The sequence below is a fragment of the Dermacentor andersoni genome, chromosome 4, assembly GCF_023375885.2.
Source record: "Dermacentor andersoni chromosome 4, qqDerAnde1_hic_scaffold, whole genome shotgun sequence".
Lineage (NCBI taxonomy): Eukaryota > Metazoa > Arthropoda > Arachnida > Ixodida > Ixodidae > Dermacentor > Dermacentor andersoni.
The window spans coordinates 170,120,356-170,192,292 of NC_092817.1; the positions used below are offsets into that span (position 1 = coordinate 170,120,356).

Sequence of the window (71,937 nt, forward strand, 5' to 3'; positions counted from 1 at the left end):
GTATCGTTATTTTGCAACAATAAGGAAAAAAGACAAAAACAAAATGTATACGAGAGGATAATACGCTACTTCTTGGGAAACGAGTGAAATCTAGAGATGATTCGCATGGTTTGGTTTAACGACAGTAGCTTCTTACAAGGGCGAGCGCGCGTCAGTCGGGCGCCATGTTTTTGAGATTGCAGAGCATCAAGAAGGGCTGACATGCCCCTGCTCGTCACTCACAGTCCATCGCTGCGCCGTGAGTGCTCGTCGGTGCATTTGCGTCCGGACGTATAGATGGGCGCAACACGCCAGGACAGGCTGCATCGGAGGCCAGCAATAGGGTGACACAATCAATGTAGCTTAAATCGAAAAGATAACGGCGGGGTAACTGTCACCTGCTTGCGCAGTAACACAAACGACCAAGAACTTGAAAACGAAGGAATAAAGGAAAGGGAATAATTCAATTAGGTTCTTACAAACTGAGCATTGCTAAGTCTTGAGTGATTTACTACCGAATAAAAAATAATATGCATAAGAACACATGAATTTGGCAAGCGTTAACGCAGTATCACTATCCAGTTTCGACAGGTGGAAGCCATCTGCCACCAGAGGCCACCTGCGTACGTCGGAGCTGAGCGGTGCGGCTTGTCAGCGCCCTCTGCACTGCAGTCAACTAACTCGTCACAATAATTTTGTACTGCGACTACGCAGCAATTCGAGTCCTTCTTTTCTTTGTGCCAAGTGTGTGGAGCCATTGTGGCCTGGTCTCGGTGTTGTTTAGAGCCCCTGATTTTTCGTGTCACCGAAACTGCAGGTATGGTTGAACCTTTCTGCAGAAATTCCAGCAGGAAGAAGTTTTACAACTTTTGCCCGGTGTAGCATAACAGCAATTCCGTCGACCTTGGCGCTTTTCGTACGCAAGTAAGCACGGTCCTTATAGAAAATGCTAATATGCAAGGGCTACCTCGATTTGCATCTTTCTTCAACGCTTTCTAGGCTTCCTTTTTTACAAGTAAAATCATTTTACGGGAAACGTCTAGAAGCTACGGGCACACTCTCGGTCAAGCTGTAAGGACGCCAGGTTAGCTACAAACTGAATATATAGTCAAGCTTAGTCTTCATGTTGCATGGCAAAAATGACTGCAGTCTCTTTTGTTTTCCAGGCTCCCGCTTGACGATCAATCCGACAACCGCTTAGCATCGTGGAACGAAATGCAGTTTTGTTGTCCTAGCCTCTGATTTATAACTGACAATAGAAGCTGAGCGTATAGCATATGGAATCCTGCTAGCTGACGAATTCTTACATGCAGAGTAAATGTGCATCCCACTTCTTTATGTAATCTTTAAATCTTGTTCATTCTTGGGATTGTGTACGCGACGTCATATTTTACCAGGCAAAAAGTCAGATAGCCTTAACTGTAAGTGGAATACTGATAGCACGGTGTTATGTGGGGTGATGATTTTGAAGTTTTCTGGAATGCGTTATTATTTTCCTGTTGCAGATAACGTAATTGTATTCCTTGAACTGGATTACTCCAGAACGAGAAATCAAGACACATTCAACCAATTAACGAAACTAATTACCTGCGTTAATTACTTTACGTAAGATCGTAAATTACGAATTTCAGCTTGTGACCTTGCAAACCGTACTTACTTGGAATCAATCTCCAGAAGGGCACAAGTTTGGAGACGCACTGTTTTTGCCCCTTTTCGGACCAAATGCTTGTTTATGCATTCACGCACAAAAATAACTAGAATGCCCATGTATTTCCTTTGTAGAGTTTAGGAAATATCTCAGAACTACTCTCATCCTGGAGATTCACTTCAAGCGCGCAAGTCGTGCACACTCACCGGCCATAATTAGTAAATTGCAATAAGTGCCTTAAGGTATTAAGGTAATTAGTACATTGTTAATTTGTTGAATGTGTTTCGATTTCTCGTTCTCGTAAGGGCTGCCTCTTCGAATAATGCCGCTCAAGGATTAGAATGAGAAGGATCAACATTTGGGCGAGTTGGTACTGGTTGAACTTCTTGAAGTAGCAGCGCAAAAGACGAGGACAGAAGGAAGGAACAGCGCTGTCCTGTGTGTTCCTGCCTTCTGTCCTCGTCATAACGCGCTTCCCCTTCAAGATAAGAATGAGGCTCAGGGCCAAAAGCGATTTTTCAAAAGTCCCGACAACCTAAAGATGACCACTCTGTATAGGTCTAGTGATAAAAGTAACCTGCTTAACACAAGCGTTTGCTATTTGCTCTAGTGATTTTCGCCCCATTTAAGCACATTAAATAGAAGTGCACTTCGGTAGGGTCTCGCACCTCATTAGAAATGATTAATCCTGCAGAGCCTGCTTTCTTTATTGTCGCGGAATGCGTACTTAGCGCAACAAAACGTTTTTAAGATAAGAACGACTAGGCACATCTCTCGAATGTTCGAATGGTAGCACGGGAGTGCCGGCCGGTACAGCGATTAGCACAGATAGGGGGAAGACGCGCACGGCGGTGTGCCAGTGGAGCCAGGGCGGCCGCGCATCGAAGCACGCCTGCGTGTGTGCAGTAATAGGGCATCAGCATGGAAGGTGGTCTACATGTTGTATGCGCCGTTGTTTGGGCGCGCAGAACTGCATGCGCTGAATTGAACTTCGCTGGCAGCATTTCTGCCCGAGCATCATGGTAGTTGCGAAACCAGTTTTGAGTATTCGCATCACGCTTAGACGGCTGGCAGATGTCCCAACCCGAGGCCGATAAACCACATCGACTGCAGCAAATTGATTTTTCTTGAAAAGAAAAGGGATATTTGGTTCCTTTCGTGAACAGCGGTGATAAGGAGAGTTGCCAAGTGGTTTTTCGGCGAGACATAAGTAAGCAGATGTCTGCTTTGATCTTTATCTTTGTCTTCGGCATATTAATCTTCCACCCCACTCTAACACTATCTCTGTTAAGGTCATCATTCATTTGTTGCAAATCGTCTCCAGTGTTGGTGAATAAGACAATGTCATCCCCATACCAAAAGTTGTTGAGATATTCGCCATTTATCCTTACTCATAAGCCTTCCTAGTTGGATAGCTTGAATACTTCTTCCAGGCACTCAGTGAATAGCATTGAAGTGATTGTGACTCCTTGTCTGACCCCGTTTTTTTAGAGGTATCTCCCTACTTTTCTTGTTGAGAATTAAAGTGGCTGTGGAATATCTGCAGACATTTTTCAAGATATTTACGTAAGCGTCCTGTACTGCTTCATTACCTAATGCCTGTATGACTGCTGGTATCTCTACTCCATCAAATTTTTTTCGTAATCTATGATTGCAATATAGAGAGACTGATTGTACCCTGCGGATTTCTCGATTACCTGATTCATGACATCGATGTGATCCATTGTAAAGTATCCCTTCCTGAAGCCAGCCTGTTGTCTTAGTTGACTAAAGCCCAGTGTTGCTGTTATTCTATTGGAGATTATTTTGGTAAATATTTTATATAACACTGGGAGTAAGCTAACGGGCCAATAATTTTTCAGTTCTTCAACGCCTCCCTTTTTGTGGATTAGTATATCAGTTGCATTCTTCCAGTTTCCTAGGACCCTTGCAGTCGATAGACACTTCGTGTAGAGAGCGGCCAATTTTCCTAGCATTATGTCTTCTCCTTCTTTGATTAAATCGACTGGTATTCCATCCTCTCCTGCCGGTTTTCCCTGTTTCATGCCTTGCAAGGCCCTTCGGACCTCACCTCTAGTTATAGGAGAAGTTTCTGTATCCTGTTCATTCTTGTTTCAATAGAATACTGCTGAGTCCTCTGGGTATTGTACAGGTCAGTATAGAATTCTTCCGCTGCTTTTATTATACCTTCGAGATTCCTGATGATATTATCCTGCTTATCTTTCAGTGCATACATCTTGATTTGTCCTATGCCAAGATTCCATAGCCAAAATCACAGTATGGTCCCAAGGAACAGCGCAGAGCTCCACCCTAGAGCAATGTGTGCCATTTCATGTTTGTCCTTTTAATTTTAAATGTTTCCCTTAGGCTTATCCAAGTGGGCATGAAAAATACATGAACAAATGCATTCTTTGACCTACACCAAAATTTAATGCACAGTCGCGTTTACGTTTTTCTCACACGAAAATTTGGCAGTAGCGATCGAACCCGCCAGCATGCGCTTAGGTGCGCATAGCTGCTAAGCAGTCGGGGTGGATGTAGGACATGTGCATTTCGATGGCGGACATAATAGTTGTGGGAGTAGTTATAATTAGTTCTGGAATGCTGCAATAATCTACAAAGAAAGCTTGTATAAATATATTGATTTGGGTCTTTGCAGTGAAACACATCGCATGGCATGTCGCAGCTCGGTATGCCGCGCATTTTATATAGAATGGGCGGAAAAGCGCATAGTCGCAAGTATTTTCCGAAAAATGCAGGAATATTGTATTTTGCATAAAACTTCAACTGAAATTGGGTTTATGCGTAGTCCCAACGGCGAATATTTAATGGTTATGGTTGCTCGCGAAACAGCGGATGTTGAAATATTCATATGTAAAATACATACATATCAGGTTTCCATAGAAACGATGCGATATACGTATGAGTAATCTTTACTGGGCGTTAACATGGCTAATATAGAGGGTGTTTCAGTGAACACTTTCAAAGATCATTAAAAGTTGCCTATGGCAGATATCACAATTCTAGTTCATGAGCTGGTCTACTCGATGCGGTGGACAATACTTGCACAAAAAATTGATGCAACATCGAATAATTAATAAGAATTCAATAAGATTTTAAGTGATTATATTATGGCCCCTATTGCAATTTATAAATTCTAGCCGTGGAGTTCGCAAGGTGGATCCACGAGGAACAAATTTTCAATATGACACCAGTTTCGAGATATATATTCCCGAACTTTCATCATCATCAGCAGCAGCAGCCTGGTTACGCCCACTGCAGAGCAAAGGCCTCTCACATACTTCTCTAACTACCCCGGTAATGTGATAATTGTGGCCATGTCGGCCCTGCAAACTTCTTAATCACCTTAATCTTTATTCGCCCGAACTTTGCAGAGAAATAAATTAGCGTTCCAGTTAATTTGTTAACAAAACGTCGTTTCTTGCATTGAAGTATACAAGTAACTGGAACGTCAAAGCATTTCTCTGCAAAGTTCGGGACTGTATATCTCAAAACTGGTGTCATCTTTAAAATTCATTCGAAGTGGATCCGCCTTGCCAACTCCACTGCTAGAATTTGTAAATTCCAATATGAGTCATAAGATAATTAGCTAGAAAGTTCATTAGTGAATTCTTGTTAGATTAGTCAATATTGCGTTTCATTTTTTGTGCAAGTAGTGTCCGCCGCTTCGAGTAGACTGGCTCACAATCTAGGATTGAGCTATCTGCCACAGGCAACCTTTAAAAAATTTTGAGTGTTCGCTCAAGCACCCTGTATAAATACCGCATGAATGCACGAAAGCAATAATCGAAAACGCCCATTTGCGGAAAGCGCTGGCCCAACCGAAAACCGATAACGAAACCTCGAGCGAATAATTCGGACTACTTGACGCATTAAAGATGCGCATAGGCTCCGCCCACGTAGCCTGCGATGCACCGCCATAAAAATATATCGCCAAATATAGTTCGCTACGCCTGAGCGGTTTCCAGACTTGCATATAGGCACAATTATGGCCTTTTTCCTGTCACACAATACGTCACCGGTGCTCAGTGACTGTGTAAATAATAAACATGACACACGACTTCCCAGCGAAGATGGGTTTCTTTAACATCTTTCTGCAGATGCGCTCACAACGCCTGACGGCATGTCTTTGAAGGAACCGTCATTTTATTTCAAAATGGCCATATAAAATATAGCATGAAATTTTCGCAGAAACACGCGGTATATGTTATCAACACATGATTTTGCCCCTTATTCAGCATATCCAACTGGATCTCCTGCATTGTAACAAGAAATCGTTCTAAGAGGGCAACATTTATGTATATATGATGACTTCCGTCCAACGTAGCTACGTCGTGCAAACAGGTTCACGTGCACCTATAAGCATTAATGTTAATATATCATTAGCATACAACGTAATCATATTTGCCCAGTACAGTTTATGGAGGGCTACGTGAATGCCTTTACCTGGCGAGTGTGGACGCCTGGATTGTCACAAATAGCGTGCTCAGGTGTTCTGACGAGTGTGGCCAGTGCCTCATCTTCGTCTGGCACTTTACCGTCATTCTAACTTGGAATACACCAATGCTTCTATGACGTCGGAGGACACTTTTCAGTAAACTATCCTCTGCAGTCTGAAGAGTCCAAGTTATAAACGAGGGTTGTCTGGCAGGGTGCGTTCTTGTAGGTTCACGCGCATTGCCTGATGCTTGCGGTTAGAAGGATGTGTTATAGTAGTTTCCATGGCTATCAATGGCACAGGCCAACAGTCCAAGGGCCAGACCTGGTACACGTACAGAAATACCCAGCTTTATCGACAGAAGGACAACCGTCGCCATAGCACAATCGCTTGAGCATGGCACGCGTCATGCAATTGATATCAGTTAGCTGACACTATCGGGAAGTTAATTTTTTCGCTTGGATTTCCTTTTTTCCCGGTCATGTTCAGATTTCAATAAGCACCGCGCAAACACGCACGCACGCACACACGGACAAATTCAGGCCTTCATCTAATATAAGTTTTTAATATAGCAATGACGAATACATAAAGCAATGCCGTCTGTACAGTCACGGGAGAGGACATGGTGCTCCAAAATATTTTTTCTTCTATCCAGTGTTGTGATTCATTGCATCGCAAGTGTTTTCTTTTTTTCTGGAGCGTCTTACAGAAGTCACAAAGGTCGGTTCTCTGAATTTTCGCAGGACATGACGTCGCCCAGCTATTCGCAAGACGTCTTCGAATATGCCTTGCTTATGAAGAGCCTTCACGCAGACTTTGCGGAGCCATACACTCTTGCTGGACAACTGATGGAACTACGAACAGCCCACGACCGGAAGGCCTTGAAGCTTCCTCTCTACTGCACAGCGGCATCAATGCAAATTTGCGAACTATTGGACCAACTACCAGAACTGAATGAGCTTCTGTACTTGGTGGGAGCTGAAGTGGTTGAGGTCATCTACGGAAAACTTGCGCTACGCCTATACGAGGATACGGAGGATGTTTGCCACTTTCGAGCAATGGAAGTAGTTGCCGTATTTTTACACTGTGTCCTGGCTCGACATCGCTGTGTGGACAGTCTCCAGGTATGACTTAGGACCCATGGTTATCGCTTGTTGTTCGTGCTCCTGATGGTTCATGTTGCCAATTTATGGCACACAGATTCGCCATATTGACATTTATAAACGTCTTGGCATAGCCAATTTCATTTTAAAGATTTCTTAATTCATTCCGGAAGTTACTGCAGGAGCTGCGGATAAAGGAACATGTGCCTTCAGATAAGTACATCTCCTCAACAAACAGCTGCAATATGTTTGGAGGATTCATGGTTATATTGCGCTCAGTTTCACACAGACGACATTAAGGAAGGACAGGACGTGGACGGATGTAGCGCAAACTACCCACTGCGTTGGTAGTTTGAGCTACGTCCGTCCACGTCCTGTCCTTCCTTAATATCGTCTGTGTAAAACTGAGCGCAATATAACCAATAACGTTCACCAACTAGCCCCCTTCATTGCTTTACTAAATGTTAGGAGGAAAATGTGCAGAATTATTTAACATAATGTTTTTAAGCTTGCTGGAGCTGCAAAACCATAAGATAATGAACACGCCATTGTATGTTACTGATATAGGTAAAGGTATTTGCATCTGGTACATAACCCAGCAATTATTTATTTAAATGTAAACCTCATACATGCATGGTGCTGATGCATAGTATGAATGCTTTCTCTTCTTGACAGCAAACATTGAATTCTGTCGTAACGCGTTGCAGCATGGCCTACATGACATTACAATAATTTTATTTGAGTCCTGAAGAACTGAGGTCTGGGGAGCTGAAGGATCACCGAGATCAAGTCAGTGGCTCCGCCCACGATGGGACTGGGAGACGAAGTCCCGCCACAATGTCGTGGGCTCTCTGGACCGCCTGGAGTTGAATGTCGAGATTGCTGCTCATGAGGGATTCCTCCCATCGCTCTCTGGTGATGGGTGGAGAGGCATTAAGAGCTGCGCGCAGCCAGAGTATGTGTTCAAAAGAGCATGAGTAATGATCACATTTGGGGCATGACTGTGAGTGGTAAGGGTCTATCCTGTTAAGGGACCGAGGAGTGGGATGCGAACGGGTTTGCAGTAGTCTGAGTGTGATAGCATAAGGATTGTTCAATTTGGACTGTGGAATGGTAATGATCTACTGCCCAGTCGATAATAGAAACAATTTCGTGGAAAGTACATAATGGATTTTTGTGGATGCTGACATCGTTCCCAGCCTGGCTACCTGCGACAGCGCGGTACGTGAAGTTCAGCGTTCCCCGGTGGGCCTGCTCGTTGGGATTACATCCCAGCGGGTTAAGTGAGCCATCTAGATGGGCTCCGAACCAGATGTGGTATCCTCCTTCGCTGCTCTCCCGAGTTCTTTGAAGTGCTTTGTTCACAATACTGTTCGCCTGTTCAGACACGAGGGCGGACGAGAAGGATCTAACCGCCGTGTGCAAGTCCGGAAAGGCGATACGGGGAACTTTTGAGCTGTGAAAAGCCATAGCCATCGCCGCTTCCTCCGCCACATGGGCGAACTTTGTATAGATAGAGGCTGCTTTAACCAGGTTGCCCCCCGCGTCTACAACCGAGACAGCGAACTTATCCCCACTGCCATACCTACAGCAGCGACAAAGAGGGCATCTAGTTTTTGCTGATTTATCTTTTTAAGGATGGACTTGGCTCTTGCGAATCTTCTACCTTCGTTAGGCCCTGGTTGGATACTTCGAGGGATGGGGTCAACCATGATGCGAGTTCTGGTTTCCACGTTCAAGCTAACTTCGGTCGCCGGCTCATGTCTGGGTTGGATACCCGCTTCTTCTAAAATCTTGATCCCAGCCTTAGTGAATGATTGGCTCATTATTTGAGCCGCTGTGTGAGATTCTATTAGCTCATCGATGCTGTTGCAGAGTGCTAGCTCCAGCAGCTTCTCGGTGCTCATAGAATACGGATGGGCGAGCACGCGCTTGAGGCCGGTTCTGATTAGGGAGTGTAGTTTGACCTTTTCCGCCTTACCCCAATTATGGTACGGCGCGATGTAGATAACATGACAGGAAGAATGCGAGATAAGCTTTGAGCAGATTGTCCTCTTTGAGACCGCCTCTTCGATTTGAGACACGGGCTACAAGTGTTAGGACATTACTAGCCTGTGTAATAACCCTCTTGAAGGCCCTAGAGTTAGAGCCCTTGGCATCAATGAGGAGACCTAGAATCTTGACCGAGTCGATCCTTGGTATTGGGTGTCCATTCTTAACTCGAATTTCTACCGGCAGTGTTTTCAGAGGCGCAAGGTTTCTGGCCCCTTGTCTGTACTGTAGGTTTAACAGTAGCCCTGATTTAGGGGGGGGGGGGAGGGGGCGGAGTTAAAGGGCCGTGTTTGAAAGAAAATTTTCCGTAGCCTCCAACGCTCTTTGTAACGAGTGATCGTGATGTCGTCCGCATAAATGGCGTGACACACGTTCGGGATCACAGCGAGGTGGGTGGAGAGCTTGTGCATGGTTATATTGAATAAGAATGGCATGGCAGAGCAAAAATTTTCTCGTTGTGGTCTTCTGAACGCGGAGGAGGTAAAATTGACGTGCATGCATTATGTTCGTGAGTGGCCGTTTCATCAAATTGTCGCTATTGGAAGCGTGCAACTGTTGTAGCTTGGCGAATAAGTGACTGCTCCTTGCGATGGTGCTCATAGCACCCACATATCTTGAATATAAGAGATTTACTTTCTAATTTCTGAAGCTTTGGTTAAGTGGGTAGGACTCCCGGATGGTCTGCGAGAGGTGCGTGGTTGACCCCTCCCCCAACCGCACACCAACCTGTTCATAAGGCGGCTATAACCACTCCAAGAACCGGGTTTTCAGCGATGTGATGCTTGGAAAGAGGTTCACACAGACCGCTACGCATGCTGAGCCACGGACAAAGCAAAACAAAACCGCATACAACTCTACAAATCATGTCTGCTCATGCCATTCCGGCAATTTTCCCCAGTCGGGTATCGTTCCCAAGCGTTGAAGCCCCCTAGTGGCCCGAGCCCATTGCTGGTAGTGCTTTGGTACCTATTTTACTGGTAGGTATCCGGCAGTTCTTGTCCGCCTCCCGCATCCATGACGGATGCTCTACCAGGATGCAAAGAGACCTACATTCTTAGTGTATGTACCTTGTGAACACAATTAAAATGTAGTTTGTATGTTCTTATCGCTTCAGCAAAGACACGTTTGTTCTTTCTGAAATATCTTGATCGTTAAAATTTCGAAACATGCAAAGTACACAAACTAAAACCGCCCCAAAAGTAAGCAGATTTAACAGCAAGTTTGTTCTGGCAGCAGCGATTGCTACGGAACGCACAGCAGTGCATTTACAGATTGTATTTTTTCAGACTATTCAATTATTTTATTTCCTATGGCATATACGACAATTTCAATCCCTGAACTGAGCTTCTCGAACAGAGCTTACTCTCATAATTTGTCAAATGCGCAATTTACTAATTTACAGAGTGTACAAGATTTTCATTTCCTTTACGGCACTTTCCGCAATTTTTAAATTGCTACCTTCCATTCTGCGTGGCATATTCACTGGAAACAACTTTAAGGACTACAGCGTTTTGAAATCGACATGGATCACCGGAATCGCGTACTTTCTCTTTAACTTTTACATCATTCGAACATGCGTCCTTATATAGACTTTCGTGTATACTGTTCGCCCAAGCCAGCGTACACGCAGAAAGCCTTAATTTTCTATGGAACATCACGCTTTGGCCTGCTTCTAGTGTTGTTGAATTGTTGATTCTTTATCGGCTCATCATTGTCCCCACAGGAAGAGGAACGTACGGCTCACACTGCTTTCGGCGTGCCTTTGTTTATGGCAAACCTAGTGCACCATCAACCGGCGAATTTTTCCCCTTACCATAGTCATACACCTTGTTAGAAGCAACGAAGTTACTCTTCACTCGGTATCCGCAGTGCCGTGAATACTTCTTGCGCTAAAATTACGACTTTGAGTTGAGCTGTAATATCAACTTATCTTTCTGCGGACAGCAGTTGTACGATAAGGAATCAGCTTAGCATCCCCCTGTTCACAAATATTTTTAAACATTGTAGTAAACCAACGGAGGTCGGGCAATCGTTTCCCGAAACAAACATAGTTTAACCTTTTCAAGGCAAGTGGTCAAGCCGATACTGTTCGATGTTCTGTTAGGGCAAAAGGTCACCATGTAGAGTAAATATTGAATGCGCTCCATCCCCGACACAGCGAAATGCCGGGAACCCACGAAACGATTACTATTAACAAAGTGCTTCATCTCCGTGGGTCCGAGCCGAGAGAAGTGTATAAAATGGAGGCTTCAAGAGCGCATAGCCGTGTGCGGTGGGCGTCATCGCATGTGCTTCTTGAGTGGCATGGCTCCGTCTCGTGCATAGTGCTGTTCTCAAGGCCGCTGTAATGTCTGCAAATATATGGAGGAGCCCAGACGGCCAAGCTTGGTGTTTGCAGTAATTAGGTCGACGTATTAGTCACTAGATTTCACCAGCTCTTTCAGTGTTTAGCTCGGGTCGCGCTACTCGCACATTTCGTATTGCACGCGCCGTTCGTCTTCTAAGTTCGCGCCCCACAGCCCTCATGTCATAGTTGCTTTCTCTTCTTAGGTTTTTACCCATCAAAATTATTGACCCGAGTTTTCTTGCAGTTCGTGCTATCGCCACGGGGATACCACGGTGTTAATCTCCTACTCTGCGACGCTTTGTGCCGGACTACGTCTGTGACCTGCCTTCATCTGAAACGCTCTACCTTCAATTCTGAGTCTGCTGCCGCAGTCATCGGTGCCGTCTCTCGACTGCTCCGGGAACAGCTAATCGAGCTGTCGCTCGAATTGCTCGTATTTAACGGAAGTGTCCATGCGTCGTTGCAAGACTTCTCGGCGAGCCTGTCCAACACAAGAACTCTCAAGGTGCTTGTGGTCGTTGATGTTAGAGTCACCGACCCTAAGGTAATAATTTTTTATCAAAAGCCTACGTGCGCATGCATTGCTTGCCTCTTCTGCGTTCAGCGTCATCATTGTGGTATGCTGGAAACTGACCTAACGTTTCTCATGCACTAGTTACGCTGGGTGCTTACATACGCGTATGTGTGCTAAAACTTTTGGATAAAGGCATCTAGGATGTCTAACCAGAACTCTTCCTTTCTATAGCAAGTATTTCAGTTGCGGCTATAGTCTGTGTCATCTTGAGAGAAGCCTCATGCGCGCCGCGTTTCTAATCGCTCAAAATAAAAGGAAAACAATTTATGTGAAGGCGCATTCTGAAAGTTTGAAGGAAGGCTACAGTGGGGACATGTGGAGTGATTTCTGCGCGGCACCACTTCACCACGGTTGCAGGAAGAAAGCGGGTTCACCATGTCGCGCTCTGCCCGAGCAAGTTTCTCATTCAGGTGCCTTAGCGGATATGTGAACACTATGACACCTTAATTCTTCAGCCCGTATTTATATCTGGGACATTATTTTCACCACTTCTCCAGATCTTGTCTCCCCGTTACCTTATCTGCATGGCCTAAGTGAATACTGTATAATAATTTGCAGCATAAGAACTTCCATGACAGTCGAAGAATACTTCAGAATTGTCGTTGAACTCGCCGCGGTAGCTTAGAGGCTATGACGTTGCGCTGCTGAACACAAAGTCGTCGCTTCCGTCCCTGCCGTCACAGCTGCTTTCCGATGCATCCGGAGTGCGAAAATGCTCGTGTACCGTGTGGCTCATAATCGCATCGTGATCTTGGTGCCTTGAAACCCATAATTTAATCTTTTTTTTAGGTTATAAGTATACTGACGTTGACGTATTTAACACTGAATTCGGATAAGTTTTCTCTTACCGCATGCCAACTTTATATGTTAGTTGTGTTCTTGAAAACCTCGTGTCTTTGCAAAGGCAGTCATTCAAGTCATGAGTAAGCACATGCCTCAAAAGTGGCGTCTAGTCCAGTGAGACGGAAAAGTATCATCATCAGGAATGGCTCCTACACCCGTAAGCAAGCAAAGATGCAGTCGCTCAATAAGGATGAGAGAGAGAGAGAGAAGAATACAGGAAGGCATGGATGTTAACCAGTCAATAGTCCGGTTGGCTACCCTACACTGGGGGAAGGGAGAAGGGGAAGAGAAAGAAGGGAGAGAGAAGGTGTAGGTACGTGTACGGACAGCACTTCAGTTAAAGTCGCTCGAGCAAACCAGAAGTTCTGAGAAAACACAAAAGTGCCTTCAATGCCTTCTGAGCCGATGATCGGTCGGGACGGTGCTCTAATATTGTCTGTTCACTCAGAGGACGATCGTCTAGTTTCCTCAATGTGTCGGACAAATACTGTTTTTGTGCTTGAAATTGAGGACAATGGCACAATATGTGGTCAATGTTCTCCTCGCATGCGCAAACATCACATGCAGGACTATCAGTCATTCCAATAAGTGCTGAGTAGGCATTTGTGAAGGCCACTCCAAGCCATAACCGACACAGAAGAGACGCTTCACGCCGGTGCACACCGGCTGGAGGTCTGAGTTGAAGTGACGGGTTTAGTCGGTGCAGTCTTGTGCGCCTTGTGAAAGTGAAAGTGAAAGTTTATTTTCTTTTCAACGAAAAGAGGGCGCCAAGACAAAAGGCAAGAGCCTGACAAGGTCCCGGTCACCCGTAAAACAGCTGGCATTGTGCATAAGCACTTCACAACAAATACACAATGAATTTCTCAAGCATTGTAAAAGCATGAAGCAGTAAGTTGACATGCACAAAATTTGTACAGGAAAAGAATAAATTGAATACACAACTTATCGTATTAGTGGTTTAAAGACACAATATCTTTTTGATACAAACATAAAAATATCAGTCCTAAAACAAAGAAACAATATCACATGCGCGTTATAGAAAAAAAACATTTGAAAGGTAGTAAATTGAATACAAATAAATACAAAGTATGTCGACTAAATAAATCTATCACTCCGTTTGTTCCAATAGGTATTTTTTAATTGTAGATTTAAAGCGTTTTTGTGGAAGGTAATACTCAGTTTCAAAGGGAAAGTTATTTATTACCGTGGGAATCTGGTAGCATAGTGTTTGCTTGCCATAATTGGTGCGTGTGATAGGAACAAGCTTACGTTTCGTACGAAATGCATAACGGCTGTTGGAATTATCTGGGCATGAAAAGAATAATCTATGATGATGGATGTACTTAAGTAGACAGAAGTTATATACTTCTTTTACTTTAAGGATGCCATATTTCTGAAATAGCGGTAACGTAGGTAAATATGAAGGTCTGCCATGAAACCCTTCAATGGCACGCGTAGCGCGTTTCTGAATTGAAATTAACTTGAGGTAATTGCTGGACGTCGTAGTTCCCCATACAAGGATACAGTAAGATAACCTTGAGTAGAGAAGTGCGTAATACATGGATATCTTTAACCAGGGGGGCAACAAATGAGATATCTTATACAAACAGCCGACTGTTTTACTTAAATCAGACATTAATTTGGTGATATGAAAATTCCAAGAAAGATTCTCATTGAACCAAACACCAAGAAATTTCTGGTTTGAAACACGTTTTAATTCAGTATGTTCGTAGAAAATTTTCAGAGTGATACTTCCTACTGTATTAATAGGCTGAAAAATTATGTAGTTAGTCTTTGATAAATTGAGGCGTAGCCGATTCGTCAATAACCAGTTATGTAACTTTCTTAAATATGCATTTGCCGTAGCCTCCATTTGAGACAAGGAGTGGGATGACAAAAATATATTCGTATCGTCAGCGTACATGACCAGATTAGGCGATTCGGATATGTTAGCGATATCATTTATGTATACTAAAAACAATAACGGTCCTAATATAGATCCTTGAGGAACACCATGCTGAATTGCCAATTTCTCTGAGGGTATGCCATTAACTTGAACATACTGTAATCTGTTATTTAAATAGTTCTTTAGCAAGTCAGATGCAATACCACGTATGCCATAACTGTTGAGCTTGTGTAGTAGGGTGTTGTGATGTACGCAATCGAATGCCTTTCGGAAATCTAAGAAAAGACCAAGAGTGTACTGTTTCATTTCGATATTCTTATTAATTTTTTCTTTTACTGTTAAAAGCGCCTGCTCTGTTGATTTGTTTTTCAGAAATCCATACTGCGAGGAAGTAATAACACTGAACTTATGGAAAAATTTCTCGAGACGAGTATTAATGACACCTTCAAAAACTTTTGATAAGACGGGTAGAACAGAAATGGGTCTATAATTCGATATGTCATTCTTTCCCCCACTTTTGTAAACTGGACATACACGTGCTATCTTCAGCTGATCTGGGTACACTACGCTTTCTAACATACGATTTGCGATGTAACACAGGACGTCACATATTAAAGAAGATACATGCTTCAAAGGCACCGCTAGTATACCATCATGCCCTGGTGAAACATGGTTTTTTACCTTATGTATTAATGAAGCTATTTCATGAGTAGTAGTTGGCATAAGCGCAATAGAATTTTGTAACGGAGTGATCAGATTAGAATGTGCGTCTGGTACTGATGACGTACATACAGAATCAGCTACATTAATGAAAAAATCATTGAAGGTGGTTGCGAGATCAGAGCCTGTAAGTTCGCCATTGACTGTCATAATAGTAAGGGGCGGGTCCGGATTACATTTACTAGTTAAAAAGGCAATTTCACGCCAAACTTTTCTGCTGCCAGAATGTACTTTGGTAAACCGATCAATATAGTAAGTAGATTTAGCTATCTTAACATCCTGGTTAAGTTTATTTCTGTATTTTTTAAATTCAATGAGGGGTATTCCACTCCGCTAAGGAGATCATGCGTGCCAGAATGCCAAGTTGTCTCGCGGCGTCGGTCCTTGAGAGCGGAATGGGGACGCAGCGGTCTTCTTGGTTTGACGTCCGAGCTGCCTTATCGGCGTCATCATTACCAATGATACCGCAATGACCTGGTATCCACTGAAAAGAGATATCATGGCCTTTTTCTCTTAAGTGATAGACAAGTTCCACGATTTCGCACGTGAGCTGATCGTGAGTTCCATGTCGGAGAAATGACTGCACACATTGCAAGGCCGGCCTTGAATCGTAGAAGACTGCCCATTTTCTAGGACTTTCAGTATTTATCACTTGAAGCGCATCGCGGAGAGCCGCGAGCTCTGCAACTGTAGACGTAGTGACATGGGTAGTCTTGAACCGCTTGGTTATTCTCATTGCTGGTATAACTACAGCGCCGCCGGAACTGGTTGATGTAGTTGATCCATCAGTGTAGACGTGTGTGCAGTCGCTGTATTTCTCGCACAAGAGAAGTAAAGTTAGTTGCTTGAGTGCTGATGATGGCAAGTCCGACTTTTTCTGAAGTCCTGGGACTGTAAGGTTCACTTGAGTACGGCGCATACACCATGGAGGAATAGAAGGCCTTGCCGCAGGTGTGTAACGTGACCTGAAAGAGGCACGGTGCGCGAAGACAGTCGCACTGAAAGGATGAAGGATGAAAGGATGAAGAAACAAAAGAAAGAAGGAACTAAGGAAAGAAAAAAAAATCTGTAGTCATTCTCATATTTCCGTTTGTTTGGTTATATGTGGCCTAATTCGATATCTTCTCATGTTGGTATGGCATTCATTTGCCTCGTAACGCTTGAGCACGGTGGCATGACGACGACTGTATGCCACTGACGCACTAACGACTATGGTATGACAGAAGGAATGACGCCGATGGAATTAAAGAAATGGTGTGACGACAAAGGGATGAGACATGACCATTCCTAAATGATTACGTTGGCATAAGGACGACAGCGTGCTGACTGCTACACGAAGGCAATTGAATCACGACCACTATATGACGACGACGGTATGACGACAACCAGATGACATGTATGAATGACACGATCACATCACGAGGACGGCATGGCGATTACAATATGACAACGGATGCGTGATAGCGACTGTTTGAAGACGACGCCATCACAACGGTGGCATGGCAGGGGCGGCATAATCACGGTTGAATACCGACAGCATAATCACGATAAAATCACGAAGACGGATTGACGTCAATGAAATGACCAAGGCAGTATGACGACAACAGCAGGTCAACAATGGGGTGACGCTACTTGGGTGATGACAATGGTAAAAACTACTACATGACGGTGACAACATCGGTTGACAATGGTATGAGGACGACTGCATGTGTGACAATGCGGCATGACAAATCCACGACGACGACGAAACGACGACGACGGCATGAAAAGGTGAGAGAACAGTGGGATGATAACGCGTGTATGACGACAATGGCGTAGCGGCGACTGTATCACGAAGCCTGTATGACTACGATCGCCTGACGACGAAAGGGTACCGACGCCTGCATGAAGAGGGGCGGTTGATGAATCTGGGATGATGATGTTGCCGCGATCACGACGGAATCACCACGAGCACACATGTAGTGGCCCAAGCTATGGTTGCAACAAAGCTAGCCAATCGCAGATACAGTGTATGTCGCATTTAGTCGAATGAATTGAAATCTCTGGAGGATCACTACAAATTCAAAATAAAGGTGTCTTAATTGATACTGACACGTGTACTTGTTTAGCTTTCTCTTGTGAGCGCTTTTCAATGGCTAATAAGCGTTAACCGTCATCGCTAAGCGCATGATGCGCCTGCATCTATCGCAAATTTCTCGCATGTTATTGATGGTTCTTTCCGTTGCCGGTTGTCACCGAAGCTTTCGTAATCTCAATGTATGCGCGACGCCAAAGGCGTAGTAATTTCTGGAAGACACGCGGGCACCCTCGAGGGCGGAACCTTCGACGACTCACGTATAAAACACTCTCAATAACACTTCATTTGGGCCTAGCTGGTACATAATTCTGAACTTAACGTTACAGCGCAAACACCGAAGACGATCCACAAAAAGAAAGACGACACACACTGGCGCTGACTAACAACTTCTTTTTTTTTTTTCATTTCGTCGTCGATGCATATATATATCTAGGCCACACAACCGCGCAGGCGCAGAGAATACAGATGTCAGTAATGTATTCTCTGTGCGTGCGTGGTTGTGTGGCCTAGATATATATATATATATGCATCGACGACGAAACGAAAGAAAGTTGTTAGTCAGCGCCAGTGTGTGTCGTGTCTTTCTTTTTGTGGATCGTCTTAGGTGTTTGCGCTGTAACGTTAAGTTCAGTATAAAAGACGACGCGCTTACCCGAAGATCACATTTTCGACGATCGCCCTCTTTTCGCCGCTATCGTTGCGCTTTGAGTTCAACTTGCTTTTGGGCCCAAGGTTCATCCAATAAAAATTTCGTTAGGTTATTCACTTTCGATGCTGTCTTTTCACCGTCACTACTGCGCGACATTACGGTATGCACTGTGTCGCTAGGTGGTCGCTCCATTGCGCGAATGCGAATCGCGTTAACTTCCATTGTCAACCACAGGATGGTTCTGCCGGAATTCTTTCATCTTCGCAATACTCAAAAATTCTGGTCACTATTCTTCCCATGCATTATGCCCTCGAATTCCTAGAGGTGATCGTTCTCAGGCCTGAGACGGGCGACACGGTGTTCGTAGCTTTTTGATTTTGACAGCGGCCCCGCCTTCAACAAAGCGAAGCGCATTGGGGTGGTTGGGAGTGGCAGTGAGGCAAACTTCAAGACTTGCTAGACATCACAGAGTCGAATCAAAAAGACGAAAGGCTAGTAGAAAGAAAAACTCAAACCACCTTACTTAAGGACAGATGAATTTCTCCAGAAACACACAAGTTAATCTTCCCACGCGCACTACTGGAGTATTTTGATGGCAACATCAACGGACCCACCTTCTTTGACAACACGCTAACGACACATCGCTACGTCAGCGACATCCTCGAGGGCCCCGTTAACGACGTCTGTTGCAACATTCCACTTGCGCACCTTCTGACCATCTGGTTTCAACACGATGATGCTCTTGCTCATAGTACAGTCATTTTCGAGCGTGGCTCGACAAGCTTTTTCCTGGACAGTGGGTTGGTCGGCACGGACTTGGATCCTGGCCTGCAAGGTCACCGGAAATCACACCGCTGGACTTCTTGCGGGGCTACGTGAAAGATCGCGTGACCCGCCGTGGTTGCTCATTGGGTATGGTGTTGGGCTGCTGAGCACGAGGTCGCGGGATGGAATCCCGGCCCGCGGCGGCCGCATTTAGATGGGGGCGAAATGAGAAAACAGCCTTAGATTTAGGCGTGCGTTAAATAACCCCAGGTGGTTGAAATTGCTCGAGTCCTCCACTACGGCGTGCCTCATTATCAAAAAGTGGTTTTGGCACGTTAAATCCCATAAAAAAAAGATCGCGTGTACAGCAGCGAAACTACCACACCGGAAACCCTAAAGGCAAAAATAGGCCGCGTCCGCCGCGAGATTTCAGTGTGGCTGGTCAAAGCTGCAACAGCACATGTGTTGGAAAGAAGCAAATACTTTATTGCTTCAGACAGTGGCCTGTTTGAGCACATGTCATAACTGGCAGTGGAAAATAACCGCTCAAAACTGGTGTAAAACGTGACTGTTTAGTGCACCTCCATGATGTTACCCTTTCATTATATAAAAAACAAGCTTGCGACAAAGATAAAAATAGGTAAAGAACTGCTTTGTTTTGCCTCTTTTTCTGAGTTCAAGAGACAGAAAGGGTAAATGGCTAAACCAATTGCACCTTTGGATGTTTCTTTGTGTCCTATGTGCTGTTGGTTTATTTTTTATTGTAATAAACTCCTGAGTAGCTGTTTTCTGTTCTTCCGAGAGTTGCCTCTTTTTTCTTTTTCGTACTCTTTTGCGCACAGTTATTTTTAACACTGGATGAATATCTTTTGTAGCTTTGCTTCATGATATGCGAAAGTTAAAGCTATCTCGAATGCCTCATAATCGAGCGCAACATTTTTGCGCACACCACGCTCGTCAGGTCACGAAACCACTCGAGCCATCCTACATGACAAAGCCTTATACGATGCGGCGATAAACAAATGCAGCCGTATATGTTTGGAAGTTTTGCCTGGGGGCGCTTGTGTAGCGGCGCGCGCGCACCCATCTATTTCATATTTCGCGGGCTTTTTTGTCTTGGAAAAAAAAAAAACCAGGCACACTTCAGCACGAATGAATGCTTGATTCAGTGGTTATTTGAGGTGCACTACAATTTTGAATGGACATGTTTGCGATTGAAGTAATAATCTAGAGGTCCACTAGTTAAAAGCAATAAAATCTTTAATTAATGAATAATTAAATTATTAGTTAATTGATTAGTACTGCGTGATTAAATAAAGATACTGGCTGTAAGTACACGCGACTGCCGCTGCTACGCGGTCGGTACGATTCCTATAGCGCTAATACCGGGCACCCAACATTTCATCCTGTAGCTTGTCTTGCGACGCCGTGAAAAAAGCATGTGCATACTCCTGCATTCCTTGCATGTTGCGCTCAGGCACAGAGTTGTGCATGATTTGCCACGCCATTTTTCACCATATCTGATAGCCAGAGCTGTTGACAAGACATGGGGGTAATTACCAGCAAGGCAACCTTCACAGAAGTTCAGCCGTTCAATGCGTGAAAGTAGGCACCTTAGGTAATCGCACGATCACGATTAGATATCAGCACCAGTACGATACACAACTGATTGTACACGTTGCCCCTTGACACGGACACATACCGTCACGCGTTTCGACACTACCACAGCCCTGTCGATTTCTGGAAGGTTTGAATAGCAAGGGGACGAAGACGAAGTGATTCTGGTAGAGACCACTGTTCTTTCGCGCTGCAGTATTTTCGGCTTTTTCCCGTGTTTTACTGGCACACGCCGCTCCCATTGCCACGGCAATGGAAGTGGAGTGGGCAGAATGCCGACGCGACGTGATTGCGTCGGCAGAAACCACCCGGGAAAGAGAAATTCAAGTCAAGCTGACAGCGAGAAAATTGTCGTGTACTCCGGCTCAAGCGATGACTCCTCAGATGACGAAGACTTCGAAAGCGTGGAACACCGGAAGGGCCAGAGAAGAAACATCAGCGGACGGTCTTCGTCAATTAAGTCTACCTTCATGCCACAAGGAAGGCCTTCAGCGCATACAATTCTTTTTGTGCCGGACGCACCTGCCGACAACCTCAAGCGCCTTAATCCACAAGCGATTTCCGTTTCGCTGGAGGCTCTTATCACAGGAGAAATCAAAGATATCAGAATCAATACTCGAAAGAACGTGCTGGCTATTGATGTTCACAACCGAAGCGCAATCAATACTTTAATGGCAATAAAGCTCCCGGGCAACATAAATGTCTACTGCCTCATTCCGCAGGACAACGAAACCACGGCTGGTGTAGGTTATGATATTGACACATCTATTACCGACAGCGAGCCGCCAATTTTAATCAAACCTGCAACAGATGGTGTCGCCTTACTACAAGCTCGGTGCCTGGGCAAGTCCACCTCTGCAATGCTTGTATTTAAAGGAGACTGCCTACCATCACATGTAAAGGTCGGCCATTTTCGGCATGTAGTACGACCTTTCGCACCCAAACCACTTCAATGCAGAAGGTGTAGTAGAATTGGACATGTGCTGTCAGCCGAAATACAACGATATGCCCACGATGTTTCGAACAACACGACACTGACACTTGCCGTGCAACAGAGCTCAAGTGCCCAAATTGTCAAGGCTCGCATGCTGCATCCTCAAAAGACTGTCCACGCCGAATGAAAGAGCAGAAAATCTTGAGAAAAATGGCCAGAGTCGGATCATCACATAGAGATGCTTCTCCGGCAATAAGGCGACATCGTTCCCGGAAACGAGCCAACGAAATCCTCTTCCGGCTCAAGGGAAATATCTCGTCCGGCAACGCCGCCTCCTTTTCCACCTGTCTCCAGTAAGAGCACGAATGTCAACGAAAAAAAGCAGCCATGCTATTCATGCTTCATCAAGTGAGGATTGGCCAGCACTGGCGAAGACATGCCACGCGCAAGAGCCACCGCACATAACTCGCCACTAAAGTCATATGTCACTTCAGTTGACCGAATGCGAGACAAGGATTCGCAAGTGATTGCTACGCTCAAATCGCTCACGAATGTCATGCGTCTTCTACTGAAAAACATGGATACTCCGGCTGCTCGTAGCGCGCTGCAAGTCCTGGACGCGCTGACTCCAGTACTTGAAAGCAACGCATAGCACCATTGCCCGCACCTCGCTTCCCTTCCACAAGGAAGTCAAGACAGCATCTCTGTTACAGTTAGGGCCAGTGGTCTCAAATCGAGAATTTCAGATTTTAGACACTTTGTCTTCGAAAACTGTTTTCCCATCCTCGTAATTTGCGAACCGAACGTGCAGAACGTTATACGCATTTATGGCTATGAGGCATTCATGTCCTCTACCTGCGCTGATGTCAGCAAGGTAATTCTATATATTAGATGCGATCTTACATTCTGACATACATGCTGCACCCAGTCCCGCCTCACGACGACCACCAGTACGTTCGTTTAAAAGTGCAAACGAATAATCTTACCGTCACACTTGTCGCTGTTTACATTGCTCCTTCAAGTGGCTTCGACTCTATACGACTGCATGACGTGCTATCAGCGACACCCCGTGCCACGATTCTCACCGGAGATTTTAATGCTCACCATCCGCTTTGGGGGAGCTTTAAGATGGACTCCAGGGGAAGGAGACTAGCATCCTTTGCCACATAGCACGACCTTTACTGCCTCAACGATGGTAGTCCTACATATTTACGCGGGCTTACATACAGCAGCTGCCTAGACTTGACACTGCTTTCTCGGCGTCTTGAAAGAAACGCGCAATGGTTTCTAGACATCGAATCACATGGAAGCGACCATTTTCCGACGCACCTGAAGATCAAGGGACTATCTATCTAAGTGCTACTCTACGACTCTCCGGCGATTTGACTGTCGGTGTTTCGGTCGCACATGGAGGAAGTATGCCAGCAAGGGAGCCTTTCAAGTCTGGAACACGAAATTCCAAAAGCCACGCAAGAGGATATGCGTGATTTTCAGCCTCTCCCTAAATATGAAGAATCTGAAGGCGAACTGCAGCGACTACAAGCAATCCGCCAGCTGGCTGAAAGAAGATACAGGAGAACTAAATCCATCCATAATCTCAGAGACGCAAGGCGGATGCAAAAGAAGATTCAAATCCGCATTGATGCACTACAATCTCAAAGATGGAAACGTTTCTGTGAGTCCTTTGATACACGTCAGCGATTATCTCAGATATGGAGAACCGTGCGTGGACTTCGCGTATCACCGCAACAGCGTGTTCCTTTCAAATCCATCGCTTTGCACCAAGGTCGCAGTGAAATTGACATTGCTTAGGAATTTTTCTCGACTTGCCACCTTGCAGCTCCAACGCACACATACACCATGTGCCACACCTGTGCTACGGGATTCCAGCATTTATGTAATGTTTTCGTTGGAGGAGCTTGAAGCAGCACTGGCGACTTGCAGGCGCTCTTCGTCACCTGGACCGGACGGTGTTACCTATGCGGCGCTCGCCAATCTTGGGCAGAAAGCGCGACTTATGCTACTAAACCATTACGAGTCTTGACGCAACGGTTTGGTTCCACGTGAATGGAAATGCAGCCGGTTGGCTCCACTTCTCAAACCTGGTAAATCACCGTTAGATTTGTCATCTTACCGACCCATTGCTCTGGCCAGTTGCATAGGGAAAATAATGGAAAGAATGATTTTGACGCGCCTGGAATGGTACTTGGAAAATTACGTGTACCCAGATGCTATGGCTGGCTTGCGGCGGGGGCACTCATCCGTAGATAATGTGATCGATTTGGTCGCGTTTGTTCAACATCAAAAAGATCTTAATCACTGCGGCATTATTCCTTGACATAAAAGGCGCGTATGATAATATAGCACATTATGCCATTATAGAGGCTCTGATTGAAGCCGGAATCGGTGGCCGCACTTTTCAGTGGCTCTGCAGTTATATGACCGACAGACATTTCCTCGTGATTACCGAGGATGGTGCCACGACTCAAACACCAAACGTTCTGTGGAGTACCGCTAGGCGTAGTGTTCAGCCCGACGCAATTCAACCTACTTCTCGTTAGGCCTAGTCAGAAGCTTGCCCAACCCAGTTCAAGTATCAATCTATTCCGACGACGTCTGCATTTGGGCATCTGCTGTAACACAACTGCAGGTACGAGCACGGCTACAAAAGGCAGCTACGTTATCATCATTGTACTTGCGAAAACAGAACTTAGAACTGTCTTCAGAGAAATGCTGCATTATTACATTCACTCAGAAGGCAATGAAGCGTTACTCTGTATGTATCAATGGGCAAGCAGTTGCAAATGCACGGAAACACCGCTTTTTAGGGGTAATTATCGACCGCTACCTATCATGGAGCCCGCACGTTTCATACCTAAAGAAGATGTTAATGACAATAATACATCTCCTCAAATTTCTCGGCGGAAAGTCATGGGGCACATCACTGCGATCAATGCTGCAGCTTTATAAGGCCTTGTTCCTCGGCCTCGCAAGATACAGCCTCCCTGGGCTTGGGGTCACCTGCAAAACAAACCTGCATGAACACCAGGGACTACAAGCTCAAGCCCTAAGGACGTGTCTCGGTCTTCCGAGGTGTGCGTCTACAGCGGTAACGACTGTCATAGCTCAAGATTACCCAATATCAACGTACTTGGCAACCGACGCTCTCAGGGCGCGATGCCCGACTACCTTCTCACCATCTTGCCGCTCTACTCGCAGAAAGGCCGGACGCAACTTTCAGTCGTATAATTGTTGCCAATCGTACCTCATTGCCATCGAACTACATTCCTGCAGCAAGACCATCCTCACCTTTATGGTGCCAGCACAAACCTGAAATACGCCGCACCTTCCCAGGAATCATGAAGAAAGTCAACATGCCGTCGTTTGCTCTGAAGCAGGCCACATTAGAACTTGTATATGGCGTACACAGTGGCCGCATACACGTTTACGTCGATGGCTCAGTCACATCTGCAAGTTCAGCTGCTGCTGTGGTTATATCAACATGATACGTCACAATACAGCTAAAAACGTCACATGTATCGTCAACGAAAGCTGCTGAACGGGTAGCCCTGCATGCGGCTCCTCATTTCATTGAGGAGGAACCACCCCATGCATTGTCAGTCTTCTGTGATTCCAAGGTAGCCCTGCAGAGTGTACTCTCAGCACTGCGCCATTGATCACATGAGCAGCTCGTCGCAGAGATCAGAGAAGTCCACCATCGCATAGTTCACGCGGGCCACGATATAATATATCAGTGGTTGCCTAGTCACTGTGGCATACATTGCAAGGATCGAGCAGACGCAGCTGCCCGATCTGCCCATGACGGCGTCAATTGCGTTACCATTCCTCTATCGAGAGCCGACGCAGCGAAAAAACTTTCCGCACTTGCGCGTGACTTGACATTAGCTCAATGGAATTCATCCGAGTTCACAAGTGCACACCTTCATACCCTGGACCCTAACTTACAGCTCCGTATTCCGCCCAAGCTTCCACGACGTGACTGCACCCTCCTAGTCCGTCTATGGCTTGGAGTAGCATTTTCAAATGCGTACTCTTTTCTTATCGGAATGGCCGACAGCCCACTTTGTGACTTCTGTGGGTGCAATGAAACAATCGCGCACCTTCTTTCTCAGTGCTCTGGTTTCAACCAGCAAAGAGCAGTCCTCTGAGCCACCCTAGACCAAATGGACAAGCGCCCAATGACAGAAAACAAGATCCTTGGCAACTGGCCTACGCGAACATCAGCGCGATCCGCTATAAAGGCGCTGCCGCGGTACCTAAAAGACACGGGACTGTCTGACAAATTGTGACTGTGCACTGTGTGACGTAGGATTGTACGGTGACACTGCGTAACACTAGGAACGCCTTTGCGGGCTGCGTGACAGTGCCAACAAAAACAGTTCGTGCGTATGTGCGTGTGTGTGTAGGTTTCTAATTTTTTTATCCTCTCTCTCTCCCTCACCTATCGCATCCCGTTGCCCCTCCCCCAGTACTGGGTAGCCAACCGGAGATAATCTTTGGTTAACCTCCCTGTCCTTCCTTTGCCTCTCTCTCTCTTTCTCTCTCTCTGGAAGGTTTCCTCTCATTACCAGCTTGCACACCACGATTGCTTTGTCAACATTTTCAAGCGACCAGCCCTGCATAATAATTATAATAATAATATCCTTTATTTCATGAAAATATTGCACATTCAAAAAACCGATCACCCCAAGCCATGGAGGCTTGTCGGCTGTACTCGGCAGTCAGCGACAAGTAGTCGAAAAAAAAACTCAAGGTTAGCAAGCTATAAACTGAAGCAATTTAGAAAACAAAAAGCAAACTACAACGAAAAAGGAGTCCACAACTCAAAAGCCAAGTACCACAAACAAAACGTTAGCTACGAGCAAACGCAAGCTAGAAAAGATACAAAGTGAAACAGACAAGGATACACACCAATCTAGACCAAACGAAACTAATCGAAACTATAGGATGGGCTCTAATGACAACTAAATAGAAGCATAATTAGTTTTTAGGTACAGTTTGAGTGCCCGTTTTGATGAGATATAGCACAGTTCAGTGGGTAAAGAATTAAAAACGTTAGGAATATAATATTTTCTGGTATAACGACCAAAACGGGTATAACACCGCGGGGTAGTTACCGTATTATGGTGTCTCAGTGGTCTAGCAGGAATCAACGGAAAAAGAAAATCACTGTTCCAAAAATGTTTTATCACCACAGTTTGAAAAAATAATGCTTCAAATGGGGAGGGTAACTGCAAAAAGGAAAATAGATTATTATTAGGGGGAATGGTCTCATTGTATGCAACATTGCGAAGAACACATTTCAGAATCGAATTCAAATTTGCGCACCATGTAAATGAACAGTGATAAAATATGGTAATTCCGTATCTAAGATAGCTGTACACAAGTGCGTGAAGAATGAGTTTTCGGACAGAAAACGACAACAGGTATCTAGAGTTATACAGAAGACAGGATACTGAACGTAGCTTTTTGCTAATACCTGTAAAATGAGTGTTCCGTGTCATATGAGAATCAAACATGGTGCCTAAATATTTTACATTAGTTGCGAACTCTAATGGTATGCATTTGCAGTTTATACAATTAGAGTCGTGAACAAATCAATTGCACAGGACGATCAATTTTTTATGAGGATTATGAAAGCAAACTAGTTTTGTCTTTTGTCTATTAATTCCAATTCCGTTACTTGTACATAAATCCATTACAGACGTGGCATCTGCTTGATGGTTATAAACGCATGTATTAAAGGATGCATGATTTGATAGGACAGTGTCGTCGGCGTACTGGAATATGCAGCATTTTGATACAAATTGAGGTAAATCATTGACGTACAGGTTAAATAAAAGTGGAGACAAAACAGAGCCCTGGGGAACGCCCGATTTTAACATTATTTTTGTACTGGAATAGTCACCTATGCGCACCACCTGAGAGCGATTGCTAAAATAACTAGACAATAACTTTATAAATGGGCCCCTGAAGCCAATTCTTTCTAGCTTATCAAGAAGTAATGTGTGAATAACGGAATCGAAAGCCTTACTTGCATCTAAAAAAAGAGCACGTACGAATTAATTATTAAAAAGCTTCAAAAGTGAAGAAAGCACGTCATATCCGTTGGCGTGCTTCTGCTATGCCAGAGAACTCGCTCAACAGCTGTGTTTTCTTCTCCAGCATGACACTGTTGTCAATGTCACCACTGATTTCGCTAGAGGCGCAAAATTTCGATGTCGCTGCTTCTTGGTTGTTCACTATTTGCTCCTTTTGACGTTTAGGTGGAGACGGTGCATGCGCGGTCGGGGCCTTGCGTTTTCGTGCTGGCTTATAGGATAATTTACAGCAATGGGAAAAATGCGTGGCACGTCTTCCTTAGAGGGCACTTGTCACGCGGTATGACAATGGCGCCATGAATTTTGAGCACGAACTCTTTCGCAATATCTTCCTCGTGAAAATATGGAAGTCGCAAACAGCGCAAGAGCTGGACAGTTCTTTGTCCAGTCTGGGTATGGCCCGGCTCCACTGTTGAGGGCGCACCTGGTCAGTGGGCAGCTTGAAGAAATGTCGTTTTTTGGCTGCAAGTTTTGTAGAATCGTAACCACTTCGGCAACCAGTCGCAAAGCAACGTGGCATACTTTCTGACATTGAGGACACGTCATGGGCCGCCATCATATATACTGACACGTGTACTTGTTTGTGTTTATCGGGCGAAACGTTTGACCACCTAACAAATGTTATGGCACAGCGCAGGACGCGACTGCATGTATCGTATGTTTCTGGAATGTTATCGATTCTTCCATCTGCTGTCTGTGACCGAACCTTGTGTAATCTGATCGCATGTGAGCGCGACGCGAGTAATGTAGAACTTTGTGGAAGGCACGCGGGTCCCAGCGATTACTCTGGAACAATCGACGACTGATGTGTAAAAGCCGACGCGCTTGACCCGCTGATCAGATTTTTCGACGATCGCCGAATGTGTTCGCCGCTATCGTTGTGCTTTAAGTGAAGTGTAGCCTGCCTTTGTGGGCACAGGTTCGCCCAATAAAAGCTAGTTTTGTCTTTCACAGTATTGCTACTGTGTCCTTTAACGTCACTACCACGTGACAATTCACAGTTGCGATGAACAACGATGATCAAATGTAGTCGCACGTTTCGAAACGTTGTTGAAAGTCAGTGCTTGTGGCGTCTTCTTGTCTCGTCCCTTGTCTACATTTTGCGCTGTTACTAGCAGGGTAGGGCGCTACGCTTTGGAAGCTACTGCGATAAGTAGCAACGGGAACGCGCGCCACACGAGCTGCGTCGATAGATTTCACTGGAACTCACAGGGATAGCGATCACTGCGCGACACAGTTGAAGGCAATGTTACTATATTTGTTGAAGGCAACGAAGAAACACCCAACACAAGACCACGCCTGCGTTGCACCGACGTACAGCGCCGTCAGACTGGTGACACGGCGACTGGCGCGCCCCCGATCGGCGGAACAAGGAAGGGTGACACGTTATCGATGCTTCCATCCGCTGTCTGTGACGGAACCTTGTGTAATCTGATCGCATGTGTGCGCGACGCGAGTAATATAGAACTCGCGTCGCGCACACATGCGGTATAGAACAGCTTCTGTAAAGACACGTTTCTCCTTCGTGTCATTCCGGTTTCTTTAAAAGAGGGGTCAAACATATATTTTTCAGCAGAGTTTGGAACCCGTGCCATAAATCCGAACACCGCAACGGAACCTTTATTGTACCGCGAGCAGCATTCGCTTGCATATCTCGAACTGCTATAGTATGAGCTGAATAATACTCTTGCGCAGCGACAATCATTGCGTTAAAGGACACTCAAAGTAGACACCGATCACGTGGCATTGTCACATGGGCCGACACGTCCCTTAGTCCTGGAACAGGCGTGACCAGATCAAAGAATTTAAGAAAAAGCCAGGCATACATCTAGACTACGACTGTTGAGCGACGGAAAATGAGTTTCCATAGATCCTGCTGCAGTACCTGCACGATGCGGAGTCGGAAGCTTTTATTTGCCGTTCTTTAATTATTTATGCCTTAAGGCAGATCCTTCTGAATAAAAATAAATATATTGTGAGCTGATACGCCTGAGCACGGAAAATATTCGTAGGCCCAGTGTGGCCTTGATTTCAAGGGTGCTTCTAATCTACAGAAACATTATTACCCATTGTCCCCACCCAACAATGGTCAGCACTGCCGGACATTTAAAATTTTCAATCTTGCCTACTCCACCAACAATCGTGTATTAAGTACTCTAAATAAATTTCTCTAAAGAATTGCTTGCTACTTCAAACGTTAGTGCAACGTTCTCCATTGCACATTTCTAAATTTACACCTACTCATAGCTTTTTTAACAGAGCAATTAAGTAAATTTTTCTTTAGACAGCTAGCTCCCTAATAATGGCAAATTCTTCCTAGTATAAAGCAATATATATCAATTAATCAACTTCAAAAGAAACAGAGTATAGTTTGAAGTCACTAAAAGACAGTTCTTTTTTCCAAAATTTGCAAATCATTCTCATGCTGGCTGAAACGTCATACCTGCAGCTCCCGTATACACAAGCGCCAGAGTTACCTCTGGTAATTCTTTGAGGAAGCCACATTAACAATCTACTCACCATGCGATGACATTTCGCTTGATGGCGTGACAGTAAACGCAGAGGTAGATGAAGCTTCGCGCTTTATGCGCAACGGATATTTCCGACGGCCGCACTCGTTAGGTCGCGCACAAGCGGCGATACGCTAGTGTTGCTGCTTATAGAAATTTTCAGACCTAAATTTGCTGCATTATGGCGCAGTAACGTTCTAAAAAAATAGTGCTCGCAAACCTATTGAGCTTGCAAACTTTCTTAGGCTTGCGTTCTCGTTTGCGAAACACTTTACTCCAGCGTGTCTTTTACAGTGAAGCTGTTTATGGCAAGGGTTGCGTGCATTTTTCATGTCCGTCAGTAAAACTGCGAGAGCGAAAACTATCGTTATCAGCAACGGCTTGTGCGACTGCTCGCGCGTTCTTCTTCCACAGTGGCTCCGTTGCCGCTCATTATGCAAGCATTCCAATACTGCCCCTCTCTCTGCGAAGACGCTGACGGCGCTGTGCGGTGATTCTGGTTACAAATTCACTGCGTCACTATATTGTGAAATGAAAACACGAATGTATCTAACGAATGTACAACACCAATGAACGCGTGTATGGATAAAAATAAATGTGCGCGCGTTCCTTGCGTCACGATGACCACCGTTCCTGTGTTCGTACCTTCGTGAAAATTCCGTGTGACCTCTTTGTCGTGTGCTACACAGCTTCGCTGGTTATCCAGCTTCACAGGAGAACGGCTAATGATTTTGTGTGTGTCCGTGTGTGCAGACGCAAGCGGTGCCCTTTGTCTTCCTACAAGCCACTATGGACGCCCTGGCCAGAACTCCCAACCTTTTCAGCCTCGTAGTAGACGCTTCAGTGGGTGCTCTGCAATTAAACGAAAAGCTGCTCCGGATGCTCGCCAACCCTTTCGCGCCGGTGCAGCTGACTGTGATTTCGCACAAATACAACCTTAGCCCGGCGTTGGCAATGGTGCTCTCGCTACTACGGCAAAACAGCACTGTCACGAAAGTTACCTTCAAGGGATTTCACATCGCTTTTACGCATATGAGGTATGCTTCGGATCTACTGGCTGCCAACGGCATAATCCAGGAAATCTGCTTCACTGACTCGACGTGGGATTTAAAACAGGTGTGAATGAGTACTCCCCAGTAGTACGAGGAGTAACAATTACGGTTAAGAAAAACTACCGCGTCATGTAGTTATGTGTCCGGCGACATCTTTCGAGCACATATTCTGTTGCTCCAATTGCTGCTGCTCATTCTGTATCGTAGAATATACAGCAATCATTTTCCTAATTGTATAAGGGCAGGCATATTAACTTACATTATTTAGTTTGACAGGAAACATTAAAAGGTGCTTACATCAAGATTTTCATTCTTTTGGTCTGTACCTGATTAGGGGTTTAAAAAATATTAAAGAAAAATTGCGTGCCTGTGAGCAACGTTGGTACAAGCCTTGTTACTGGCGTAATCTTTATAATTCCGCTTAATTTTATGAGTTATCCCTATCGACATTTGTCTTCTGGCTTAGAGACGCTGGATGTCGCCATATCGCCTTTCTCGACGGTAAAGGCCACTTGAAACAACGAATAAAATAAATGTTCAGTTGCACATTAAGCGGCAAATGCGAGAGAAATACGTCAGCATTACTTTACACCAGAAACAAGGTGCGTCCTTTTGGACACCGGGTGAATGTTGTAACTGTCGTGGAAAAAAAACGAAATAACGCGAGTTCGGGAATTCTTTCTGACGCTCCTAAATATGCCAGTAACACTAAAATTTCGGGACTTGTAATACGTAGGATGTCCCTCATTTAGGTTGCATGTTAGGATTATTCAATACAAACATCTAGACTTGCTGGACATGGAGAAATGTAGCTGTTAACGACAGCGTACCAGTTGAAAGCGCTTAAGGTTTTGTCGCAAAGGTGTATTTCACCCCATGCCATTCGCTCAAATACTTTCATAGAAGTACGGACATTCTTGCTAAGTATGATGTTGGTTGCATTTATGCTTAGGCCATGGCTGCGTGCAAAATGTTGTCCTCTGGTAAAAGTAAATCATATATGCTCTGGAGTGCACGATTGCGCAATTCGTTGCAAAGGACTTCATTAAAACAAGCACCTTCAATTTCGCTTTCACAGGAACCATAACGTGCCCATTATTTTCGCCAAGTGTAAGTTTAGTGCAACATTCATTTCTCTCGGAACGCTGCGTGGGTACCATAGCGTAAAACATCCCAATAATGTCTTTGGGGACGAGCCTGGTTATTTTACAAAATTTGTGGTTAGCCTGGGCATTTGAGATTACTCACTAATTTGCCATAGTTACCCCCTCATGTTTACGAAACTTGATCTTAGTGGAATCTTTAGGTATGCTGGCGGTAGTGGGCAAAATTTTGGGCCGGTCGTAAACCACACTAATAGTACTCTGAAGCAGTTGCATACCTAATCTATTGCAAATGCCGCCTTTAACCAACATATTTTGCATTCTGTCTACACATCACCCATTATCTCGCCACTCATCACAAAACTCATGCCAGGTGCATTCTTAGTCCATTAAACACACACCTAACGTTCCATTACACCGGGAAACGGGGAGAAAAAGGAGGGTTCAAGGACTGTTTGTAAATCGCCTTAAAAGGCGACAGCTAAAGTTTCGCGACACATTGCACTAAAGATGCGTCCCATCTACACTAATGTGTCCTACATAATCTTTTTGTAGCGTGTAGATTTCTAGGGATATTCGGAAGGGTAGCTGATAACAGCAACGTGACACTTGCGGCAATTGGTTTAAAATATTCTTTGCAAAAGTTGCATTTCATGCACAGGCGTATAAAACCACACGCACATTTCAGATATACTTCTGCTCATTGTTGCTAACTTCCACTTAGGTCACATATTGAGGTATTTTATGGCAGCGGGCTAAATTTTGCGTCGGTCGTCACACACTCGAAATGCTCCAGAGCACTTGGATACGTAACTTATTACGAATACCAAAATAACCCACACATATTTGCATAATAACCCACCTATTAAACCATCTATAAGCCCACATAATGGCCCACGGAATGCCGAAACTAAAGCACGGATTAGTCATAACCTTCCCGCTATTTGCACACCAAGTGCAAACACTGTGCCTTGCCTAGTTCACCAAGATTATCGGAGAAACCATTTTCAAACCTGGTATAACACATGACAATCAGAAAAAAATTGAGGGTCCAGTAATCTCTTGGCAATGCCTCTAAAGAAAAAAAAACTCATGTTTGCCACACCTCACAGGTAAGAAATTTCCAGTATTCTGCTTGAGTTTGAAGTATGTCTCATGCAGTTGCGTTAGGAATTTCGGAAATATGTCAAATATTGGCAGTATGACGCTCTGTACCGTTTTAATAGGTAACTTTCGAGAAAGATTGCAAATAAATCTGAGAGGGGCGAAACATTTACATTTCCTCACGTATGACATGCTTCCAACTTCAATAAAATAAAACTGTCTTGCGCACTTCACTGAATATGCTATGTAAAAGTAACTACACGTCCCGTATATTGTATTACATTCGGGAGAATACGGGCATTCAGTAATTATTTCCAACGCTAATAATTCACCTATCCACTTCAATCTTTCGGTACTCGACACCCGTAGAATGGCCTCATTTCTTCTAGATATAAAATCTGACAGTCACAGACGTGCCATGGAGCAGCGAAAGCTATTTTACCGTTTAATATATCGCTTCTAAGTGGACTAAAAACAAGGCTTTAACGGTTTTCATTTAACCCCTAATTAACACACACATTTCAAAACTGGCCTTCTGCTGGCCTTTACCATTCGGCTCGTCTTCACAGGAGAAATATCGCGAGAAATTTAATTTTTTTATAAAACCCTGTAGATTAGAATTCTCCACACAACATACACCTGGCTTCCAAGGAACGCTAGACAACTCTATTTTAAACCATGTTTGCTCGAAATAGGCGTCATGTTAAACGCAATGTGTATCGAAACTATCTTGGCCTGAGAACACGCCCTAGCAATAATTACAGAACTCTCCTTTTGCTTACGCTTCCTTCATAGGAGGTTCGTACTAAACGTCCCTGTTCTTCTCGACGAACTGCAATGTCACATCGTTTATATTTGTTTAAAATTAGATGCATGGTATAGGTAATGGGTAACCGGAGTTCAAAGTGTGCGTACAAGTTAAGGTCTTAACAAAAAATTGCGTATGCAATCTATCCGGAGCGCGGTAACTGTGTCTCTGGAAGACCGCACATTTTAACATGCCGTCCTCGGAGACTGTAAACACGAACTAGGTCCTAGTTAGAGAGAATGAAGGGAATATCATGGCCAATGTTCCCGAAAAGTAAAATCTGTGCCGATGAATTTTGTCTAATTTCTTTATCAGCGAAAGAGAGATAAAGTAGATGAGAAAAGCAGGAAGGTTAACTGGAACATAGGTATCCGGCTTGCTACCCTGCACTGGGGTACGGCTAAAGGGAGACGGAAAGGTCTCAAAAGAAAATACACAGGCATGAAAAAAGTGGGAGAGGAGAAAAACACACATGCACAAAGGAACGCAGGAGTGTCACAGTCGTTCAAGCAGGTCGCTTGACCGGAGACACTTCAGTAGCTCCTTCACCGCCTTGTGGTGTGACGTCCGCATCAGCCGGCACTCCCAGATCGTCTGCTCAGAAAGCGACTGGTCATCGAGGCGTGCGTTTTTTATCAAACGCCAGAAGAGGTCTACGGGGTGAGCATTCTTATGCTTTATGGAATTTTGAAATATTGCTTGTTGCAGATAACATAATTCTAGTCCTCGAGCTGGCCTGTTCTGAGAGGCGGATATCAGTTGCATGACAAACAGAAATAAACATTCATGTCGTTACTGGAATTTACTAATCAACTAATTAATGAATTACCTTACGGCATATATTGCAGTTTACGAATTGTAGCCGGTGCGTTTCCAGAAGGAATTTCCAGAATGACACTACTTCGCAGATATGCGCCAACAAGCACGCCGTAAAAATGCAGTGTTGGTCCACTTACTTTTTAAACAGAACGCAGTTTTATGCACTGAAGCAGAAAAATAACTGGAACGGCCTTGTATTTAGTCCCAGACTTTCAGAAATATCCAGAAAATGGTGTCGTCCCCGAACTCATTTGAACTGGATCCATCTTGCAACCTAACCGGCTACAATTCGTTAATTGAAATATGCGCTTTAAAGTACATAATTCAGTTCAAATTTATTATCAATTCAGCAATTATTCTGCACAGACAGTATGTACAGACAGTCCTAATGTCAGCGACAACAGCGGGACCCTTGATTAAATTAATTACGGAATTGTTTCAATTATATGAATATGTGTTTTGATTTCTCGCACTAGTGATGCCTGCCTCTTCAAATAATCCCGCTCAACGGCAACAATTATGCTTTCTGCCACAGTTAAGTTTTTCAAATTTCATAAAACTTAAGAATGACCACTCTGTAGACTGGCAAGGATTCAAATGGAACAGTCATATAGAGGCAGTGATGTAAAGTGGGTGAATTAATTACAGTTGACTGAAATATTTATTGCAACTGCTCGAAAGACACCTTCGGTTAAAATAAAACTGTGATCCTGCAAGGTCTGACAAATGTCCCTTCTCACTTTTATCCCTTGCGATTCGTGTGCTATTGCATAGGTAATGCAAGTCTTGGGTACCTGAAGAATATCATAGGAAGTGATCTAATTACATTATCTCACGCTTCAATTATTACGGATATGAACGGCTCTTGTAACGTGTTTCTGAGTGTTTTTACCTTTCCAAATATTTGTGTTGAGTGTTGCGACAAAGTGCTTTGCATTTCTTCAGACACACGAACTCTTGGGACTGCTTTTCACAAACCTTACAATGACCACTACCGTGCGCCTTGCTCCGTCCATACTGTGAAACCATCGTATTTTCACCTTTCAATCCCCTTTGTCTACTTGCCAGTGCAGGGTTGCCGGCCAACAGGGATCCGTCTTGTTGATTGCCCTGCGTTTCTCTAATCAATTTTACCTCGTTCTTCCTGCATTAGGATGTCGGAATTTTTCACTCATTTTCTCCCCTACAAGTCCACTGAGCATTGATGCTACTAGGCCATAAAATTGAATTCACAAGCTTGGTTCATAAATTTCGGCTAGCTTTATAAATCACTTGTGCGCAGCTTCTCTTCTTTTTACCATCACTGCTATTTAAGCAGCAGATGAGATTTCTTGTAATGTTTAATTCTATTCTTCTTTCACGTTTTAGGACCCATCTCAGAGCGTGCTCACACCGAGGGAGGACAGGTGGCACGCCAGGGCACTCGTTCAACTCCTTGCGAGTGCGGCGCATTTGCGACGTCTCGCTGTGCCGTTCGATTTTATCGCCAGCGAGGTGCTTTCCATCCTGCAAGCTGCTCAACGGTGTCAATCACTACAGGAGCTGCAGTTTCCGGTTCTTTACGCGCGTGGCGTGGTGGCCCTCTACAGTGTGTTGAATGATATGTCCCTCGTGGAGAAACTCAGAATAGGCAAGTAAGTATATCTTGCGAACAATTTGCTGGCGTTCCAATATTATCGCAGAGACCCGCCACGATGGTGGGGTGTCTATAGCATTGTGCTACTGAGCACAGGGGTTGCAGGTTGGATTCTCGACCATTGCGGCGCTTTTCTGTGTGAGCTAAATGGAAGAACGCTCGCGTGCTTAGGTGCAGTGTAAGGAATGCACACCAGATGGTAAAAATTATTACGCATTACGGCGTCTGTCATAGTACGAGTGTTGCTTTCGGACCCTTTCCCACAACAATTCACTAGCGCATGAAATGATGCTGTAGAACCATGGAAAGATCACCCTTAATTATCTGTTGTCTCTATATTGGAACAATAAACTATACTCTCGGTGTAAAGGTAGTGGAATACGTCAATTAGGCAAATAGGCAATCAGGTATCAGCAAATCCTCAGCTGACGAGTAAGAGAAGGCAAGTGCAAAGTGTTTTTGCAATAGTTCGCCCTTGTTGTGTCTCCTCAGCTATAAATTGGTGTATATTCACCGTAGGATGTGAACGTGCGGACTTCCAGGTTGTTGAAACTGAACGCGTTTGAAGACGTTGATTACACACGCCACAGGATTGTTGTTCCATGTAGACTCGTCCAAGGAACGTCATATTATTCACGGCCCGCCATTCCGTGTCATCGCCTTGTACCCCAATGCGCTCGAGCAACTCAATCGAGTGGTACCAGTGCACTTAGGCGACAACTTGACGAAGGCAGTGGGTTTACCGAGTAATCTGATCATGGCGAACACTTCATATTTCGCTCAGTGCAGATGTGGATAGTGTTTGGCACATCGCGCATGAATGCCATGTCTCGGTCGAGAGCCTCTCCACGAAGTCGCCGCTTTCGAGATGTTGACGAGTGATGCTGCTCGTAACGCCATTCGTACGGAACGTAATGGTGTTTCCGACGACATTAAGTCACTTACGTCATTGCCATGTGGAGCATGTGCGCCAGTACAACGCCGCGTCTGTTAGAGTGCCGTATTTTGCTGGTTGCTTTTGGGAACGGCGCGGACTGTCCACTGGTAATTTTTCGCACTTGACCTAGGAAGATTTGCGGAAATGCCAACTCTTCGGCGTGTTCGTCGTATATCAAAAATATTTAAACATGCCGTACTCCGGGGGCTATTGCGAGGTAGTGTGCACCGTACAGGACCCGATTGGAATCCACGGCATCATCGTCAAACAACGTCTGGTTCACTGCGTGCATAGCTGGCGTGCACTGCACCGGATCGCCAGTATCGGTTACTTCTGCCATGGATTCAATTTCGTCTTCGTCAATGGGCTCGTCGTCGGAAACAAGCGGTCACACACACGGAAACTGGATCCAAAGTTGCGTTCCAGAAACTCGAGTCGAAAGCAGACGTTGACCCCGGCGAAGTCCTCTCTGCCGCTGCCGCTTGATGTCGCAGTGGTTGCTGCTCTGTCTCGCGGGCCCAAACCACGGGATCCTCGGCCCGACTTCGCCGCTGGCGATCTCGCTCGGCTGCGGCGTAGGCGGCGTAACGTGGCCGCTTTAGCTCCGGTTTGCAAACTAGCTCGGCCGCACGAGCCGCCTGATCGGCCCGACATTCCCTCTTGCGCTCTGCATCGCGGCCGATCTTCTGCGAGGCGCTGACACGACGTTGACACGACGTTGACGATATCTCTCCCGCTCCTGCTCTCCGCGCTGTTGCTCGTATGCCAGCTGCTTTTCGGGAAAACAAACGATGCGTGGCCGTCCCATTGCGAAGTCGGAGAGAGAATGCTGCCCGCGCGCTCTGCTGCGACATAGAAACAACGTCACTGTCAGCGTAGCGAATGGCGCGCCACATCTTCCGACGGAGGGTTTCTGTGGTCGGACCGCGAGCGTTTTGGATGCCGCCCATTACCGAGAAAAATGGGCTATATTCAGTTGTACGTTGGACGGTGAAATTCATACGTAAAATAAAGGGTGAATGATATCGCACTAAGTGTAGTCAGAGATATATAAATAGAAATCATATGGGATAAATTTCAGTGAAAGCGCTCAGTCAGGCCATTGTCCTATGGGTCATAGGTAGACGTTATTTTGCGTGTGGTGCTTGGTGAGCGAAGTACTTCATCGAGAAGGCGGGAGGAGAATGCGTTTGCATGTTTGTTCAACAGCATGCGAGCAACACCGTGCGATGAAACTACAGAACGTGAGAACTCGCTGACTTCAGAGGCACTACCTGAGAGTAAAGAAGTAGACTCAGACTACCGTGCTTCATGATCTATAGTACTGGCAATCAGTTGATTGCCAGTGGGCGTTGTTAGATGTGAACCGTACAAATCGATGCCAATGACATCAAATTGAGTGAATGGGTGCGCTATATTCTGTAGCGGCCCCACGGGATCAGTGGCTAAACGTTTGCGCTGCTGGCAACGCTCACAAAAATAGCCGTACTGGCGACGCTGGTAGAGAGGTCAGGCCAGAAGCGGCGTAACCCGACGTGATCGTAGGCCTTCGGGAAACCTAAGTGCTCAAGAATTGGGTCTATATGAGATGGCTTCTAAGATACAAAGGCGCAGAAAGCGGGGAATAACAAAGTCATCAATAAACTCTGTTTCTGTAAAGGTACGTATATAAGGCTCCATCATGTAGCTTGAACCGAGCAAGTTTGCATCGCAAGCGACTGCTTGGTGGACGTTTTGACTCACTGAGCTGTTCAATATTAGAGTTCCAATATGAGTCGCTGCATTGATGCAAGGTTACATTATTGGTCTTACATAAACGGAAGGAATGCATTTAACGGAACTAACGAGCAGCCGTCAGGAGTAGCCAGATATAGTGTGGGTGATAATGGAGAAACCGCTCACAAAGATAAAGCAGGCGACTACCATGGACAGCTGCATCCAAGGTACACAAGACATCTTGACATTAGCAAACCCTCTTGCAATCTTCTTTTGACGTCTACCAGATGTCTTCTAAATGTTTTAACAAGATATTTCAGGCGTCTCGTTGCCGTCGTGAAGACCGCCTACTACAGCGGGAAATAAGGAATATAAGATGTCTTGCAAGATGTCGTTTAGCCACTTTAAAAACGGCTATAACAAATTTTGATACAGTCTTCAGCTTCTTCAAAACGTCTTTTTGACGTAATGGACAGATTCTCGAGGAGCAAGGAATCACACTTTCTAGTCAGTATTTACGTAATGTAGCCATACATCTTGATGTCTGACAGGTCCTTCACGACCCTGAGATGACGTACGTACAACCACTTTAAAAACATTAAAAAAGCGATGGCGCTATCATAAGTCTGGACTGCTTAAAATTCATTGCAACCGTCAACGCCCTAAAGCTGAATTTGAAAGTACCACTGTTTCATTGGGCCCTGGAGTAGTCGCAACTAAGACAGAAAGATGTGCCAAAAGTGTCAGTTCACAGTGGGAACATTATTGAAGGGGAAATGCTAGCACAAAGATGACTCAATCTTAAATAGCTACCACATGCAAAAATTCAGTCACGTTGCAATTCCAATGGTCGGTCTCCTGATGCCCACTGTCGAACGAAATTCTACTTAGCTTCCATAATCTGGCTTGATATGGCATACACTGCAAGTATGCGGCGGTCTCGGAAGACCAAATACCATATAACTTACGTAGTCATGGCTGATGGAGATGTGAAAATCAGATAATATAAATGACTTCGGCACACTATCACCGACGTTTTTCTTGCGTGGATGCTAGGCACAGGAACCAATTTAAAAACATAAAGCGTCTTTACATTATTAGATTAATAATCAAGGAATGGAGTGTCACCTGTTACTTGTAGAATGGACACATTAATGGAAATGTTCCTAAGTCTCGCAGTAATGAAGAAAGGTTGGCGGTATGGATAGCACCAACGTCTATTGCGAACTTCGTACAATACAAACCACCATAGCATCACTGAAATATTGGCAAGGCCAGAAACGAGATAACACACTTTAAAGCTAAGCTTAACACTAACACAGAACACAGAGCATAATTAATCGCACAAGCTAAGCGCTGAAGTGGCTATTAAAAGAATTTGTAATAAATCTAACCAATTGAAATGACAAATTAAATAAATTCAAATCACATAAAAAAATTAAATGATGAAATTGTAGAGCAACATAAAAAGCTCCTGATACAACTATAGCGGCTCCACAGCCACCGTAGTCCTCCATAAAGAAAGCAACAAAATCCCAATAAAGAAAGGCGTCAGGCAGGGAGATGCGATTTCTCCAATGCAATTCACAGCGTGTTTACAGGAGGTATTCAGAGACCTGGATTGGGAAGAATTGGGGATAAAAGCTAATGGAGAATACCTTAGTAACTTGCGATTCGCTGATGATATTGCCTTGCTTAGTAACACAGGGGACCAACTGCAATGCATGTTCACTGACCTGGAGAGGCAAAGCAGAAGATTGGGTCTAAAAATTAATCTGCAGAAGACTAAAGTAATGTTTAACAGTCTCGGAAGAGAACAGCAATTTACAATAGGTAGCGAGGCACTGGAAGTGGTAAGGGAATACATCTACTTAGGGCAGGTAGTGACGGCGGATCCGGATCATGAGACGGACATAATCAGAAGAATAAGAATGGGCTGGGGTGCGTTTGGCAGGCATTCTCAGATCATGAACAGCAGGTTGCCATTATCCCTCAAGAAAATAGTGTGTAATAGCTGTGTCTTACCAGTACTCACCTACGGGGCAGAAACCTGGAGGCTTACGAAAAGGGTTCTACTCAAATTGAGGACGACGCAACGAGCTATGGATAGAAGAATGATGGGTGTAACGTTAAGAGATAAGAAAAGAGCAGATTGGGTGAGGGGACAAACGCGAGTTAATGACATCTTAGTTGAAATCAAGAAAAAGAAATGGGCATGGGTAGGACATGTAATGAGGAGGGAAGATAACCGATGGTCATTAAGGGTTACGGACTGGATTCCAAGGGAAGGGAAGCGTAGCCGGGGGCGGCAGAAAGTTAGGTGGGCGGATGAGATTAAGAAGTTTGCAGGGACGAAATGGCCACAATTAGTACATGACCGTGGTTGTTGAAGTATGGGAGAGGCCTTTGCCCTGCAGTGGGCGTAACCAGGCTGATGATGGTGATGATGATGATGATGATGATGATGATACAACTTTCTGTTCCTCAATAGGTGCTGCACAAGGGTTTGTTCCAAGCATGAAAGAAGGTCGCGAACACCCTCGAAATTGCCGAGCGACTGACCGCTCGAGGCACTTTGCGTGTATTCGTAGGCTTCGTTCATGCTTGAAAATCACTTTTATGTAGCTGGTATTGGCATTATCAAGCTGTATCGGGAGTTTTACAGCAAAGCTGTTAGCCTCTAGTTGGGCAAGAATTCTCGTGTCCTTCGGCAAAAAAAAAATTGTACTGAAGAAAAAGTGCATATCTCCTTTGGAATCAGGCGTACAACATACAGCTCGGTACTGATTTCACTAAAGAAAAGCACAAACGAAGCGTCAAAACCACATGATGGATGATAAGGCGCCTGTGAGCAATGCCAGGCACGTTCCCTGCGTGTTTTTCACGGTAAATATTGCGTTTGCATAAGCTGCTTTGGAGGGAAAGGGACAATAGCAGCATGTGAATCAGTGAGTGACGTCACCAAACTTCGTATATAAAAGAAAGACCTGCCTAGCAATTCATTCAGTTCATTGCGAGACCACTAAGGTTCATAATTGATTTAATAACAGCATTTCAATAATCTGCTTTGAACTATTTCATCTCATATATTGCAATACACTAACTCAAGAGTTTTAACAAGGCACACACACTTGGAGCAAATTTTCAAGCCAGCACCCGTTCTGAGATATGCGGTGTCAAACTTGCACTCAAATGCGCTGTTGTTCAACTTGCGTTTTTAACAGAACGTACCTTCCTATATTGAAGTAAAAGCATGTTTGGAACACCAATGCGTTTCGTCAGAAACATTGGGAACGCATATCTATTAACTGGTGTCATCATCGGAAATTCTTTAAGGTGGATATGACGTCCAAAGTCGCCGGCTACAACTTGTAAATTGCAATTTGTGGCGTGATGTGATTCGTTAATAGGTTAATAAAAAATTGGTAATTAAGCAAATAGTCACTTTTATTTCTTGACCAAATAATGTCCGCCTCAGGGTAATCGAGCTGAAGAAGCAGAACCATGCTACATGCCACCAGTGATGTAAAAATATTCTCGTAATGACTGAAAAGAGAGGTCGTGCCGTACTCGAGACATGAGAGCTGTCATGCCGGCCCGCCCGCTTCCGCACTGATTTCAAGCGCAGCGCACTCGGCGTTGGCTGACTTCAAGGCGCCGAAAGAAGCCGCTGCGCAGAACTGCGGGCCTGTAGCCCACCGTACTACGAGGCCACGTTGAGGTCGCGCCATCAAATAACGGCCGCGGCGGCCGCATTTAAATTGGGGGCGAAATGCAAAAGCACCCTCGTGCTGTGCATCGGGTGCACGTTTGCTTGCGTCGTCAATTCACCTTGCAGCGCCGTCGGCAGCAGTTCGTCTCGCAACAGGGCTGTCCTTCGCAGTTGTCGGAGCAAGTTTGATAGAGTTGATAATGACATCGGGCAGCGTGCGGATGAGCAAGTGACACAGTGCTTACGCATAATTAGACTACTTTTGTTTACATCTCCGTTCCTCGTGTGGCACATCGAATACCGAGTTGTGCGTTTCGGTGGAGCTGAAATGTGCGACATAGACAACGATGAAGGACATTTCTACGCCGAATTCTTGAATTAGTCTTGTCTCACGGACTTCATGCCTCGCATATAACATAAAGTCTGCTGCTGTCAACGTCACCGCCACTGTCGCCTAATGGCACACTGATCCGAGGCCCCTGCTCTACGTTTTTTTTTTTTTTTTTTCTGTATGATGGTATGATGTATGATGATGGTATGCTGGGGATGGAACGTTCGACAGCTGTACGAAATATGCCTTAGGATGCCATCTGAAAAGCTTAATTGCAACGTGGAATTTTGCTTTCGTTGTCAATGACTCACCCTTCTGGCGAAGATGCTCATATTTGTTATTTCCTTTGGTGGTTTCAAAATGATGTAGGTGCCCCATAAAAAATTTATGTTCGGATAGAAATTGTTGGTTATGTGGATGATGCTGCTAGATCATACATCGTGATTTACCACCTATGCGTGTGATTGTCTAGAGTGTAATATCACGGTAAAATAGAACGAAGTTTCCCAAAGGTGTTCCTAACTCTCTGTTGCACGGCGTTCCGTATTTGGCACATACCGGTTGCCATTTTTTTTGCGTGTGTGAGATGTCCAGTTGTGAATGTGATACCGTCAGAGTAATTCTCATAGTTATGCGCACTTATTACAGGCAATTGCTGCCATCTCTTGAGCGGTACGCAAAACAGAGGTGAAGTAAATTTTGGGAAGCGACGTGAAGCTCGGAATGGCAAACACGAGCAATTGGTATTTATTTTCTCTGAAAATTTTCCCCGCAGACACATAGAAAAATTATTTTGGCATATTTTATGGTTTCATCAATTCAAGTCCGTTATTAGTTTTCTCAATTTGGTCTGCAACTACACGTGAGAACCCGAAATTGGTGTGTGCCATATTTGGCACAGTATGAACTTGAAAGACAAAAAATGGTAACATGCTGCCATACCCGCCGTGGTTGCTCACTGGCTCAGTGGCGGGACTGAATACCGGCCACGGTGGCCGCATTTCGATGGGGGCGAAATGCGAAAACACCCGTGTGCTTAGATTTAGGTGCACGTTAAAGAACCCCAGGTAGTCGAAATTTCCGGAGTCCTCCACTACGGCGTGGCTCATAATCAGAAAGTGGTTTTGGCACGTAAAACCCCATAATTTAATTTTAACGTGCTGTCATCTGTTCAATTGCCGAAAGCTGCAGGTCACTCTATCAAAAGATGGAATTTTGTCGCTAAGTACGGTGAGGGCGAATCGTCTACAAAACTGTTGCCTGAAAAGCGAAAAGGAACTGAAATGTAAAGGACGTGGTGCCTCAGAGGAACTCACAAGCAAAATAGAAGACGTGGAGTTATCGATTCTGCGTTGGTACGATAACCGCGCCGCGACATTTCTGTCAAGCTTTGTTAGGAGAGATAAAGTCCAAAAGACTAAGCGCTAGTTTGCCTCCGCCAAGAAGTTTTGCGAAATTGATTGCCCCAGCATAGTAAAGGTCTACAACAGACACATGGGCGGGGTTGGTCCGCTGGACTCACTGCTTCGACTTTACCGCATACATATCAAGTCGAAGAAATGGCACTTTCAAATTTTGACGCAGATGCTAAACTTATCGGTAGTAGCAGCATGGCTATTGTACAGGAGGGTGCAGGAACAGCTTGGGAAGAAACAAGTACTACCGCTGGCTCAATTCAAAACAGAAATTGCAGAATGCCTTACCTCGCATAACAAGTGACTACCCAACAAGCGACCAGGAAGGCTTTCTAGTCAAGACATCGAATTCCAGGTTCAAGCCAAAAAAAAAAAGAAAAGACAGGGACCAGGTGCAGCAATGCCACCCAAAGACGTCCGATCTGACCAGGTCAGCCACTGGCCAGAATTTTATGAGGAGATAATGAAAGCTGTAAAAAATATTTGTTAAATTACTTTTTCATAATTCATGCAATAGAGGGCTAACGCTGGGTGGAGTTGCGCTAACCTGGTTTAGGTTTAGATGTGGTTTAGGTCAATGGTTGCTAATCAAAAATGTTGAACATGTAAAGAGTTTTTGAAGTTTGCAAGTCATATAAGTGCAACCGCAACTTGCAGGTTCAGCGTCACAGCCGGCACGGATGCTTCGACTGTGGTTGCCCGCCTCCAATATGTATTCTCAGGTCCTCGGGGACTTAACAGTCCTGACCTGCTATTTGGACTGCGGGGCGACTCACCCTGGTTGGTCGGTGGCCATTGTGGAGGCCACCTGACTAATCTATTAGTGACGGACTGCAGTGGACAGGCGGTGCTGCACCCCGACATTGCCCGGTGCCTCGGAGCCTATCTGCCGCTGACACGAAGCCTCAAGACGCTCAGCATCACAGTTCCGATGTTGCAGGAGTCGGCGAAGGCCATCATACAGGGACTTGCCTCGAACGGCAGCATTGAAGAGCTCTTCATGAGCAGTATGTGGTTTGCAAGTTGAGAGCAACAGCTGCGCCGTAGCGCCGACTATTCAAAATCTTTCTTTATCACTATCCCAAGCTAGTTTCACGTGGCTCAGCGTAGCATTCATTAAATTACATCGGGTGTCTCTTAACAAGCAGCCACCACTTCATGTTAACAGCAATGACTGTACACCTAATTCTTGATATTAAGCACAGTGCGAGCGGCGGCAAGCGGTCCATAAAGGATTACACTTAGCCAATTAGAGCATTTTGTTTTAGCTACACTAACTTACGAACTCAAGATGATCCCGCATTGCTAACCTGTTTTTAGTTATGTAATACATGGAAGCTAATGGCTGCTGTGCATGTATTTCTTTTGTCCTTGTGTCGTTATATTTGCTCTCAATGCAGACAAATGTGACGAGTAAGCACGAATACGCTGCGCTCAGTACCCATTCTTTCATTGTCAGACCGCAAGCGTATGTGGCTTCTGATGATTTTTTTCTGGATCGAAATTTATAATTTTAATATGCTTATTGTCAGCAGCGTTCTCTTTTTCGTGGTGTACAAATTGCTGCAGATTGTGGGTTGACTAACAAAACCATAATCAATTTTCAGTTTCTGAAACATCTCTGATCTCAGTCTTTCCAGACAGTAAATTTGCTCTCTCTGCTACACTTGTAGCCGGCCTTGTGTTTACTGATTACTATTGTTAATTTCGACCTGCATTGTTGACAGCTCTGCCTGCGACAACATTTGATTCGAGCAGATTATTCGGGCATTTACTTTGTGAGTTCCCTGCGGGAGACTTCATACGCATCTTTTTTAGGGCCGGTGTCAGCCTTTGGGAGAGTACATGCCCGCGCCCGCCAAATACGCTGGGTCAAGTTTTCCGCTAAATTTATGAAATGCGAGAAAAAAAATACATGAAGGCTGTCTTTTAGTCTTTCTTCTTTAGTTGTTCCCTGTCAAGAAGGCTATTTTTTCTGGGAAAGGGGAAGGCATTTCCACGCGGCCGCCGTTCGGTGGTGCAGAAAATTGAGATGGAAGAACTCTGGACAACAGCAGTATGCATCCTGATCATTCAGTGGTTTAGATATTCGCGTTGCATCAAATTGGCACTTGTCTCCACATCCCTGCCCACATTTACATATGCAGGACATGTGAGCCCACTGTGCAGGAACAGCGCGGCTTGCGAGCTTCGAACCTATTCATGTTTTACTTGATCCTTTACTTGATCAGCAGTCATTAACATCACTTTTCTGACTAATCTCCGTGATATTTGCCCAGACTACATTTGTTGCTGGAGCTATCTATCATCAGAAAGAATTCATTCCTACAGGCTTTTCACTAGCTGCAGTTTTAATCATGTCGGCATGGCTCTCATAACTACTGGTTGGTCTTTCAATCCCTCGCTCCTGCGTAAAATCACTTCTATCATCATATATTCTGAAGCAAATCGCACTGTCTCTAACGTTAAAGTACATGTCTCTACAGTAAATGTTTACATTGACGAATTGACCTCTTCAAATGTCTCCGCAGCGGTTGTTGCAGTTCGAGCCTTTTCTTTTCATGGAAACTTCAAACACGATCACAAGGCAACATTGCCTACAGCGGAAATTGTTAACATTTGCGAAGCAGTTCCTAACATCTCTCAGAAACCCTACCATAAGGGGACTGGCTTTCGGGACGCGAAATGAGATCTACACACTGTTGAATCTGGGTTTTGATTGTGAATTTACCACTTATTTTCTCATGAAGTGGCTGCATTACATTTATTTATCTATTGTACGCTTAAGGCTTCACAGCGTGGTAGAGGGGAAGTACATAGAAATCACGCGTACAAATATGACAAGGAGCCTTTTACATAAAACAGAAAATCATGAAAAGCCACAAGAAATAAGTGATAGATAACAGCAAGTTGACATAAGGTACAGGTGCAGCCACCGCTGGCGGGACTACGGGAACGTGTGGCAACGCTCCGCGGAGGGGCTCCACCGGCGCCTCGTGAAATCTTTGCAGACGACTCACCACGGCAGACGACTCGCCGGGCTTTTCGCCAATCAATTCGATTGCGGCTGCGTCGCGTGACCTTATGAGGCACCCGTGGTGGCGCACTCGGCGGACAGGAGCGCAGTGCATGCGGGCTCCTGTGTTCCCGCATGCAGTGATCGCTTCTGCACATGGGATGACATGTCGATACACAGGCCACTGTGCTATGCACGCATACACTTGTAAAAAAACGAAATGCAAGAAAAATAAATGTAACAGCAAAAAAGAAAATAGAGCATAGAGACCTGTTAAGTTTTTCGCGGAATCTTCCTGGGTTAATAATATTGGTGGTTGAGGCGGGCAGGTGAATCGCGTCACACCAATTTTTGAATAGAAATCAATGGGAATATGTTACCGTGTTCTCTGGAGGAATATGACTTTTGCAATGGTGAGCAAGGTGCAAAGATATGAATGGAGCGGGCTATATCCAGCGTGATTAAATACGTGATTGCGATAGCATCTTTTGGAAAAGGCAGAGGCGACGGAATTTACTGCGCATAACAAGGGTAGGGAGATTAAGGCTTCTTTTCATGCTAGTTACACTCGATGTTCGATTACAGTTCCAAAGTGTGAAACGTGTTGAGCGATTTTCAACTGCTTCGGGCTTGTTAAGTGTTACCTGGCCCGGGTCCCATACAGATGTAGCGTATTCCAGCACATGACAGAAAAGGTCCTAGAAGACTACAATGCAAAATGGGCACCACATAATACTCCAATGAGTTCCAGGGCATTGAGAAGTTCATGAAAGTGATCACACCAACACTTAGGCGAAGTTGGCTCTCGGCAATTTAATATCGGCTTCAGTACCATTCGCGATCACAGACGCCAACGCAATGTGATATAAGATGTACGTGGCTTAGGCACGTTACTTGTCTCAGCCAGACAACTGTTATCGCAAGTCTTCATTTTCTTGATACCGAATTTCGATTGAAGATACTGTTGCGATACAACAGGCGTTATGCGATATGGCGTAAATGAAAACGAAGACAGGCATCTGGGCTTGGCACTTTTTAGCAAGCTATAACACGCTTCTTAGCAGGCTATAACATAGTTCAGGCCAGTATTTCAAATTTTTTTTGTACTAAATTCACCACCCTCTGTTACCCTAGCACAGCGTAGCCAGCTGCTTACCGCACTGGCTAAAACTCTTTCGCTCTCGTTTTCTTTTGCGTCTGATATTTCACTATAAAAAACTCTTTTTGACAGTCTTCGACGCTCGAGCTTATTCTGGGCCTAGCGCTAGTTGCAGTTGATTACTCGTAACAAAGAAAATTCAGTGCTAAGAGAAAATAAAACAAATGAATGAACGGCACGAGCATGCGCTTCTGTCATGCTCTTCGTTTTTCCTCTTCTCTGTTATCGCTGGGCTTTGCTTCTTACCATGTATTCTGTGAAATTCTGCTTTGGCATCGTTTACATTTCTGGAGTGCCACCAGTGTTCGCGTCACCATTTTGCTACCTTTTATTCTCATTGTTTGTCCTCCTATCACGTTTATTTCTCTGTATTTTACACCACAGACAGTGGAATCTTGTCTGAAAGGACAGTTCGCATCACGAAGTGCGGTGAAGGATTACCGCTAGCGTAGTGTCGCACGGGAACGTTCACGCAGGCGCTTCTGACGGCATCATAAATTCGCAGTTGTGCCGGCCCTGTTGAATGTATCAGCGACTCTTAGAGTAGATAGTAGGGAAGGTAATAAACGAGGAAAACTGAGTGCGAGAAAAGGCGACCAAATATGGCCGCAGTGGCAGCGGGTTGTCATTGTGAGGTTTTCTTTTTAGTTCCAATATGGCTCTATGAAGAAAAGCCATCCGACTGGTAACAATGCGCACTAACCGCCTAAAGTGGGTGATATTACCGTATAAAAATTCCCATATTCAGGAAAGGGATTTGTTAAGAAAACGAAGTTGTAGTTCAGAGTATTGCGGATATGCTTTTAGCAGCAGTCGTTTTTGAAAAAATATGGCCAGGCTTAGCTTGGTTAAGCCAAGAATGCGTTGCATATTGTGTTGGGGCCCAGCTTTTCCTCCGGCTGTCGTGACGTCACGTCACGTGGTTGCGCTAGAGGTCAATGGTGGCTGCCCGGCCGCGCCCAAGGGCTGAACTGAGTGATTGCAATATGCAACGCATAAAACTCTAGTGTAGGGGTATGAGCCACTATGGTGGCTCATACCCCCAATGGTGGCTGCCCGGCCGCGCCCAAGGGCTGAACTGAGTGATTGCAATATGCAACGCATGAAAAGAAAGCAATGCTGCTCTTACGCGCCGGACGTACTGTAGCGCGATTGAAAGTGGTTTTATTCTTCGCAGATCTTTTGGTTCTTCATGAGGATGTGACCCGGCTTTCTACATGGCTATCGAGGAGTCAAAAGGTGCACAGTGTCGAGGTGTTCTTTGAGCCCTTTACAATGGAATTATTCCTCCAGACACTTGCCGAATATATGGAGTACAACTATACACTCACATCACTCTCCGTTGGCTGCCAACCCTTGAAGAGCGCGCACGGGTTGCTCGTCAAGAACATGGTAAGTGAACGACTCATGTTGTGGATGGTTCACTCTAAGAACAGTTTACACCCTTTGGCGTGCCCCTTCTGCCACGCAACGATAATCGTCATCTGCCTTGATGCGTTTCCTTTCTTTAACGCTGCGAGCCCGGAACTTTCCAGTAACGAACGGCACGCGCGTTATCAGCACAGAACAGTTAACACCCTTTGGAGTGCCCCTTCTGATAACGCACGTGCCGTTCGTTACGGGAAAGTTCCGGGCTCGCAGCGTTAAAGAAAGGAAACGCATCAAGGCAGATGATGATTATCGTTCTGTGGCAGAAGGGGCATGCCAAAGGGTGTAAACTGTTCTTAGAGTGTTCAATCATATGTGGACTTATTTTCGATTCAGCGGATTCCAGGCAAGATTTCTCTTTAGAAAATTTAATCGTACGCATGCGTGCTTAGCGATTAATTAAAAAAGATTATTTATAGTACCCCGAGGACCTTTCAAGGCAGTAGAGGGTGCAGTAGATTAGAGGATATCACATATATTAGCGAAACAAAAGGAAGGAAACAAGGAATAGACCGTGAAAGTTGGCATACATAACATCTTGATAGAAATACAATAAGTAGAGAAAAACGGAATAGTAAAAACATTACATATGCTAGTTTATAAAACCACAACCTAGTAAGAAATATTGCCTACGACTTCATGGAAGCGGAAAATAACACTCATGGAAACACTGCTTGTGGTAATGTGATTTCATTCTAGTGACGTCGGAGGTATGAATGACTGGGAAAATGTATTTGTGCTCAAAGAAGGGGCGTGAGCCATATAAAGGTGACTGATGCGAGAACATTAATAGTATTTAGTTAAAATAAGTGTACCACGCTGTACCGCGTGGTGAAAAATTTATGAAATATTGTTAAACAGAAAATATCAAGTCGAGCAGTAAGGAAAGGAAGAAGAATGATAGTTTTCATAACTGTTAAGCGGCAGTTCTGTTATAGTTTGCGAGAATGAAACGAGGAGAGTTAAGCTGAACTAGATCCAATGTCTTAATTAGATGAGGTTATTAGGCTAATCCAAGTTATGAGAAAAAGGTGCGAGTTGAATCCCGCGTAAGTATTACTTCCTGAAGCCCATATTGTGCGAGTGAAAAAAATCCCATCTTCAAGAAAATTGACATGGCTTGTAAATGTAACGTGTCCTAACAACTTGCAACATGTGCTTGTAAATGAAATGTGCATGTAGCTGCACATCTTTTGCAAGGCTTGTGGAGGGAAACCACCTTCCCAATCTTCCAGTAATCAGGTAAAACGCCCGTATGGAGTGGGTGTCGAAAAATGTTGGTTAGTATAATAGAACTTATGGTGGGTAACAGACCTACTCAAAGGAACCTGCACGGTGCTATTTGCCTCACATCCCATGCCGCAAGTTGTAGTTCTCAGTTTTTTAGCGAGCGGAGGGGAATCTGTCAGTGTCTGCGTGTGCACCATGAAAAATAAACTCGATCATGCAGAGCCGAAAAAATCAGGGACGTCAGAAAAATAACTTGCGCATATCCCACGCACGTGTTGAAGTCAATGTGAAGCGAAGCTTCCATTAAGCGGGCAATGAAGTGCTGTAAATGTGGGTTACATTCCTGCACCTTTGTCGTAAACGAAACTGGCGCAATCATGTGCCCTCGCGTACACATGCTACGCTGTGTGACTCAACGTGAGTTAGTTGAGATGTACCGGCCGCTTCTTGGCCAGTCCCCCGTTGTGTGCATGTGCCATAATGTGAATATCCTGATCATAATTGTCACGCAGAAATAATCTCAAAGAGCTAGTTGGCATTCACACAATGTGCCTCACAGACCTTGGCCAATCTCGTAGTATGGAAATGATAGTCGCCATAATCACCATGCGGAGAAGCTAGTAACCAAATTATATACACACCGCATAAAGTCACAGACGACACTGTGTGTGCGTTCTTTGTTCCTCACTTTATGATATTCGGCTGCAACGATGAACAACTGACAAGCTCAAATAAAAACACTGCTTTCAAGGGGTGCTGCATTATTGCATTATTAATGACAATCTACGTGAATGGTCATTGTCGCAGTTGGCTATGTATATATTCTTCTTTCGTTAGCAGAAACGAAGTTTCGAGTGTGATGTTTCCATTGAAGTTAAATTCCTAACGATAGCGTATCTACGTAAACAGATAAAACAACTGAATTTTATAACGTGTAACCACATTTAAGAAGTGTTGCGAATATGAAATCGTAGGTGCGAGACGGTCGTATTTCAGCAATACTCCGCGGATTGCAATGGTGCTTTCAACCCAGCCTAATAGCATAGTTATCCAGAGCGGCGTCCCCGGTGCAAAGACTGAATATATCTACTTTGTGCGACTGATTAAAGGTTCCTTAACCGCGACAAGCTTCATGAATTCAGTGAGCAAAGCCAGCTATTGCAGAGACGTGTGAAACTTGATCAGCCTATTCTGAGGTGCGACTCCGTATGAAAGTAGCCTTTACATGTTTAACTTAACCTTTCGCGACAGTTTTCTTGGACATATAGCGAGCCGGATACGAATGAGTCTTGACTTTAAAACACTTATCAATCGAAAGGCGTGCTGATCGATGTGATGTAGCAGCTGTTCTGTGAGCAGATAAACATTTCAATGAAAGAGTACCACATCATAGGGGCTGACAAGGTAGCGTCAGAGTAAAAATTTGCGTTGAACGGATAATTGTCTCATATTACAGTAGACTGTCATTAGATTTGTTGCTAAGGTTTTTCATTTCCCCGTATGCAATGGCCTGAAAAAGAACATTCAGGGCGAAAAAAAATAACTAATATAACGAAAGGGATGCAATTCACTGGCACACTAACCCAGCCCGTGCAATGCTTTCTGAACCTGCAGACTCGGCGAAACTTCGGACTCGTGCAGTGCGCTGCCAGCTACGCCCTTGGATGCTCGACGCGTCGGGCAGAAACCGCCTTCAGAATGGCGGCATGGCATCCGCAGCTAATGTCAGCCGTGCAGAAGATGGGACTCATGGGCGAGAAGGAAGCCAAAGCGAGAATACGGAAAGCTTGGCAGTCGAGCGCGCGCTAACGTTGGCATGGGCTGAAAGCTATCCTTTTAACAATACTGACACGTGTCCTTGTTTATCGGGTGACCACGTTTGACCACCTAACAAATGATTTCGCACAGCGCAGGACGCGCCTGCATGTATCGAATGTTTTTCGAAAGTTATCAATGCTCCTAACCGATGTCTATTGTCTCCGAACCTTGTGTAATCAGATTGCATGTATACGCAACGCTAATGGTGTAGAACTTTCTGGAACGCACGCGGGCACAAGCGATTACTCCGGAACCTTCCATCACTGATGTATAAAAGCCGACGCGCTTCACTCGCTGATCAGATTTTCACCGACCGCCGACCGTGTTCGTCACTGTGCTGTGCTTTGCGTGCAACTTGCTTTTGCGGGCACAAAGTCGCCTAATAAAACGCTAGTTTCGCCATTGCCAGTTTTGCTTTCTTCACCGTCACTACTACGTGACAATATTGATGTTCCTTTCGCCCTCAATACGGCTTCTAGATGTGTTGGAAATCTCCCTATCGGTTTAACTTGGACTGCGAGAGTTATTAATTGCATACGAAGCTGTGCTGTCAATGTTCTCACGTCTGTGTAGATTAATCCCGTTTTATATTTGCGTCTAAGTTTCTACCCTTTCTTACGCATCAGAGTATTCTTTGACTATTTTAGCATGTACTGCAACCAACCTTCTCGCTATTGCAGATTCTGATTTTCTTAAAGTGCCCATTTACGCTCTCTGTATAGAGTGTACGCGCATCCCTCTGGCTGCGATGCATATGCGACGCGAGCACGAGTTTAGAGCCCTGGTGCTTTTGTTTACTTGTAGAATTTACTGTAGAAATAGAAGGTGAATGCCTGCCACTGAATGTCTTGGCAGCTGTCGTTGTGTCAGAACTTTGGCACTTTTGACGTCACACCTGACGTCAAAAAGGCTAAGTTGCTATGTAGCTCTGCTGACGAGCATGGGTTACGACTGGCCAGATTTCGTTGCAAACTGCACAAAGTTAGTGAGGGGGTACTTCCACTGCGCATTTCTGATTTAAAAGTTGACAGAAGCTAGTATTCGTAATAACTGTTCATTCTTAAAATTCCATAATTTATAAATAGTTAAGCGGTGTGTGGGTTACGTGATACACCCTCGACGCTCCACAGGGCATTCTTTTTCTTGCAGCTCGAGCAGATTATTAAATAATGCTTTAGATCCTGTGGACGAAACCAGATGACAATAGTATAAATGCGAAGAAATAAGTGCGTTATGTCATAATAGTTTTTGTTTTACAGTAATATATTCTGACACCGACGCAACGCACCTGAAATTCTGCAAAGTTTATGGTTTATGTGGTCAGTATGGTGATTCCATCCCATGTGTTCATGAAAGAGAACACCGAGAGTTTGAAGAGTTCGGGAAAATTCAATTTCGCTTTTATTAAGGCTTAGCTTGAGGGACGTTTCGTATAATTTGGATTTCGCACGGAACAGTACAGGCTTGGTTTTAGAACAATTAATGGGTAGTGAATTTACTATAATCTATGCATATATATTATTTAGCACTGCATTTGCAGACAACATGAAGTTATCAGCCATTTCACCAGAGCAAAGTAGACTGATGTTATCCGCATATATTACATATTCTACAGAAGTGTCGATTTGTACAATATCATTAATAAAAATATTAAATAACAGGGGTCCCCACTATGCTGACTTCGGTACCCCATTCTTAACTTTCATGGATGATGACAGCTCTCGCTTGACTGATATTCACTGTTGCCGATTTAATAACGGGTTTTTATTCAAGTTAAAAGGACACCACGAACGCCATAGCATTGATGTTTTCCTAACATTATAGCATTATTTATCCTGTCAAATGCCTTTAAGAAATCTGGGAATGCTCCTAGGGTGCGTTTTTTCGCTTCCGTATTTCCTAAAATCAATTTCTTTTGGTAAAGTAGGGCGCTTTAGGTATACAGGCCTGACTGAAAGCCGAATTGTGATGACATAACGTTACGTCTATTAAACAACTTACAGTCCAATGAAGATGAGTTTTTCACGCACACTGTAAAAAAAAAGGCGATTGAAATTGATAACGGATACCGAGACGGCACACGCCAAGGCGCGCGACGAGCCGGGGACCATCGTCCATGGGACAGCACCAAAGACTGCTTGGCCAGTTACAACGAAATTACCAAGGCCCTCTGCCTGGCCCACCGAACCTTCCCTCCGAGGCCCAGCGAAAAGCTGGTCAGAGCGCAGGCGGTGATCCTCAGACAACAGCAGACGCTCAGGTACCCTAACCTGGCACAATACCACAGTACATGCGCGACATACGCGACAAATATATGCAAGGTCTGACACAATGATGTAGCCACTTTAACTCACGTGCTCTGGGACTGTAACGAAAACCCGCATGGTGCTAACTCCAGAACCCTTCCGCCGCGATGGGCCGCTACCTTGCGCAGCCCAGCCTCGGTGACCAACTCTGGGCCGTCCAGCAGGCCAGCGAGGCGGCGGCGAGGCAACACCTCGACCTCCCCACGTGGGAGACCTAAGGCACCGTCGGCGAAAGCTCTGCAGGTCTATAAATCAAGTCGTTGCCAACCAATTGAAATTGGTCTGTATTTACCTAAACTGCCCTTGTCTTCACCTTTATATATAATAGTTACAGTAGCTTTTTTATTTCTTTGGGGAATTGCTCACGCGGTAAACACGAGATTATAAATGTGTACTATGACAGGCGCACATGAGATATAGGATAAATATTATAGGTTCTCATTTTAAGCCATCTATGTCCTCACTTTTGCTCATTTTGAAATTTCGAAAAAATAGTGATGACCCCCCGCGCGTCTGTGGGATTTGCAAACGAATTAATCAGAGCGGGAGGCAAATATGCTAATGAATCGTAATTATGAATACTGTCAACTAATGAGGCAAAATACTCATTGAACTTGTTTGCTAGCACTCTACTCCTAAATAATTCATTGTCGAATGTCGGCTCACAAATATATTTAGTCAAGTAAATAATAATAATAATAATAATATTAATAATACTTTATTGATGACTTGAGAATAATGCAACGCAAGAATCGGGCCTGCCAAAGCCACAGTGGGCTTGAACGGCAGTTCCTGGCAGACAGTGACAAAGCCATCAGTAACATGTTATTGGTTTGTAGACAACACTGAGAAAAGAAACGCACATGACAGGCTTCCGCTCACGCATTAATGTGTCTAAGAGCCTTTCTGAGACCATATTTCGTCTTCACATCTTGTATGCTTTGGAGAAGTAAATTAAACCCTGCTGGGACATAATAGTTACCGAGTCTTTGACCGTATCTCGTCTTACAGCGGGGTGTAACATAAGGATTCTTTGGTCTCAGGCAACGAACGGGCAGATAAGGAATTTTATACCGGCTTATCCAAAAATGCTTTATGACAACAGTTTCTAGCAGAAAAGACTTGTAATCACGTAAAAACAAAGTTTTGAACACATCAGATTTCGGGGAGACATCATAAGCAACATGCTTCAGAATACCACGAAGGACGGAATTGACCCGGTTTACCAAATGTTAAGCAACATGACCATATGCAGATATCCCATACCGGATTACACTGTAGCGTAAGGCATGTACTACAAGCTTTCGGACAGACAATGGCATGTAAAATTTAATATTACGGAAAACACAAGACACTGCGCGAAGTTTTCGACAAATATGTGCAAATTGAGAGCTCCAGGAAATATCTTACAATTTAATTTGTTCCGCATTTTGTTTGAAATTAGTGACACTATCAAACATCATGAAGCAATAGTAACGTTTAGCTTGTTTTTGCATTTTAGAAAGATAATTTCTGTACGCCTTAAGAGCTATAAATGTATCCGGGTCTCGCTTTATGAGAAACCCATGATATAACCTATTTCTTCTTTTATTATATAAAGTATTACTGAATAAATTTTCACAACTTTCTGAAGCGAAAGCTCGATATATTCGGAGAAAGGCGGAAAAATTGTCTTGGCAGGAATATATATCTTTGATTAATAGTACCGTCACATCCAAAAAGATATGAGAACCGGTCAGGAAGTTTGAGGGGAACTACTCATCATACACGATACCCTTACTTACACTTTCAGGCACTCAGACAACACTACAAGAACAAGCGAATATACTTGGGGAGCATTTCTATAACGTCTCTAGCTCGTCTAATAATTCTAACAGGTTTTTCATATACAAACTGTCGGCAGAAAAGGAGAAACTACCAACTGCTTGTATGTCAAGGGACGAATACAACGCTCCATTCACGGTACAAGAACTTAACAGGGTTCTCTGTGCCGGCAAAAGAACTGCAGTAAGTCCAGACCGGATCCATTATTCCATGCTTGCACACCTGTCCTAAGAATGCGTAGATGCTCTCCTTAAATTTTTCAACAAAATAGTTGAATCTGGAAGCATGCCCAAAGTTGGAAAAACGCAATAGTTGGGTAAATCCACCACATCCCTAAGCAGCTTTTGACCCATTGCCCTGACAAGCTGTTTGGGGAAATCGTACGAAAGTGTCGTAAATGCCGAATTAACATTCACGCTTGATAACGGAACCTTATTGATTTTATCAGTGCGGATATAAAAAAAAGGTGCCCAACAAAGGACCACCTTGTCCGACTTGAACACGAGATACGCGAAGCTGTCTTACACAAACAGCACTGCCTGGCAGTATTCTTCGATCTAGAAAAAGCGTATGACACCACGTGGAGATTCGGAATCTTACGTGACCTTGTTGCGTTAGGAATCTGTGGCAAAATGTTAAACAGTCTCGCAGATTTTATGGTATGAAGAACTTTATTTAGGTCCTGAGGGATCAGTCTGGGACTGATGCGGGCCCCTCCCTCGTCGGTATACAGAGTCCGAGCCCCTCAGCCGTCAAACGGGCCCTCTGGACAGCCCTGAGTTGGTCCGCCAGCACATCACTGTGCAGCATCCGCTGCCACCACTGTTCACCTCGAGAACCATCACCGGCCAAGGCCAACCAGCGGCAAAGCATGTGTTCTAAATGGAGCAAACCCCCCACACTTACTACAACAGACTGAACACCCCAGTCCGGATTAATTTTATTCATGATGACTGGGGTAGGGTACGTTCGTGTGTGCAGAAGCCTTAATGTAACCACCTGTGGCCTATTTAATTTAGAATGTGGCAGGGGGAATGTACTGCGCCCTAAGTAATAGTGCTTGGTGATTTCATTGTAGGTTAACAGTTGGTCCCTGTACTCAGGAGGAGCGGGAGATCCAGCCCCTTCAGGGAGTACACGGCTGACTAATCCTCGTGCCTCCCTGTGCGCCATTTCGTTGCGGCTACGCGGGGCTCCTTCCACGGTCCCTATAGTGCTCCGGGAACCAAGTAACTGTGTGCGAAGTGATATCCCTACCCTGCAGCAGTCTGTTAGCCGGTTCCGCAACAAGTCTTCTCGAGAAGGCTTTAATCGCAGATCGCGAGTCACTAAACACCAAAACTCTTCTTGAATAAATTAGTGCTAGAGCAATAGCCACCTGTTGGCAACCCCCAGATCTTCGGTATAAATGGAAGCGGCATTTCTAACACTCCCTTTGCCATCTACCAGCCCTACCGAATAAGCATTTTTACCATTAATCCATGCGGCGTCAGCAAACGCAGACTCCTCCTCCTGATCCTTTGCCCCTCGCAACAAAGCCCTAGCTCTCGCAACCCGCCTCCCTACATTGTGCCCGGGGTGCACATTCTGAGGAAACGGACGAACCATGATATTTGCCCTAAGGTTCACGTTCAACTCGTGTAGGGGTGCCCTATCGTGAGACACAGCCACCGATTCTTCAATTGACTCTAAAATACACCTACCCGCTGGTGCACCTAGCAACCGCTCCCTCTGTGTAGTAGGCTGAGCCTCGGCAATTTCATCTAAAGTATTGTGCAAACCCAGTCGTAACAACATATCGTTCGACGTAGTTCGACTGGACGTTAGCACATCTAAAGAAAAGAGACACCCCACACGAACACATTATACAAGAATTCCGAGCACTTCAGGACAAATATCAAAATAACATGAAAAATAACACTGATGGCTCTAAAACAAAAGAACACGGGGATGTAGGGGCCGTAACGGAAAATTTGGCAACAAGTATTCGATTGCCACAACACGCCTCTGTTTTCACGGCCGAAGTTTACGCTATATGGGTTGTTGTTTAAAAGATTATCACTGACAAACACAAAAACGTAGTCATATACACTGATTCTTTAAGCACACTGAAGGCTCTACACCTGAAGTCTGAATGTGAACTCCTGATAGGAGACATTTTAAACATGGTGGCGCTTAACAAATACCGGAGGTCAATTCGTTTCTGCTGGGTTCCAAGCCACGTTGGGATACCGGATGATGCAGCAGCTGATAGATGTGCATCGATGGCAGCGTACAAAGAGATAACAAACACAACACTTCCATATTTATTTATTTATTTATTTATGATACCCTCAGGGTCAACAGACATTACAGAGGGGAGCGGTACAAAACACAGAAAAACAACAATATTTTAACTACAAGAAGCAGCACAATGTTTATATTTTTTTTAATGCGAGGGTAAATGCCTCAGGGCATACAAGGGTATGGGATGGGGGTGAGTAAGGATGATTAAATTAATGAAGAAAGATTTGCTGACTTAATGAAGTCCAAAAGGGATCGATAATGCGGTCCCTGCGTCCAAGCAGCGTAATCGCTCGGATTATGCGGCGAGAGTCCCGCTGCTGCGAGGTGCCGTAGCCTCGTCGGTTTCAGTGCAGGGCAAACCCACAGCAGGTGGTGGATGTCGGCTTCAGCATTTCGCGACTTGCAGAGTGGACACTCAGGACGAGGATATAACGGGAGAAAGTGCGGCCACTTCCTAGTCACGGCAGGAGTGAGGGCAACCCCGACCCGGATCCTCCGAAGCGCAACCTCCTCTGCACGGGTAAGACCGCGGGGGAGGTTTGCCGCACACGGAGGTATGAGAGCACGTGTGCGGCGCCGGAGGTGCTCTTTTCTTGTTAAAAAGAGGGTGGCATCATCTAGGTGAAAGAGTTGAGGCAGTGACGATGTTTCTAATTATGCGATAGCGGTTATGAAGAGGCAAAATACATGTTACAAAAAATACTATATATATACAAAGATGCAGTCCAGTTGTTCTAATTATACAATAATAGCTATAAAGAGACAGACAAAAACAAGATGTTACAGAGCATTGGATAATGAAGTCACAAATTTTTCATGATCTGAAATTGTTACTACCAATTTGCGAAGGCAATTCCAATCATTTGATGTGCGTGGTATGTAGGAACGTAGGAATGATTCTGTTTTACACAACGGAATGCCAACTTTTCATATGAGCATGATCCAAACGGTGCAAAACGTAATGGGGAGGAAGTATTAGTAAGTCACGCCGGTAGGGATGATGATACAGTTTGTGAAAAAGGCTTAAGCGAAGCATCGCACGTCGAGAAGCAAGCGTAGGTCGATTAATGTTAGCTTTCATTACCTTGATGCTAGCGATTCGACTGTAATTAGAGAGCATAAAACTGACCGAAATATTTTGCACCATTTCAAGCGTATGTACCAAAGTATTACAATGCGGATGACTAACCGAAGCGGCATATTCTAATTCAGGGCGAATGAGTGTTTTATATAGCATTAGTTTGAGAGACGAAGGTGATTTTGCAAAGTTACGATCAAGATATCCGAGCATGCGATTAGCCTTGCAGACAACATGAGATGTGCGTATCCCATGTTAGATTGCTACTGATGTGAACTCCGATGGACTTATATGAAGATACGCTGTCGAGTAGTGAATTATTTAAGTGATAAGTGGGTAAACTATTAATCTTTCTAGACACTCGCATGAATGTGCATTGTTTAATGTTTAGTTCCATAAGCCATGTATTACACCACTCAAAGACTGCGTTAATGTCAGCTTGAAGAAGAGCGGCGTTATTTGAACTTGTTATTGCTTGGAAAATTACGCAATCATAGGCAAACAAATTAACGGATGAGGAAACGCAGGATGGTAAATCGTTAATATAGATCAGGAAAAGAAGAGGAGCGAGGGCTGAGCCCTGCGGTACACCAGAATGGACTGTGCATTCTTCAGAATTCGCGCTGTTAGCTGAAACAAATTGAGAACGGTTAGCAAGAAAACTTTCAATCCAGATTAAAATACAGGGACCGAGCTTAAGTAGTCATAATTTATAGATGAGCAGTTTGTGACACACTTTGTCAAAGGCTTTAGCAAAGTCAAGGAAAATGCAGTCAGCCAAGGATCTATTGTCAAGAATGGTGTTTAGTTTGTGTACAAAAAGTGTTAGTTGGGTTTCACACGAGTATGATTTGCTAAATCCATGCTGTGATCGTGCGAAAAATGAATTCGACTCCAGAAAAGTAGCAAGATGAGAAGCCAAGATATGCTCTAGTATCTTACAAGGTATACTTGTCAGCGAAATGGGTCTGTAGTTTGGAGGGGAATGCTTATTGCCCGATTTATGAATTGGAATTACCATCTCGACTTTCCGCTCGGATGAAAGAAAACCATCGTGCAATGATTGCTAGAAAATTTTAGTTAAGATGATTTATGTGCAACAAACTGTGCTTTGAAGGAATTTCACATTAATCTGATCACTACCCTGCGCAGAGGATGGTTTTAGTGACCTAATGATGCTTGCGACACCATCATAGCTGATAATGAGAGGGAACATTACATCATGGTCATATGGTCGTAGGTGTGGCGGAGTGGAATGGCTGGGTAACGAAAAATGTTTTGCGAAAATTTTCATTTAGAACTCCGGGACACTAGTTGGCCGGTATAGCGCCACCATTAACGTGAGCGCTATTATATTATTGTCTCTAAAATTAACCGTGCGCCAAAATTGTTTAGGGTTAGTTTTAAGCATAGAAGGTAGTGTGCTGCTTAGGAAGTTATCTTTGGCGTCTTTTAGGGCCTGCGCGTACTCATCGGCACTCTGTTTGTAGGCTGACCAGCGAACATTGGTACGGCTTAGTTTAGCCCATTTAAACAGGCGCTTTCCTTTTATTAGACAAGCTTTTTAGCTGATGATTATACCATGGTTTTTTTTGCATTAGAGGTGATCGTGTAAATAGGGATGTGCCTATTTGTTAATTTAGTCACTTTATTAACAAAGATACTCCAGTTTGACTGAACATTACGGCATTCAAATTCGCGCAAGTATTCATCAAGGAACACTGCGAGTTAATTATTAATTGAAAGAAAGTCAGCTTTGGTTATAATTTCTTAATGTCTCGATCTTTTTAATCGGTTTAGGTCACTCGAGGCAAATTTTAAATGAAAGTAGGCAATGATCGCTGATGCATGGCAAGCATGGTAGGTCGGAAATAAGATCGGGTCGGGTAGTAAAAACAAGGTCAAGTGTATTGGAAACAGACGTGGTTATTCTTGTTGGTTCCTTAACGATTTGGGTCAGCGAAAAGCTATTGCACAATTCTAAGAAGTCCTGCGCCATAGAGGAGTTAGGATACATTGTGGGGGGATCATTGTACCACATAACATTTGGCATATTAAAATCACCAAGCAAGAAAATTGGCACTGTGGTGTGACGAAAGCAAGCACTATGAATGCCATCGTGCAAATCGCTCACAAATGCTGCAGTGAAATTCGGGGGGCGATAGACACCCAAAATTATTTTTTTATGTGCTCGTTTAACGACTGCCCATACAATCTCCAAACTGGAGGCAATTTTAATGCAATTTGAAGGCAGCCTTTTATTTATCGCCAGCAGTACACCACCTCCTTGGCGTGTATCGCTGTCACAGCGGCCAACAGAAAAATCGCACGAGTTCATGAATATTTCATGGTCCCCGATTTGTTGATAAAGCCATGTTTCGGTTAAAGCGATAATGTCTGGCCCGCACGTGTCGATGGCCGATTCCAGTGCAACGCGTTTGTTGATAATGCTTCGGATGTTAGTAAAAAGAACTGAAGTATTTGATTGGTTGCGTTTGTTGACCTTGTCGCGTTCCTATGTCACAGAGCGAGCAGGGGACGTCCACTGCCCAGGCGCATGCTTTGTATTGTCTGCACCTCTGCGTGTTCGTGATGACTCATTTTCTTTGACACATTGACTTATCGAGTCGTAGACATATTGTTTCGTATTTATTATTAACTTTTTGTAACGCACTTGGTAGGCGGGTGCGCCAAGTTGATCTTTAGCAAGCTGGAATAGTTTGCGCCTCACTTCACGTGTGGCTGCACAAATGTCTTCGCTAACGCTTATATTTTTCTCTTTTAGTATTGTTCTTGCTGAAAGAACTTTTTATTTTAATTTGAAATCAGAAAATTTCACGATCATAGGGCGGCATTTGTTTTGCGAATGTGATCCTAAGCGATGTGCGCGCTCGATCGCGTTGTCCGACAGGGCTCAAGCGCACCTGCTAAGATGGACCTTTTCTGGGACACGGATTGTTCCCACGATTCTTGAGAATCTGGAATGCCTCGAAGAATTATGTTTTGCGCCGGGAGCGGTTCTGTTGCTCGTTCAGGCGGGATTCTAAATGCCAAAGATGGGCGTCAACCGACTTGACTGAGTCCTCTACGTGATCAACAGGGCGCTCTAGGAGCTCAACCGATTTAGGTTTTATTTCAAGCTCGTCAAGCCTCTTCTGAATTGATGTAACTTGAGCTTCGATTTTCTTTTGGCTCGTCCTTATATCTTTAACATCATTTGCCAACTCGTTCTGAACTTTAGCGGAATGAGTTGAGCGCGTATGAAGGTCGTTAATGAGGGCAAATATGACTGTCATCTTTTCGGAAGGGTCATCAGGCAATGAATCCATATCGAGCAGGGCTTCAGTTCGCCTGTCAGGGCCCGGATTTGCTTCCACATCACCAGAACGAAGTAACAAAAAAAGCATCGAAAAACAATCACAGGCAATGTTAGCAAGCACTTCCGGGCACGGAAGCAGGACCAAACAACGATCATCATTTTTCTTAGCTTACAAAGAATATGGCTTACAGACCTGTAAAACACCGAAGCGTGGAAATTGAAGCATACTGCTCCTGGCCGTGTCTCCGCGCCCACTGAAGAGGCCGTTGGACCGCCGTCCATTTATGTCCGCTCCTGGCTGTGACGTCATCGTGCAAGGAGACCATGCGCAGAAGGGTGGGACGATAGCACTTGCATCTGGCCTTGATTTCGTTTGCGGCTGAAAGTCAGGCAGTCGGTAACTGCAGTTGCGGGAAGGGAACGGCCATGCACGTGTGGAACATGGCGATGCTTGCACCGACGACGCTTGCAGCACCAGAAAAGAAGCAGCTGTAAAAGCAGAAGCGTGGAAATCGAAGCATACTGCTCCTGGCCGTGCCTCCGGGCCTACGGAAAATAGCATCCGTGCGATTAGAAAAGCCTTAACGGCAAAATAGCAACGCGAATGGGACCATTGTGCGGACAACAAGCTACATCTCGCTAAACCCATAGTTGGCGAGTGGAAGTCATGTTATTATCAGGAGCGGTTCATCGAAGTAGTTTTATGCCGACTACGCATTGGGCACACACACCTCACACACAATTATTTACTTACGAAAGAAGACACACCAACATGCAAGAAATATCAAGAGCCCCTAACAGTTATGCACATATTACTGACATGTACACACATTGCAATAAACAGACGAACACTTTTGCACAAATTATGACTACACATAACTTTACACCCTGCTCTAATTTTAGGTGATGATCCGCTAGTCCCATTATGTGACGTCCATAAATTACTAGACGACACTGGATTTTTACATAATATGTAGATTATTAACATAGCCTTATACTTCCTAAACTGGATCTTAAAACACCTCGTGTTTGGCGCAGCATGCCCTTAGCCGCTTTTGCGCCATTAAGCCACATTTAACTAACTCGATACACACCGGGTGGGAAGACATCGCTTTTCGTGTAAACGCCACTAGTGCACATTTTTCTGTAGAAATCGTCAGACCTTGTTGGCGAAGCAATGCCGCTGTGAGAGTTGCCGCTTTCTGTATTCAGGCTCGCACGTGCGGCGTTCTCACGCCGGACGCTCAGATACAAATGCCGTCAGCGTAGAGCGTGACAAAAGCAGTCTGTGTAAGCGTCTCGGCAAGCCCTACTAGAACGAGATTGAAAACAGCGGGGCTCAACACTCCGCCTTGGGGGACACCACGACTGGATATATATCCACTTGTCGGGCCATCCTCTGTAAGGCCAAGCAGAGATCTCCATGAGATAGCTCCTAATTCACCTAAAGACATGGCCTCAATGTTCTGGAGCCTCAAGAGCTTGGAGGATGCTTTCATGGGCTACGTAGTTGTAGGCACATTCTACTTGAGAGAAGAGTGCTGCAGAGAGGCGCTTCATAACTTTTATCGAAGACCGTCCACGTCGAACATCAGCCATAGCCTCAGGGTAAGTGTACTATTCGAGGTACCATTTGATACGTGTCAGCAACATCCTCTCCATGACTTTATTGATGCAGCTCGCAAGTGCAATCGGCGGGTACGATGTAAGGCCCAGCGGAGACTTCCAAGGCTTCAGTAGAGGCACCAGTCAGCCACATTTCCAGCCATCGGGGACTGTGCCATCACGCCAACATTAATTGAATATATCCAGCAGACAACGTTGTACTGTTGAACCTAGATGCCTTAAGGAAGCGTAGGTCACCCCATCGGGGCCGGGTGATGACGATCGCCTGCACACACCCAAAGCCGCTCGCAGTTCTTCCACAGAGAAAGGTAAGTTCATGCTTTGGTCTCTCGCGATGGAAACGTCATGTAGCGAGAAGTCAGCAGCAGAACGAAGTCACCAGTAACTTTCGCACAAAATTCTGCTGCGACCTCAAGCTTTGGACTTTGATGTAGAGCCAGCGCTGTGGAGAGATGACGTTGTTGTGCAGGTGAGCGAAGACCCTGAAGAGTTCTCCACATGGGGGTTAACGGCTTGCGAGGGCCCAGCGATTCACCGAAGCTCATCAATTGTTGGTACTGATGTTTGTTCATCTGATGCTGAACTTTCTTCTGAAAGCGTCGGGCTTCCCTCTAGACATAAATAAACTTGATACGCTTATATCGTCTCTCAGCCCACCGGCGGATCACTCGAAGCCTGTCCAATGCTTGGTCTAAATCTGTGCGTCTTGTAGATATTGCAAACGTCCGCGGAAAAGCCTGCATAGCTTGTATGATTATGTCTTCGAAGGGTTCTAGATGATTATGTCTGCACTTTTCCTCGAATGAAATTTGGTAGGCTTGCCAGTCTACCTGGCTTGAGAGCACAGGGTAAAGGGACCTGTCAAGGCCTCTAATAGTCATGTACGTAGGAATAGGGTCACTGCCATGAGTTTCAATGTCTGTGATCGAGTGAACTTTAGAACTTAAACTATGCGACACTAATTTCAAGTCCAAGCAGCTGCTGTAAGTCACTGTGTGGAGATAAGCCAGGTTGCCAGCGTTCAAAACTCTTAGTTCATGCCCGGCAGCGAGATCAACAAGACTCGTGCCTCGTTGATTTGTCCTGAGGCTTTCCCAGAGTGCATGGTGGGCGGTTAAGCCACCCGTGATTATACAATGGCCTGGAGTTTTTGTGAGTATGTCCTTTAGTCTCTGTCGATTAAGTCGACGTGATGGCGATATGTAGGGCTTATCAGTATGAATGAAACATCCTTCATTCCAACGCGGACTCACGCGTAATGATTATCGTTGTGAAGCTGCACTATTTGGTAAACACACGAGAGCTCCTTGCGGATATACACAACAATTTGACCACGTTCAATGCATGATGAAGAAACAAATGATTCGTAACCCGACAGTCGAATTGTCTTTCAAAAACGAGGTTCGGAAATTATGATATGGCGAATTCGTTCTCAAAAAGGAAATGCCGAAATTCTGTTATGCGTGAATGTAGACCTCTGGCGTTGCTTTGAAGTATGGAAGTGCACTTGACTTGTTCCCGGAACGGCCGCCGTGCTTGTGGATGGCAAGCCATCTTGTTACTGTAGACCTGCAAGTGCCGGTTCAATGGAATCTAGGACTTGCAGTGCGCATTTGGCAGATGGCGTTTGCATATTATTGAGGAGTGCTCAGATAGCACTCACCAGCGACCTCAGCATAGCAACGACCTGGACATCTTGCGCAGCTTTATTATGTCTCGTCGAAGTAGCGCTTCACTGTAGTCAAATCTGTCGCACGGCAAAGACGTGGGCCTGTGGTAATGCAGGTTAAGCAGCGTCAGATTCTTTTTTCTGAGTCTCGGTATCCTACTTACCATGAAGCTGTAGAGGGCTTGGCGGTGGTGTCGGCGGCGTAAAGGAATGCTCTGAAGGCAAAACAACACTTTTTTTCTTTCTTGGGAGCGCGCCGTCGACGGGAGCGGCGTCTTTTAACAGTCGTTATCGCTTCCTTCCGTGACGAGCCGTCCTCCACCATTTGTCTCAAATTCTTTTCTCCTTCTTGATTGTGGGCAGTTGTTTGATGAGGCATCATAATTTCCATGGCAGTTCCTACGTTTAAGTGTAGTCGCCTTGCAAGACTCTGCTGTTTGAGGTTCGGCGCAGCGTGGCCAGGCTGGTTTGTTGTCACACACGCCAATCACGTGGTTCATTCTGAGACACTTGTGGCATCAAAGGGGCCTCAGAACGTAGGCTCGAATGACATGACGAAGAAGCCCAACCGTCGCATGGGATGGAAGATAGCCGCCCTTGAAGATCACCTCGACAACGGGAGTTGCCTATTCGGCAAACTAGCAGTATGTCCGTAGCGTCAGTAGCTGGTTTGACCAGGACAAGAAGGTCAGCATTCAGTATAGAGACGTCGATATCCTATAATACGCCCGTTGCCGTGCCTCTGTGCTGCGGGAAGGACAACATAGAACGTTATTCCAATTGCGCTAATTTCTTCTCTGAAAGAAGATAGTGTTCGTGGATTTATTTGTTCAAAATGAGCGACAGGAAGGCTTTGTCTATTTTCAGTAGTAATGTTGTCAAGGGCTAAATATATGGGTAAATAATCGCTTACTGGGGTATCAAGGATGCCTGTATTGTACTGTTTGTGCTATTCGTAAAGAAGAAGTCTAGCATAGGTGAACGGGTATCGGTAATACGCGTTGGGATGGTGATTACGTTTCTTAAGAAACAGGAACCAAGAAAGCCTCAAAATCTCATCTCATTACATGTAGTGCTCAACATGTCTAAGTTAAGGTCTCCTCTAAGCACTAATGTGTCATTAAGCTCATTGACAACGAAAAATAGTTTCTAAATGTTGAAGAAATGAATGAACATTGCATCTGGTGGCCTGTACATTACTACAAACACATAGCTCGGATACTTTAAGGTTAACGCCTCGATGTCCTGTGCACACAGAGACAAATCTTCAACATATTCGTACATAAATCCAGCCTTTACTTGTATGCATACACCAGCGCCAATTCTTGATTTTCTATTTTGGTATACAACACTATATCCCTCAATACGAAACACGTCTATATCAGTACGGTACCAAGCTTCAGACATCATAATAACGGAGAATTAGAAATTGAACTCATCGAGAAATAAGAGAAAGTTTGCCTCTTTCGAACAAGCCGATTGCATATTAATATGAAGAAACGTCAGCAGCTGCATATGATGGTCGCTTATATACGAGTTCAATTCAGATGCCCTTTCATACATTGTCATTGTTCTCCACAAAAAATATATTAAGGCTGTCACTCGGCTAGACTACTTTAATTAGCCAGATCGGCATCAAAAGTTACATGTAAAAGGGGGGTCCTGTCTGCCTTCCTCATGAAAATTCTGCCCTGTGATGCCCACACATATTTCTATTCCCGTTCAGGTCTTGCTTGCCGTGATTTACTGAGCAGAACCTTCAATTCCATCCAGAGTTACTCGTTTATATATGCAAGCTTATTCTTGTCAAAACCAAGACGACTGCTTTCTAGTTTAGCCTTCTTTTTTGCGGACAGCAGCTAGTCTCACGCAGTTGTAGTGAGGAATCGGACAATTACATTAAATTTCTTTTTGTCTTTCGACAATGCACGGTGCGCGATGTCAATGGCTTGTCCTGTGACATCAGTTCCTAAGCATTTAGCGATGTTTGCGGCAGCTCTCTGCAAGTCCTCATTTTCGGTTTGCGGAAGACTTTGGGTTTCGATATTCATACTTCTATTGTATTACTTCAGTTCGATAATCTCCCGCCTAGCTTCCCTCAGGTCGCTCCGCAGTTCAACATTTTTACTGCGGTACTGCGTACTCTCAGTGGTTACCGCGTCTATTTCTTTGCGAAATGTATCTACGTCTGCCGTAAAGTGCTCAATGTTCTCATCCCCGAAGCTATTCTCATCACGAGCCCCTCCAAGTTCAGTAAATATTTTAGTGTTTGAAAAATCGACCTTATCAATTTCACCTTTCACTTCAGTTGAAAAAATTCACTTCAGTTCTTGGTACATATTGACACGTGTACTTATCTCTATCAGACGGCCACGTTACGCCGCCTAACAAATGTTATCGCACCGCGCGGGACGCGCCTGCATGTATCCAAATTTTCTGGAAAGTTATCGATGCTTCTATCCGCTGTCTGTTGTCGCCGAACCTTATGTTATCTGATTTCATCGCCTAACGCGAATGGTGTAGAACTTTGTGGAAGGCACGCGGGTCCCAACGATTAGTCTGGAACATTCGACGATTGATGTATAAAAGCCGACGCACTTAACCCATTGATCACATTTTCGACGATCGCCGACCGTGTTCGCCGCTATCGTTGTGCTATAAGTGTAGCCTCTCTTGTGGGCACAGGTTCGCCCAATAAATGTTAGTTTTGTCGTTCACAGTATTGCTACTGTGTTCTTCAACGTCACCACCACGTGACAATATGGAAGAAATAAGTAACGACTAAGCTTGCACATTGAACCGTCGTTCCAAAAAAATCTCAGGAGTGTTTTCGTATAATAGTACTTTCAATCCATGCAACCAAGTCAGTTCTTATATTTGGATGCAGCATTTCAACTAGAAATGTGCCTTCAAAATTTAATAAGCAATGTCCGAAGTTTTTATGCTGCTATATATTTATGTAACGTATTAAGCATCGCTATTTCCTCAACAGCTGGCTTAGAATACTAGGCATCAGTTTTTGAAAGCTAGTTTTCTCGATTGATGAAAGCTTTGACTCATCTTGTTAAATATAATCTGATTGAGCGTTTTGTTTACATTGGCTTCATTTTTTATGCAAAGTGCCAATAAGAGGAAAGCTAACTTGCAATAGTTTAAAACTGCTGGGCAACCGAGTACTGTAATTTTTGCTCCGGAAGAATTTCTGCTACAAAGCTGCAACCAAACATGCTGAATACTGGAGCGCGAGGCAACAACTGGGGAGGTATTCTGTAGGAGTCCACCTGGTGGACATGTCCATTTCGTGTGCTGCTGAAGTGCTGATTGGGTGTGGCACCTGGATGCTGCGGGCGCGGAGGCCACCCAGCCCAGCCAATCAGAGCTTCAACAGCATACGAAATAGAAATGTCTACTAGGTGGACTCTTATAGAACACTTCCCCTGGCTTCGCCGTGATCTAGCGCCAAGCGTGGCGCCACATTTTACGAACGTGAATGCGCTCATTGTGAAATGCGCCCGGACTGTCCACATCATTGACATCGCAACAAAAACGGCAACCATGCCACTTCGCGGACGGTCGCAGACAGCCATTCAAAGCAGTGCCTGGGTGGGGAGTCGTTCGGCGCGCGCGTCGAAGTATAGAGGGAATGGCCCATCGGCTGGCGCAGCGCAAGTGGCGCAACGTTACTGGCCGCAAGCGGTGCTCGGCTGCGCGCAAACGAGCCCTACGTCCACCCGTGATCGTCGATGGACAGTAGGTAGTTTTAGTTGGGCGTCCGCCACCACCCACGTATGCAGCGCAGGAGGTCATGCGTGTATAGCGAAGCACGCGCGCATGAAACGGCTATAGCTGGCCTGACGCAAAAGTTGAGAATGGGACTGCTGAATTGCACGCGCAGGAGCCGGTAGTGGGCTGCTCAGCGCCGCCATATGCTGCAGCTTCTGAAACTGTGTCGCCAATATCAGCCACCACCAAGTCAAACCACAAGCCGGAGTCGTATCTTGCGCAAGAGCCATATCGAAAATTGCGCTCTCGTGGACAAGCTAGAACGTCCCGCAAATCTCGCTGCGCCCGCAGCTTTTGAAAAGCTGCGGGTGCATGCAAGGTACCGTGCATGCTCCTGCGTACTGCACATGCGCACTGACGCCTCTGCGAGTTTGCTGCGTACGCAGAGCTGCTGCGCACACTCAACTAAAACTGCTTATTGTCTAGCATCATATAAGCGTTAGCGAGATCGACCAAC

The 71,937-nt window shown here is 44.9% G+C and overlaps 1 protein-coding gene across 1 annotated transcript; it reads left to right on the forward strand.

Moving 5' to 3' along the window:
- The first annotated feature begins 668 nt into the window (after nucleotides 1-668).
- Nucleotides 669-54,022, forward strand: LOC129386599 (uncharacterized). The gene is made up of 8 exons (XM_055074679.2): nucleotides 669-796; nucleotides 6,830-7,210; nucleotides 11,833-12,132; nucleotides 31,059-31,421; nucleotides 36,560-36,825; nucleotides 45,596-45,945; nucleotides 50,291-50,505; nucleotides 53,386-54,022. The coding sequence occupies exons 2-8, from the start codon at nucleotides 6,833-6,835 to the stop codon at nucleotides 53,578-53,580; spliced, it is 2,067 nt and encodes a 688-aa protein (XP_054930654.2). The 5' UTR covers nucleotides 669-796; nucleotides 6,830-6,832; the 3' UTR covers nucleotides 53,581-54,022.
- The last annotated feature ends 17,915 nt before the right edge of the window (nucleotides 54,023-71,937 follow it).

Bases quoted from the DNA above. Each gene is read 5' to 3' on its own strand.
- LOC129386599 (XM_055074679.2), top strand. From the start codon at position 6,833: ATGACGTCGCCCAGCTATTCGCAAGACGTCTTCGAATATGCCTTGCTT. The intron at 12,133-31,058 runs GTAATAATTTTT...CCGTGTGTGCAG, and splicing joins TTAGAGTCACCGACCCTAAG to ACGCAAGCGGTGCCCTTTGT. The intron at 50,506-53,385 runs GTAAGTGAACGA...CTGAACCTGCAG, and splicing joins GGTTGCTCGTCAAGAACATG to ACTCGGCGAAACTTCGGACT.